General features: G+C 43.2%; 4 protein-coding genes across 4 annotated transcripts; 3 read left to right on the top strand and 1 right to left on the bottom strand.

Moving 5' to 3' along the window:
* Nucleotides 1-2604: 2604 nt before the first annotated feature.
* On the top strand, nucleotides 2605-3531 carry LOC309400584 (olfactory receptor 10G6-like; the record flags this gene model as incomplete). Its single annotated transcript, XM_081969147.1, has 1 exon — nucleotides 2605-3531. The coding sequence occupies one exon, from the start codon at nucleotides 2605-2607 to the stop codon at nucleotides 3529-3531; it is 927 nt and encodes a 308-aa protein (XP_081825273.1).
* Nucleotides 3532-29750: 26219 nt separating this feature from the next.
* LOC309400583 (olfactory receptor 10G6-like) lies at nucleotides 29751-30674 on the top strand (the record flags this gene model as incomplete). Its single annotated transcript, XM_081969146.1, has 1 exon — nucleotides 29751-30674. One exon carries the CDS (start codon nucleotides 29751-29753, stop codon nucleotides 30672-30674), a length of 924 nt encoding a protein of 307 aa, XP_081825272.1.
* A 12589-nt stretch (nucleotides 30675-43263) lies between these two features.
* Nucleotides 43264-44187, bottom strand: LOC309400582 (olfactory receptor 10G6-like; the record flags this gene model as incomplete). Its single annotated transcript, XM_081969145.1, has 1 exon — nucleotides 43264-44187. One exon carries the CDS (start codon nucleotides 44185-44187, stop codon nucleotides 43264-43266), a length of 924 nt encoding a protein of 307 aa, XP_081825271.1.
* A 7002-nt stretch (nucleotides 44188-51189) lies between these two features.
* On the top strand, nucleotides 51190-52113 carry LOC309400581 (olfactory receptor 10G6-like; the record flags this gene model as incomplete). The annotated part of the gene is made up of 1 exon (XM_081969144.1): nucleotides 51190-52113. One exon carries the CDS (start codon nucleotides 51190-51192, stop codon nucleotides 52111-52113), a length of 924 nt encoding a protein of 307 aa, XP_081825270.1.
* Between the last annotated feature and the right edge of the window lie 19976 nt (nucleotides 52114-72089).

The raw sequence follows: 72089 nt of genomic DNA, 5'->3' as shown, positions 1-72089 counted from the left end.
GAGGCGATCCGGGCGGACGAAAGAGCGACCGAGGCAGCCCGATCCTCGGTCGCTCGCCCGCCGGATCGCCTCGGCGCCATTCTGCCTAACTCCGTCCTTGCGCGCCCGGGAGCTGCGGAGGGCGGAGGCAGAAATGTGTGCCTCCAGCACACATGGTCCCATTCCCCGCCTTCCTGATGATGTCACCAGCCTCACCAGCCATTAACCTCACAGCACGTCACTGATGGAAAGCATATACATTTAATAATAAATAATCTCAGGACTGAGGTATCTTTGATTCTTGTTTCTTGCCTAATCCGTCACATGGATTATTCTGAGACCAAACTTTGGGTACAATCAACACTTTTCTAACTATTCCTCGGTGGTTTTCCGATTACGTTAATTGCCTTTCCTCTAAATAAACATTGAAGTTTAAGCACCCAGAGGAATTTGACAGAAGCAATAATGGTGTACATTTAGGCAATGAAGGCTGAGAAGATGGGAGAGTTGCAGAAGCTTCATAAGCATAAAGAGATGGCTGTCAAGAACCGCAGAACTGAAGAAGTCATCCTTGGTGACACCTCCATTCTTCTGTCTCGAGTTCTCAAGCTATAGCAATCTTCTTTCATTTTTTTATTCTGTAAAGATGATGCCATGCGAATGACAAGACTGTGTCTAAGGAAGCATCTAAACATGCCAGCTTGGGGAAAAAAGCAACATAATAATGCAAGTGAGGAGAAACATCTCAGATGCTTGGGAAGTTCTCGGTGTAGTCGTAGTCTCCGCCAGTTTTTACTTTACAAGAACAAATAGTCTCTCTAATTTTTCACACTAAGGTACCTTCTTCCATAACAAATGAAAAGTAGGCTCGCTTTGAAAAAAAACCTTGGGACTCTGCTGTCACGTCAAACTCAAGCCCGAGCAAAAGTAACGTAGTTTTCATTGCCATCACAGAAATCATTGAAAGATCTATGATGAGAGAAATCTTCTAAGAAATCTTCTACACACATAAGGAAAGTTTCTGCTAGTGACTTCTTGCTTCAGTGACCCATCAATAACTTCCAATCTTCTTCCAAGCAACAAAAGGAGAAATTGTATAACAAGCTTATAGGATTTTTTTGGTGCTGCATATTCTCCAATTATCTTTCTTCAGTAGATCAACCCAGCTTTCTCTCCAGGAGGAAATCTAAAGCCTGAAATCTACTCCATGTACTCAATCCTGGCCTAATCTCCATGTACTCAATCCTGGCCTAATCCCAAATTTTAGTCCCTCAAGTCTGCATTTTTAAATTTTTAGGGGTACGCTTTTTAGCTGATTTTAACTTTTATTATTCTGTACAGCTGAATTTAGGTTTAATTCGCTTTTAAGGGTATGTAAGGGTATTTATTTTTTGTAACTGTTTTTAATGTGATGCCTGTACACCACCCCGAGTCCCTTCGGGGAGAGGGGGCGGTCTATAAATTTTGAAAAATAAATAAATAAATAAATCTGGGTGAAATCTAATTGGGAACAATTGAAATTATTTTGCCGTCATGAATCTACTTCTGAACAGAATCAAACTAAAGCAACATAGAGTTAGTGAGTATTGCTTTGGCTAATATTGTCCTATAAAGCATTTCAGTTTTTCCAAAATCCTTTGAGGTGTATTTTATAATTTTAACTAAGGAATATCATTATAGCCAGTTGTCATTTCTTTTGTAGAAGAATGTATCTGTGTGCATTGCCTAGACAGACAGGAAATTGGATTGCGTAGTTTCTTCTTCAATGTGTTTATGGTTTTTGCCGGGTCAGATTTTCTAGAAACCTTGTTCCTCCAATAAAAGAGATTAATAGGAGGAAGGCATGCCAATTCATGCTGGATATCTGTGAAATGGGATTTTATGAGCTCCAAAATACAATTGCATATCAGAAAACTTTCTTTACTGAATGACATTCTACCTTCTCAGTGGCTAAGACACTGAGCTTGTTGATCAGAAAGGTCCGCAGTTCTGTGGTTCAAATCCCTAGTTCCGTGTAATGGAGTGAGCTCCCGTTACTTGTCCCAGCTTCTGCCAACCTAGGAGTTGTAAAGCACGTAAAAAAAGGCAAGTAGAAAACTAGGGACCACTTTTGGTGAGAAGGTAGCAGCGCCCTGTGCTCCTTCAGCATTTAATCATGCTGACCACATGACCACGGAGACGTCTTTGGACAGTGCTGACTCTTTGGCTTTGAAACGGAGATGACCACCACCCCCTAGAGTAGGGAACAACTAGCACATATGTGCGAGGGGACCATTACCTTATAAAAGTACTTACAGGTTTTACAGAAAGGACATACAATGAAAATCTATTTGCACGCCTCATGGTATTAAATCATTGATTTAATGCATTGATCAATAGAGTTTCAAAAGTGATTTCTTTCCAAAAGCAACTGAAAACGTATATCCTTATTGTGTTGGGTTGGATTCATATCTCATATGTGGAAGGTAGATATTAAAAAGGGTCCTCTTTTCCTTAACCAGATACTATTTCTTTCAGAAACATCATTAACATCATTAATAAGTGTCTCAGACTTCAAATATCTGATTACATCATAGAACGTCTCACCTGCTCCAGAGTTTAGGTGATTAAAAGGAAAGATACAACATGGAGTGCCCAAATCAAACAGCTCCAAATGAGTTTATCCTCTCTGGGCTTCCATACCCACCAGAGTTGAAGCTGCCCTTACTTCTCTTCTTCTCAGTCATGTTTATCCTGACTCTTTCTGGAAATTCTCTCATCATCAGCGTGGTGATCTCTGACCTTCAGCTGCACAAGCCCATGTATTGGTTCCTCTGTCATCTCTCCATCTTAGACATGGCCTTCTCTTCTGTGGTGGTCCCCAAAGTCATTGCAGGGTTCATTCCTGGAGGAAAAGTCATTTCTTTCCTGGGGTGTGTCGCTCAACTGTACTTTTTTCATTTCCTGGGATGCGCAGAAAGTCTTCTCTACACCTTGATGGCTTATGACCGCTTCCTGGCCATCTGCAAACCACTCCACTATGGCAACATCATGAACTGGAAAGTGTGCCTCCTCCTTTGTTTGGGTACCGTAATTGGAGGCGGCCTCAATTCCACCTTTCAGACTTTCCTGACCTTCCACTTGCCTTATGGACCGAGACACTACATTGACTATGTCTTCTGTGACATCCCTGCCTTGCTGAAGCTGGCTTGCGTTGACACAAAACTCAACGAGTTGATGAGCTTCATTGACATTGGCCTTGTGGCCATGACTTGCTTTCTGCTTATTTTAGCTTCCTACGTCTACATCCTCGTGGCTATTTTGAAGATAAGTAGTAATGAAGGACGGAACAAAGCTTTCTCAACTTGTACTGCCCATCTTATTGTGGTGGGCATCTATTACTTGCCCGTGATATATCATTATCTGAGACCAGCTTCTCAGGGCTCCATGGATGGTGCGGTGAGTGTGTTCTACACCACAGTGACCCCTTTTTTGAACCCACTGATATACACACTTAGGAACAAGGAGATGAAGGCAGCACTGGTGAAATTGTGGAGGGGAAATTCAGAGTAGCAAGCACCAAATAAGCAAGCTCATTTTTACTTCATTTTTCTATTATCAGAAATCCCCTGAATAGAGAAAAGGGAACACAACCCCCTAAAAATGCAGTAAGTACTCAATGACTTTCAGTGATGTGCGGTGAGGTTTATGACTGGTGAGGCACTGACACAGTGCTGGGTTTCAAATATTTTTAGACTTGTGGACTTCAACTCCCAGAATTCTACAGCCAGGCATGCTCAGTTCCAATTTAAAGCGACAGCATTTGTTTTTCTCCTTTGATCCTTCTTTCTTTTTCTTTTTCTTCTTCTTCCCCTCCTTCCTCCCTCTCTCCCTTCCTCCCCCTCTCTCAAACACACACACACACAGACACACACACACACACAGAAGTTGGATTAGACTATCTCTCCTACCCCTTCCCTCTCTCACTCACTCTCAAGCAAACCCCCCCACACACAAAAGTTGGATTGGATATCTTTTCCAGTGGCTTGAAAGCAGCTCCTCTGCCGCCGCGCCCCCCCCCCCATTCCCCTGCTGCCTTTCCCAAACACCTCCACCATTGCAAATGCAGCCTGCTGTCTGGGTGGGAAATGCCTGGAACACAATAAAGCCCACCCACCACCTCCTGCTGGCAGGCTGGGGTGAGAGGAGAGGCAGAGAAGCCGGAGGGGAGCCAAGCTGAGCCTTCCAAAAGAAAGAGGCTGGGGGGAAGTGTGTGTACTACAGCATGGCTCTTTGCCTGGCTTCCTGCCTCCTCCTGTGGTCTCCTCAGTGCTCGCTTGTGCTCTCCCTCCCCAAGTGTAGCTTGATTGCAGGTGGAGCCACGTTGCCTTTTCAAACTTGTAATCAGTGAAGCTGGGCTAGATTTTTATATAGTTTTATCCAGCTGTGTGTGAGAGAGAGAGAAATGAATGGGGGCTTGGAGAGGAAGTCACTACACTTGGGGAGGGAGAGCACCAGTGAGGTTAAGCAGAGTCATCCACGATGAGGCAGCAACTAGCTCAGCTTTTTACTTTTACTTTTTTTTTCATGATGAGAGTGGTGAGGCTGTGCCTCACTTGCCTCACCTGACTGCACATCACTGATGACTTTTGTGTGTTTTCTTCAGAGGTTGTGTCAATCAAGGATTTGGGGGTTGATATTGTGTTCCAGAGTAAGTTTGCTCCTCTTATATTAACGATACTAAAGAATTCCTAATTCCAGCAGGGTTTTTTTTTCCTGTACAACGCATAAATTTCTCCATTGTAACTGAGCTCCTCATATAAACTGTCATTCTCAACTTGAAATAGTTTTGTTGGCTGTTTGGAATTTACATATTGTAAGTTGCTTTAAACAAAATGTAAAGGAAATTAAAAAGAAGATACCAAATCAATAAATATAGTCACAATGCTCACCATGTTTAATATGAATAAGTTGTCAGTCATCACTGTTCTTAACCCTAAACATTGGGACTACCTATTTCCAATACTTTTTTCCACCCATTGTGCAAAGTTCAAGCAGACCTTGCACCATTTCTGACAGATGTCAGTCCAGTCTCTTCTTGAAAGCCTCCAGTGATGAAGCTCCCACAACTTCTGAAGGCAACCTCTGTCCCCTTGGTTGATTGTTCTCACTGTCAGAATTTTTTCCCCCTTATTTCCAGGTTGAATTTCTCCTTGTTCAGTTTCCATCCATTATTCCTTGTCTGGCCTTCAGGTGCTTTGGAAAATAGCTTGACCCCCTTCCTCTCAGTGGCCCCTCAAATATTGGAACACTGCTATCATGTCAATTTTGCCAATTGCGCCCCCTACTGGACCGGGATGCCCTACGCACAGTCACTCATGCACTGGTGACGTCTCGGCTGGACTACTGCAATGCCCTCTACATGGGGCTTCCCTTGGGACGCGCTCGAAGACTGCAGCTAGTCCAGAACGCAGCCGCGCGGGCTATTATGGGGAGTACTAGGTACTCCCACGTAACACCACTCCTACGCGAGCTGCACTGGCTGCCTGTGGTCTTTCGGGTGCGTTTCAAGGTGTTAATTACCATCTTTAAAGCGCTCCATGGCTCAGGACCTAGGTACTTGCGGGATCGCATCCTACCACACACTTCCCTGCGACTGATTCGCTCTCACAGGGAAGGACTCCTCCGGGTGCCGTCCACTAAGCAATGCCAACGGGCGGCGCCTAGGAGTAGAGTCTTCTCTGTGATGGGCCCAACCCTCTGGAATGACCTCCCCCCCGATATCAGAACCACCACCGACTTCCGCTCCTTCCGACAAAAACTGAAGATTCACCTGTTCCGTTTAGCCGGCCTGGCCCATTCATAGTTCATTCTACCTCCTGGCAGATATTTTAATTGGGTATTTTTAGGGTTATTTAAATATTGTTTTTAACTGCTTTGCTTTTTGTACAGTTTCTTATTGCCTCCTCTTTTATGTTTGTATTTATGTTTGTATTTTCTATCTATTGATGTGTTTTACCTGACTGTACACCGCCCCGAGTCCCTTTGGGGAGAGGGGGCGGTATAGAAGTCTAAATAAAAGTAAAGTAAAGTAAAGTCTCCTCTGGTCCTTCTGTTCATTAGACTAGCCATGCCCAGTTCCTGCAACCGTTCTTCATATGTTTTAGCCTCCAGTCCCCTCATCATCTTGGTTGCTCTTCTCTGCACTCTTTCTCAAGTCCCAACATCTTTTTTATAGTGTGGTGACCAAAACTGGATGCGATATTCTAGATGTGGTCTTACTAAGGCTTTATAGAGTGGTATTAGTACCTCACTTGATCTTGATTGTATCCAGAGATGGGTTGCTGCCGGTTTGGCCCATTTCGACTGAACCGGTAGTGGCGGTGGATGCGTCTGTACATGCGCAGAAAAGTAAAGATCTTGTGAATAGCATTTCCAATGGTGTTTTTTTAATTAATGTGAACTACGATTTATCCATTAAAACTGAATTCCTACCATGTTTCCCTGAAATTACAACCTACTCAGAAAGTAAGCCCTAGCTTGATTTTTACACGTGTACCAGTGGTGGGTTGCTACTGGTTTGGGCCAGTTCAGCTGAACCAGTAGTGGTTTGGTGGCCTGGGTCTCTGCCGGTTCCTGCCATGCCTCAGAACCGGTTCTCCTGGTGGCGCCGTTACTTCCACCATCTTGTTTTCTGCTTTTGCGCATGCGCAGAACAATTGTTATTGCACTGTGCATGTATGCACAGTGTGCATCAAGCATGAGCAAACTGGCAGTAATGCCTGCCGGAACCCACCCCTGACGTGCGCCCACTATAAGCTTTACCTCCCCAAATAAGCCCCAATTAAGGCCCGCCCACTCCAGGGTGCAGGGGTAAAGATTAAGCTAGGATGGGTGTTCTGACACCCCTCTCCACGCCTGTGAATAAACGAGAACACAGGCTTGGCTGTTTGCCACTGTGCTAACAAATCCTTTGGCTGAGGGCCCAGACAACTCACGTTCAATAGTCCCAATGAGCAGACACGACTAGAATACATAGATTTTCTTAACTACTAATTTGTATGGTTGTTTCCTGCAAATGTCCCCTCCCAGCGCCTCACCTATAATCTCTCTTGGGAGGGGCCAACCCACAATCACCTGTGCTTAATCATCTTTTGTGAGTCTGCCTACGTAGTTGCTGCTCCGTTTCTCAGCCCTTCTCAATCTAGCATCAGGGACAAACTGCCCTTGATCTTCCCCACTGGTCCATGCCTCAGGTGCCTCCTGGTGGCCAACCAGCCTCTCTGGTCCCTGCTCTGAGTCTGAACCCTGCACAGGGTCCTCCACATCGTCCAGGGTAGACTCAAATGATCCCTCACTATCCGAGTCCATCAGCAGCTCAACCGGATCCTGCTGGACCACAACAGGTGGGGATGGAGGGGTGGAGCTGTCCTACTACTTACCTTTGGATAGTTGCAGCCAGACCTCGCACACCTCAGCCAATTTAAATATGAGCTAGCAGTGTGCAGCAGCTGCCAAAAAAGCCAACACAGTTCTAGGCTGCATCAACAGAGGGATAGAATCAAGATCACGTGAAGTGTTAATACCACTTTATAAGGCCTTGGTAAGGCCACACCTGGAATACGGCATTCAGTTTTAGTCGCCACAATGTAGAAAAGATGTGGAGACTCTAGAAAGAGTGCAGAGAAGAGCAACAAAGATGATTAGGGGACTGGAAGCCAAAACATATGAAGAACGGTTGCAGGAACTGGGTATGTCTAGTTTAATAGAAAGAAGGACTAGGGGAGACATGATAGCAGTGTTCCAATATCTCAGGGGTTGCCACAAAGAAGAAAGAGTCAAACTATTCTCCAAGGCACCTGAGGGCAGAACAAGAAGCAATGGGTGGAAACCAACCAAGGAGAGAAGCAACTCAGAACTGAGGAGAAATTTCCTGACAGTTAGAACAATTAATCTGTGGAATGACTTGCCTCCAGAAGTTGTGAATGCCCCAACACTGGAAGTCTTCAAGAAGATGTTGGATAGCCATGTGTCTGAAACGGTATATAAATCTGAAATGATTTCCTGCTTGATCAGGCGGCTGGATTAGATTACCTCCAAGGTCCCTTCCAGCCCTATTCTGATGGGTTGATGGATTGATTGATTTTATAAACCAGTTGTCTAAATATTTTTCTTCTCAACAGCACATACTGTTTTCCTGAAATGGAAAATGGTAAATCGTGGATTGACTGTTTAAGAAAAGGGATAAACTTCTGAAATCCTAAGGTGCAAATGTATGGAATAGTAACAGTAAAGAGACCCAAGGGGGAAAGAGTTCAGTTAAAAATAAGCAATCATTAAAAGGTACCTTATTCTAAATTGGTAAAAGGGAGACCTTCGGGGAATTAGGGACAGCAGGAAATGCTCTCTTCTCGTGAGGAAACATTTCTTTGAAGCTCAGATCTTTTCCTTGCTTATATTAATATAGAGACACCTAATGGAAATTATGCAGTGAAGGATGTAACCACTTAAAAGACTAGTTTCTTTTATTTTTTCAAAGTGTCTGCTCTTAAAAGATTTGAAGGCCCTGGGGAAGGAAGAACAGATAAAGGTAATGATTTGACAGAATGATAGGAGAAAAATCGGGTAGATTGTAAGCCTCCGATGATGAAATTACAGAATGCATTTGAAGTCGTATGATATGTGTCTTCTCATGTTCACAACTGTTTATATCGTGTTTTCTCCAGGTTGTGTCATGCTTTCTGAGGAAAATCTTCTCCTTACGAAGTCAGAAATTTGAAGAATTTGTATAAAGGGCTTCCAAACATAAAGACACTTTGTTGTTGGAGGCGAATGGTTTAAGATTTCAAGACTACGTCGAATTGATGAGGAACTGAAAAAAATGTCCTTATCTCCAAGCTTCTATTTTCAACAACAACAAAAGTAGAATAGTTCAAAAACCAATCTCTCTCTTGTGTTGTGAGGGAAAAGAACATGATTCCATGACTTGGGAGACTTTAAGGATGTTATTTAGCATCAGAGTTTCCAAAGAGAATCTTCTGAACCCTGAAATATTTCCAGAAAGAAAATCTCAGAATTTCTCAGTTCTTGCTAATCCTCAACCCTGAAAATCTGAATTTCCTCGAGAGGACTAGAGTATTGTATGAATGGGGTGTGAAAACCAAACAGACTGGACTGAATTTGTCCTTTTGGGCGTTCCATATCCTCAACAGTTCTATATCCCCTTATTCCTCTTATTTCTGCTTGTTTATTTACTCTCGGTCACTGGGAATATTCGGATCCTGTTGACTGTAGCGTCTAAATCCAATTTGCAGAAACCAATGTATTGGTTTCTCTGCCATTTAGCTGTCATGGAAATTTCAGTGTCCACCCTAGTGGTCCCAAAGGTGATGGGTGGGTTGGTGGAAGGAGGGAATAGAGGTTTAATCTCATTGGTCGGAGGGTCTGACAGCTCCCTATAAAAGGGCTGCTGTCCGACTCAGCCTTCGCTGGATTGTTCTCACTTGTTGCATTTAATAAAGAGCTGTTGTTACCGTTAGCCTGTGTGTGCCTATCCATTACCCGATTTAACACTGGCGACAAGGGTGGGATTGGAAGGCAACTAGATGAACCAAAAGAGCGTAGCAATCCAGCAAGAACATCCAGCCCGGAGCTCAACCCAGCTTCGAGCAGCCATTTTTGAGCGGCAAACTCAAAACGCCCTCAGAACACAAAATGGCCATGCATTCCCCACCGACTCCGTATGACCCAGTCACCGAGCACTGGGACTCATATATGCTATGTTTTGACTGTTTCCTCGAGGCCAACGACCTCATGGGCCTTTCTGAAAGCTGCAAGAAAAACACGTTCCTCGGGTACTGTGGACGGGAAGTGTTCAAAACTGCCAAAGACTGGTCAGAACCAACACCGCTTTTAATCGATCGCTTGGTCTGTGCTCCAGCAGACGCCGAGGACCCACTACGCTCCCAAGCTGTCTAAGCACGTTTGCCAGCATGAACTTAACATTTGCAACCAGCACCAAGGTGAAGCAATCAATGAGTACGTTGCGGCGCTACGAAAGGGTTCTGAGACCTACACGAACTTATTCTTGACTGCATAATTTGCGGTTTGTGGGACATTAATTTACAGAGGAGGTTACTTGCCAAGTCTAACCTCACTCTACCTATTGCCTTGGATGAGGCCAGGGCATCAGAATCGGCCGTCAAGTCCACAGAGACACTGCAGCATCAAAACACTCCGCAAGACGCACGGAAGAATGCACACGTTCACCGCGAGTCTGCAGAGGCCGAGAGCTCTGAAGGCGAAGAAGATGACAGCTGCTGCATGCACAATAGCCGCGCATAGCCAGCGCGCAAATTTGAATGATCCCCACCTTGCGCTAGCTGCGGAGGAGACCATGCCCGATCAGCTTGCCATTTTCGGGACGCTACCTGCCAGCGCTGCTCAAGCAGGCTATCCCTAGCCTGAAAAAGCAGCATCTACGCGCCCCTGACATCCGCCTTCATGATTACCGGGGGAACCGGGTCCCCATCATGGGCCAGGGCACCTTTCGGGTGCAATTCAAGAAATACAGCGGCCAACTCCCAGTGTTAATGGTCAGCGGCGACTGTGATGACCTTGGCATAAAATAAAGGCAGACAGCAAGGAGCTTGACCAGAGCTTGTCTTTATTCAGCGGCAGCCATCTGTAAACTAACTTCTGCCCTGGATGACATCATTAAAAAGGTTAACTGTTTCCTAGCCTTCTTAAAGAGCTAAGCACAGCAATTGCACTTAAAATATAACATAAAACTTACACATCATTACAGCGACCTGCAGAGCCTCCTGGGGCTTGACTAGTTTGAAGCCCTGGGCCTAGAAGTGACCGGTATCAACGCCTTGAAAGATGAAAGCGCTGAAGCAATTTTTAAGGAGTTTGAGGATGTCTTCGGCACCTGTCTGGGTAAGTATGTGGGGACTCCAATCTCCTTTAATTTGGACCCCAACATAGCCCCCATAGGGCTAAAGCCCAGGAGAGTACCTTTCATTCTCCGCCCCAAAATAGATCTGGAAATTGACAAGCTCGTAGGCCAGGGAATCCTAGAGCCGGTTAATCACGCACGCTGTGAGACTCCTATAGTGACACCTGTCAGATCTGATGGGTCTGTCTGCATCTGTGTGAACTACAAATGCACATTCAATAAAGTGTTACAACTAAGCGCTTACCCTGTACCAATTGTAAAGCACCTATTACATTCATTAGGCCCCGGCAAAGTATTTGCTAAATTGGATTTGGCGCAGGCATACCAACAATTGCCTGTAGATGGTGCTACGGCAGAGGCCCAAACCATTGTGCTGCATTCAAATGTGCATTCAAACCAGGGGTGCATACAAATGTCACCACCTGCAATTTGGTGTTAGTATCGCTCCTGGACTGTTCCAAAGCGTCATGGAATGGCTTTTGCGGAGGATTCCAGGAGTTGTCCCCTATTTCGACGACATCTTGGTATCGGCTGCAAATGAGGCGCAATTATTCAAAGGAAGCGGAAATTGAGGGGGTTTTTAATTAATCATTTTTTAACAGTTTTAAGGGGTTCCAGGGTAGGGGGGAAGGAGATTCAGGCCAGGAGGGAAAGTAGAGCCAGGCAAACAGGTGTGGTCGGGAGGGGAGGGAGCGGAGTGGGGGAGGAGAGTGATAATAGCATTCCAGTACAGGGCTCTGTTATACCAACGGTCGTAGGGAGGGGTGGGTGCAAGGACAGACTAAGAACTTGCAGTCGGTTGGGAGACCGTGGTTGTTGGTTACACCCCATCGCTTGTACCAACCCCCGCACTCTAGGTGGCCAGGATCTACAGAGCCAGAGCCTTAGGCTGATGTTATGCAATGCGAGGTCCGCTGTTAACAAGGCCCCCCTCATTCACGATCTAATTTTGGAGGGGGAGCCGGACCCCACAGGAATAACAGAGACCTGGTTGGGCCACGAGGGAAGTGTACCCCTCGTGGACATGTGCCCACCAGGTTATCGAGCATTCCACCAGCCACGGGCCCAGGGTAGGGGCAGTGGGGTAGCCGTAATTATCCGTGAAGACCTGGAGCCGAGAGAGTTCACTGTGCCACAGACATCCGGGTGTGAATCCCTTGTCGTGAGATGGGGCCCAGGGAGACAGTTGGGCCTGCTGATTGTATACCTGGCTCCTCGCTATACATCAGCGGCCCTGCCTGAGCTCCTCGAGCTGATCGCAACGATGGCAGTTGAGACCCCCAAACTTTTGGTCATGGGGGACTTCAACTTGCCATCAGTGGGAGAAGCATCTGAGGTGGTTCAAGAGTTCATGGCTTCCATGACAGCCATGGACCTGACTCAGTTAATTCATGGTCCCACACACGAGGGAGGCCACACACTGGATCTTTTTTTGTCTCTGACCAGTGGACGAGTGATCTGGGAATAGGGGACATAGCTATTACTCCCCTGTCATGGTCAGACCACTCACTTCTCCGACTTGACTTCCCTGGTGCTACCCCCCGCTGCGGGGAGGCGGAACCGGAATGTCCTAGATGGTTCCGCCCCAGGCGCCTGATGGAACCGGAAAGGTTCCAGACGGAGCTTGGGCCACCTCCTGTAGACATGACCCGCCCCCGGATAGAGGACCTAGTAGCCGCCTGGAATAATGCGGCTGCTGGGACCTTAGACCGGGTGGCGCCTTTGCGGCCTCTCCTGCAGCAACAAACCAACCTGGCCCCTTGGTTCACCGAGGAGCTAAGGGTGATGAAATGCCACAAGAGACGCCTAGAGAGCCGATGGAGATCCTCCCGTTCCGAACTTGACCGAACACAGGTACGAACCTACTTAAGGACATACCTTGTGGCAATAAGAGCGGCCAAACGTCGACATTGTGCCGCCCTTATTGCGTCCGCAGATAACCGCCCTGCCGCCCTGTTTCGGGTGACCCGCTCTCTTCTTTCACAGAGACCGTGGGAAGCCCCTTTACAGGGCAGGGCAGAGGAATTTGGGAAATATCTGCAGGATAAAATTGCTCAAATCCGGAGGGAATGGGTCCCACTCAGTGGGCTAGGAGGGATGCCTCAGGCAAGTCTTGAGAGACCGTTCTGCGAGGAGTTTGACTCGGTTGCCATCGAGGATTTGGACAGGTTACGCGGGCGACTACGAGCCACCACATGTTCATTGGACCCGTGTCCCTCCTGGCTTGTACTGGCATCCTGGGAGGTTACACGAGACTGGCTCTTGGTGCTAGTGAACGCTTCATTGGGCGAGGGATTCTTACTGGCCGCCTTGAAAGAGGCAGTTGTGAGACCCTTACTCAAGAGGCCTTCCCTGGACCCAACGGAGCTAGCCAATTACCGTCCTGTCTCCAACCTTCCTTTCTTAGCGAAGGTTGTAGAGAGTGTGGTGCCCCAACAGTTCCCACGTCACCTGGAGGAGAATGATTATCTAGACCCGCGCCAGTCCGGCTTCCGACCCGGGCACAGCACAGAGACGGCCTTGGTCGCGTTGGTAGATGATCTCTGGAAGGCCAGGGATAGGGGTTGTTCCTCTATCCTGGTCCTATTAGATCTCTCAGCGGCTTTTGATACCATCGACCATGGTATCCTCCTGCACCGGCTGGAGGGGCTGGGGGTAAGGGGCACTGTTCTACGGTGGTTCTGCTCCTACCTCTCCGACCGGACGCAGCGTGTGTTGGCAGGGGAGCAGAGGTCGTCCCTGAGGCCTCTCACTTGTGGGGTGCCACAGGGGTCAGTCCTCTTGCCTCTCCTGTTCAACACATATATGAAACCACTGGGTGAGATCATCCGTGGTTTTGGGGTGGGATATCATCTGTACGCTGATGATACACAGCTGTACATCTCCACCCCGAACCATCCCAACGAGGCCGTTGAAATGATGTCCCAGTGTTTGGAAGCCGTACGGGTCTGGATGGGTGACAACCGACTCAAACTCAACCCCTCCAAGACGGAGTGGCTGTGGCTTCCGGCCCCCCGGTTCAACCAGCTAATTCCAACACTGGCCATTGGGGGCGAACAACTGGCCCCCATGGAACGGGCGCACAATTTGGGCGTCCTCCTGGATGCCCGGCTGTCCATGGATGACCATGTGGCAGCCGTGGCGAGGGGGGCGTTCCACCAGGTTCGCCTGGTGCGCCAATTGCGCCACCTATTGGACCGGGATGCCCTTCGCACAGTCACTCACGCGCTGGTGACGTCCCGCCTAGACTACTGTAATGCTCTCTACATGGGGCTTCCCTTGAGATGCACTCGAAGACTGCAGCTGGTCCAGAACGCGGCTGCGCGGGTGATTATGGGGAGTACGAGATACTCCCATATAACACCTCTCCTGCGCGAGCTGCACTGGCTTCCTGTGGTCTATCGGGTGCGTTTCAAGGTATTGATTACCATCTTCAAAGCGCTCCATGGCACAGGACCTAGCTACATGCGGGATCGCATCCTGCCCCATACATCCCTACGACCAATTCGCTCTCACAGAAAGGGACTTCTCCGGGTGCCGTCCACTAAGCAGTGCCAGAGGGCGGCGCCCAGGAGTAGGGCCTTCTCTGTGATGGGCCCAGCCCTCTGGAATGACCTCCCCCCAGATATTAGGATTACCACCGACCTCTGCTTCTTCCGTTCAAAACTCAAGACCCACCTTTTTCAACTAGCAGGCCTGGCTCAACCATAGCTCCATTTTATTCCTCCTGGCAATTTTTAAACTTGTAATTTCCATTGGGGTTTTAATTTTTTTAATATTTCTATGTTATTATAATGATTGTATTGTGTTTTATACCTCCTCCGTACAATGTGTAATTTTATAATATGTGTTTTTATTTATTGTACGCTGCCCCGAGTCCCTTTGTGGAAGGGAGCGGCTAACAAATTTAATTAAATAAATAAATAAATAAATAAATAAATAAATGTGTACGAACTGTTTTGGCTCGAATTAGAGACAAAGGCGTCCATCTCAAGAAAGAAAAATGCCAAATTAGCATGCCAAGGGTTGAAATCCTAGGGTACCTAATCGACGGCTCTGGGATTCACCTGACCTTGAAAAAAATTAAACAATCCAGGACGCCCCTACACCTCACAATCAAACCGAGCTACAGGTGTTCCTCGGACTCCTTAATTTCTACGTCCTTCTTAAACAGAAAGCCACCGTTGCTGAGCCTTTACACCGTCTCCTGGCTAAGAACGCAAAGTGGTCCTGGGGCAGAGCCAAAGCCACTGCATTTGCCGCAGTAAAAAGACTTCTCTCAGTGGACACTTTCCTGGTGCAGTACAGCCAGACCCTGCCACTGGTGTTGGCCTGCGACGCTTCACCATTCGGCATCGGAGCCATCCTCAGCCACTGCATGCCCAATGGAACCGAGGCTCCAATAGCCTTTTACTCTAGGACCTTGTCCACTGCCGAACGGAACTACAGCCAGCTGGACCGTGAGGCTTTGGCTGCAGTTGCCGGAGTAAAAAGGTTCCATGAGTACCTATACGGCCGTGATTTCAAACTCATTATGGACCACAAACTGCTACTGGGCTTACTGGCTGGGGACTGACCTCCTCCTGTGTCGTTATCACATCTGGATGACCAGATGGACCACCTTCCTTGCTGCCTACTCCTACCATCTCATCCACTGACCAGGCTCCACTTTGGGGCACGCTGATGCCTTAAGCTGCTGCCCGCTGCCAGAACTTCTTGCTGACCCTACCCCCGAGATGCCAGTCCTTCTCATTGACTTCCTAGAGACTGGTCCAGTCTCATCCAGTGATGTTGCCCGTCACTCTGCAAAGGACTCCAACATCAAACAAATTTTGAACTGGGTGTGGAGGGGGTGGCCCAAGGGGTCTGTTGGGGCTGAATTCAAAATGTACCATTGTAAATGTGACAAGTTATCTGTTGTAAATGGCTGTTTGCTGTGGGGGGACCAGGTCGTTGTTCCACCCAAATTGCGGCTTTACACATAGGACATCCTGGAATTGTCAGGATGAAGTCTTTGGCCAGGAGTTATGTGTGGTGGCCTAACATGGACAGAGAGATCAAAGAATGGGTGGCTACCTGGACACCATGCCAGGAGTCCAGACCAGCTCCCCCAGAGGCGCCCGCTAAGGAGTGGGAGCAACCTCAAGCACCATGGTCTAGGGTGCACATTGATTTTGCTGGCCCAGTTCATGGTCAAACATTCCTCGTAGTTGTGGACGCCTACTCAAAATGGCTAGAGGTAGTCCTGATGACCTCCACTATGGCAGAAGTGGTCATCAAGGTACTACAGAGACTTTTCTCCACACACAGCCTGCCCGACGTCCTGGTCTCTGACAACGGGCCCCAATTCACGGCCATGCAATTCGAGACCTTCTTAGCAGCACAGGGAATCAGACATGCCCTGGTCATGCCATTCCATCCGGCCTCCAATGGTCAGGCAGAGAAAATGGTGAGATCTGCAAAAGAGGCCCTCTCTAGGATGGGCCTGGGAGATTGGCAAACACGGGTTGACCACTATTTGCTAATCCAACATATCACACCCACTACAGGGAGAAGCCCCTCAGAGCTTCTCATGGGTTGCCGGCTAAGGTCCCACTTAGACCGGCTACACCCAAACTATTCTGCTGCATCGCCCCCTGACTCCACAAGCAAAATTCAGAACTTTAGCATAGGGGATTCTGTTTACGCCCACAACTATGCCAGGGAAACTCTGTGGATTCCTGCCACAGTGATAGACATCACTGGGCCTCACTCTTATCTCATAGAGCTTGAGGACGGTCGGAATTGGAGAAGGCACGTTGACCAACTCCGTTGCCGCCTCTCCAACTCCACTCTTAGACACCAGAGGTAACTCCTGCACGAGTTAGCCAAAGCCCTACCCAAAAGGAGCAATACACCACTCCTTCCACAGGCATCTCAAGCCCGAGGGTATCGGGGAACTTATCTGGTTGTGTTGCAGGCCCGCAGCGAGCTCTGAGCAAACCGGCTCTAGAAGCTCCACCCGCAGCCTGTGAAAGGTTCCAGCAGCTTCCACCAAGTGGAGCTGCGGAGCAAACAGATCCATCCAACCTGCTCGTTTATACAAATTCTTCACATTTCCCACTTACAGAGGAGAAGATTTGCCTTGGAAAACATGTCCCAACTTAGAGAAACTGCTTGAAAGAGGCAATATAAACAGGTGACACAGCATCTATCATGTCATCAATTACATTCTAGTTTCTAAATTGGAGGCTTGGAATCCAGCCAGTTCTTTTCATGCAATTCTTTTTCTGTCATACTGTATTATATCGTTGTCTGTTCTTCCTTTCCAGGTCCTTCAAACCATTTTAAGAGCAGATACTTTGAAAAAAATAAAATAAAAAAATACATACTAACAGCTACATCCTTCATTGCAGAATCTCCATCAGAAGGAAACTGAAAAACATGTCTTTGCTTCCAAGGATTTTTTTATCACCATAATTTCTTCATCAGGGATATTTCCTTTGATAATTAGTCATCTGGTTCTCTAGAATACAAGCAAGGGAAAGATATAAGCGTTAAAAAAAAGTTCACTCGTGAGAATAGATAATTCCCTGCTAGTACTAATTCCCTGAAGTTCTTCCTTTTATCAGTTTGGAATACGGCATTATTTAATGATCAATTCTTTCTTCTTAATTCATTTTCCGGTCTTTCTTTGCCTGGCCTTCCTTGTCTTTGCTTTGTGTTAGGAATGTAAGCTAACAGTTGGGTCGGCAATATATAAACCAGGATGGTAGTACTGTAGCTTTAAGTACTGCTGTAAAATGTGATTGATTGTTGTTACCTCAAGCAGCCATAAGAGGGAGCCAGAATGACTGTTAGCTCTCTGTTTGTTGGATGCTGATTGGTGGATGTATCGTGAGTTACTGGGTTTTTACTACTGTTAGCCTAAACTGATTATTTGATACTGGACTGTGTTCGATGGATCATTCCTTAACTGAGAACATGGATAACTGAATGACTGAACCGTGTATGACTTGGACTGTAAATTGAACTCTGAACACCTCTATATTTCCACATAGTAAACTACTATATTTATACTATTCGGTGTCCCTGTATGCTGGTTTGTGCATGTTCTTCCATACCACTCTCATTACGCTGCTCTGCACACTTGGTCTCCTAACGGGGAGCTTACTCATTTAACACTTTGTCTGCCTTCTTAATAAGTGCCATGACAGAAAAGGCACTCCTTTTGTGTCCCATCAGATGGAACAAGGGGTGGGCTTCAAATTTTTTTAGCAAGGGGTTCTCTGCCTGGTTGCTGGGTGGATGTGGCCATGGTGGGTGTGGCCTAGTTGGCCTTCTGCACTATGGCAGAGGTCATTTTTGTTGCTTTCCTCGAGCCTCCGGGAGAGTGAAAACAGCCTCCACAAGCTCTGGAGGTCCTCTGAAGACGGGAAATGGCCCCAAACTTCCAGTTGGGCCATTTTTCACCCTCCCCAAGTATCCGTGCACACCCTGCACTTAAACAGGCCGCTTGGAGACTCCTGGGAAGGGAGAGGTGGGGTCAGCAGGTCCAGCAAAGATTTGGGTGGTTCTCCGAACTGCACAGAATCTTAGCTAGAGGTTCTCCCCACTATCCTGTCAGAGCTGAAGAAGCTTCTTGGATGAGAAGCTTCTTAAAAAGAAACAAACAAGAAAGTCCAGTTGCCTCCTGAAAAAAGCACCTTTGGGATTAGTGCCTTAAATTGCACCTGGAAGGAAAACTATGTTTAGTTCAATCTAACTGTTCTATGTGTTAATAATCCCAGTGCTGATTCAACTGCAAAGTTTGTTTCCTGACAATCTTTTCACTCCACTTTTTAAATCTCAAAGTGATTTGTTTAGAGTCTGTTAATGAGACATTCAAAGACACCGACTGAAGACGATAGGTCCTTAGCGATGGAAATGCAAGTAAGATTTAGAGAAGAGCAACTAGGGAGTATATACAATCACACTGTTTGGAAAACAGTACAAAGGAGAATAAGATTGGAATTAATCCAGAGACCAATAAAGGAGAATATTTGTACCTCAGGGTTGACATGATGGGTCCTTCGTGCTCTCTCTCTGAGCCTGCTTGGGATTTTTTTTGCAAACATTTCATTAGGCAAAACTACTTGATATAATTAGGGCACTAAGGATGTGACCTAGTTTGGGTGATGAAACATTGGCAAGAAAACAAGCAAGATGAAGTGAGAGAAAGAGAGATGACAGATTAGATAGATAGAGCATAGAGAGAAATGAGAGAGAAAGAGAGATAGATAGATGATAGATAGATAGATAGATAGATAGATAGATAGATAGATAGATAGATAGATAGATAGATAAGATAAGATAAGATAAGATAAGATAAGATAAGATAAGATAAGATAAGATAAGATAGATGATAGATAGATAAGAAAGATGATAGGTAGGTAGGCAGGTAGGTAGGTAGCTAGGTAGGTAGATGATGATAGATAGATAGATAGATAGATAGATAGATAGATAGATAGATAGATAGATAGATAGATAGATAGATAGATAAAGATAGATGATAGATAAGATAGATGATAGATAGATAAGATAGATGATAGATAAGATAGATGATAGATAAAATAGAAATATGATAGATGATAGATAGATGATAGATAGATAGATAGATAGATAGATAGATAGATAGATAGATAGATAGATAGATAATAGATAGATAGATAGATGATAGATAGATAGATAGATAGATAGATAGATAGATAGATAGATAGATAGATAGATAGATAGATAGATAAAAAATAGATGATAGATAAGATAGAAAGAGGATAGGTAGGTAGGTAGGTCGGTCGGTCGGTAATTAGATAGATAGATAGTTACAAGAAGTGTCTTGTAACTTGACAGCTTTAAGACTTGCACACTTCAATGCCAGAGTTCCTGGGCCAACATGACTGGAGGAGGAATTCTGGGAGTTGAAGTCCACAAGTCTTAAAGCTGTCAACTTTGAACACCCCTGGGTTTTTTTTCTAAAGGGTTAGGGATGCGAGGGTCTTGTAACTTAACAGCTTTAAGACTTGCCTGCTTGAAATGCCAGAGTTTCTGAGCCAACATTTTGGTTGCTAAGCAAGAGCATTGTTAAGTGAGTTTCACCACATTTTACAAGTTGGCCACTCCCACCTGGTCACATGTCCAGCAAACCACTCCCACCCAGTCACATGGCCGTCAAGCTACTCCCACAAAGCTGGCCACACTTACAGAAGAGGTTCTAAAACTTTTTGAAATCCACCATCATGGTGCTATGCTTTACACATAACTTAATGTATCTCTGCACCTCCCAAGGTGCACATAATCAGGTTATTACTGTTCTGTCCCAAGCCTCTACAATGTATAAGGATGCAGACTTGGCTCTCTGCCACAACTAAGGAGTTGTGGGAACCCAGAAAGCTATCTCTATGAAACAAGGCTTGAACGCATGAAATTCTCCCAATCTTTCTCCACGGCTGGATCAGTAAATTGTTGTTTTCTGCCAAATTAATTAACTGTATCCTGTATCATAACATTTTTCTCCCTAATAATCAAAATTTAGCTAAATTTAACTCAGTTCTTTTTTATTAGCCTTTATATACTCTATAACCAAAAAGATTTCTAATCTTCCTTTCTTGGGTACCATTCAAATATTCATATCCAATTATTACTTATCATAACAATACATATGTATATATTATTATCATTATCAATTATTTATTTGACTATATCTATTGCCACTAAATGTGAGGTTCCCAGAAGCTGGCCCAATTAACTTACGAGCCTCCAGACATAGGTCAAAGGAAATCCAATCATTTATTAGGATCGACATTCTGGCATGGACTCCGGTGGAGCCAAAACTACTTTTGCTTAATTGTATTTGAACTTTACCCCTGTAATCCCCTCCCTTCTGTCCTGCGTCATAATTCATATTCTCCAACTAGGCTGTAGACATGAGATCAAACTCCAGCCAAAGGCATGCATGGAATTTCCCCCCCACCCCCACCCCCCCCCGTGCCAGCTTGATAATAGTCATTTAGAAGTTGACACTAAATTTCACTAAGTTTAACTAGTTTTAAATTATGCACTTCCATCTATCAACCTGTATCTTTCCAGTAGCAAAACAATCTCATGTGTTCTGCCATTTGTGGTATCAGTCCTCTAATCATCTCCTTAATCAAATTTATATGGACTCCTCTTAGCAACTCATTGCTTATTAAGTCTCTCATGTAATTTCGATGCCCTTCTTCTGTTTCCTTAATCAGCTTATCTTTAATTGTCAGTGGTGTTATCAATGATGTTGCTAATAGGATTTCTCTCTTTAAATCCATAAATTCTTTTGTTTTTTCTTCTTCTGCATCTTGCCATCTGGGGTAGAGTTCCCCTCCATTTAATTCCTCTTTCAGTGTTCCACTCTTTCCATTTCCAGACACAAACCAATCACCATAGATATCAACGGATTTAATTTCCTTATGGTCATTTTCCTCTTTGGTTTTTAGGACTCTAACCTCCACTTTTTCTTCTTGATAAACATCTCCAACTTCTTCATCAACCCACCCAGCACCTTTAGGACCGCTATGGTGGACACTGAGATATCCATGACAGCTAAATGGCAGAGAAACCAATACATTGGTTTCTGTAAATTACATGCAGATGCTACTGTCAATAGGATTAGAATATTCCCAGTTACAGAGAGCAAATAAACTAGCAGAATTAAGAGGAAGAAGGGGATATAGAACTGTTGAGGATATGGAATTTGTCCAAGAGGACAAATTCAGTCCAGTCTGTTTGGTTTTCACACCCCATTCATTAAATAGTCCTCTCTGGAAAATTCAGATTTTCATAGGGGAATTCGTGGCAAGAACTGAGGAAATCTGAGGTTTTCCTCCTGGGAATAGTTCAGAATTCATAAGTGTAAAGTATGATCTTAAATAAGATTCTTAAATCCTTCCAAGTCAGAGAATTGTGTGCTCTTCACCCACAACACATGAGATTCTGGTTTTTGAATCGTTCTTTGTTGTTGTCGTTGTTGTTGAAAATAGAAGCTGGGAGATGTAGATTTTAGATTTCAGTGAATCTGTCCAAGATGCAAGCAAGATCCATGGAAACTCTGTATGTTGAAATATGGTATTTCTCCATTCTTCAGCCAAAACATTTTTTTTTCAGTTACTCACCGAGGGTCTGAATCTCCATCCAAACTAGTCTTGAATTCTTAAATCATTTTGTTGTCCCCAGTTCGGGTCTGAGCCTGGTGCCGAAACCAATGATGGACGCCAGACACGAGGTGCAGGTTTTCTGATTGCTTTCTATTGGAGTACTCCAAGGAAATGGGTCCCTGGTCAAAATACCAAGAACTCATAACGAAGGATTAAGTAAGCTTTATGCATTTTCACTAAAGAGAAGACAGGACGAGGTGAGATAACAAGAAATATCATCTAATAAAGATTTTAGTAATAATTCTACCGTTTGTTCTATTGGTCTCTAGCTGTCCCTATTCCTAAGCCTTGGTTAATGAATGCCCCAGGAGTTATCTAATAGACATTTCATTTGCTGCACGGCATCTCTATTGCTAACTTTCAGCTGAGGTCTGCAAGTTCTCTAATTCTTGTTACTTTTTATCAACTTTCTAACTACCCATAACAGCTACAAGCTTTACACATGCATATTTCCTGTTGATAAGCATTCTTTGTTCTTCCCAGACTGACCCCACAATTACAGTCTTCCTGATTTACCATATTTTTCGGAGTATAAGATGCACCTTTTTCCCTCAAAGAAGAGGCTGAAAATCTGGTTGCGTCTTGTACACTGAATACAGCATTTTTTTTTGCCTCCTGAAACCCTGCCCCCTTCACCAAAATTGCCGTGCAGAGCCTGTAGGAGGCTTTCAGAGTGCTCCTGGGGGCTGGGGAGGGCAGAAATGAGTGAAAAACAGGCTGTTTTTTCCTCAATTTTGCTCCCGTAGCCCCCAGGAGTACTCTATAAGCCTCCTAAAGGCTATGCATGCAGGTTTTTTGACAAAAAACAGGCCTGTTTTCACGAACAATGGGGCATTTTTTGCTCATTTCCCCCCCCATCCCGGAGCACTCTGCAAGCCCTCTAAAAGCTATTCATGCCTTTTGGGGGGGGAAATGGGCCCATTTTTGCGAATAACGGGCCGTGTTTGGGAGGTTTGCAGAGTGCAAAAACGTTTTTTTTAATTTGGCTCTTCAAAACCTTGGTGCATCTTATACTCCAGTGCGTCTTATACGCCAATAAATATGGTACTTTCAAGGGTGTGCCATGATCTTGCTTTAACATCAATGTGTCTCCTAAGACAGTGGGCCCTTTATTTTTCCAAGCCATTTATTTTTCACAAATTCTTTAAGATTTCCCACTTAAAAAGGAGAAGATTTGCCTTAGAAAGCAGGACAGAACCTGGAAAAAAAAACCTCTTTGAAACAGGTGATATAAACAGGTGTGAGCATGACAAAATTCACATCATATAACTTATACTCCAATTCTGTCACTCTATAGTATCCCTTCATCTGTTCCAGGTCCTTCAGAGCATTTTAAGAGCAGGGGGATTTGGGGGGGGGGGATAAACTAGTCTTAGGTAGCTACTTCCTTCACTGCATAATTTCCATCAGGAGAAAAATGGTGAGCAGATTTTAGCGGCAAAGCATTTTATCAGGATATGCTCTTCATCAATGCTATTTATTTCCTTAATTAATTATCCTTGTCTGTAGAACATAAGCAAGGGAAAGATCTAAGCTTGAAAGAAATGGTTCATTAAGAGAAGAGAGCATTTCCTGCTGGACCTTATTCCCTGAAGGTTTTCCTTTTATCAGTTTTAGAATATGGTACCTTTTAATGATCACTTATTTCTTCTTAAAGCTTATTTTATCCCTTTGTGTATTTAGCACTTAGCGTAATAAAGGTATTTGCATTTAGCATTCCATACAGTTGCCCTTTGGGGATTTCAGGATTCTTTCTTTCTTTCTTTCTTTCTTTCTTTCTTTCTTTCTTTCTTTCTTTCTTTCATTCCCTCTTTCTTTCTTTTTTCTTTCTTTCTTTCTCTCTTTCTCTTTCTCTCTTTCTTTCTTCTTTCTTTCTTTTTTCTTTCTTTCATTCTCTCGTTCTCTCTTTCTTTCTTCTTTCTTTCTTTCTCTCTCTTTTATTTATTTATTTATTTATTTATTTATTTATTTATTTATTTATTTATTTTCTGCTTAGTTCAAAATTAATCCATGAAGCATCAGGACATGCTGTGCTGCACATGAAATCCATAAAGGAAACTGATGGTTTATCGACGTGTGTGCACTTGTTTGAGTTCCCCAAAATTAGTCCTTTAAAGAGGATTAGAATCCAGCAGCAAAAATAGGGGGGGGGGGGGTAATTGAAAACAGGGCTTTGGAAGAACCCTGGTGGCCCAGTGGTAACTCTGCCAACAGCCAGGAGTTCGATCCTGACTGGCTCAAGATTGACTCAGCCTTTCATCCTTCTGAGATTGGTAAAATGATGACTCTGATAGTTCGGGAGCCATATACCGCCTCTGTCAACTGCTTAGCGAGGGCTGCAAAGCACTATGAAGTGGAATCTAAGCCTAAGCGCTATTGCTGTTGCGTGATTTGTGCCTGATCCCCATTGCAATTCTAAAATGAATGAATTAACTTGATGTATATGAGAAGGAATGGAAAGTTTCCCTTCCACCTTCGATTGAGGTGCGGACCGTCGCCCCTCCTTGTTAGCATATCTCAGATAAGAAATAAAACCCGATAACATGTTCTAATGAAAAACAAAACTTTAATATGAAAATAAAAATAAACAAATCTATCTAATTGTTACATTTTGGCAAGAGCAATTGTCATCCACCTTCTTGGCAGACGAACAGAAGATCAAAAGACTCTGGAATGTGTAAGCAGGCGCAGTACATCACTTGCTGATAAGACCTATGACCTGCGCAGTAATATCTCAGCACAGCTAGCAAACAATTAATGCAGTGACAGTATATGCCTCTTTTCTAGATAAAATGAATCCTTAAAATATGTCATGCCTCCTCCGGAATCTGACTCTGAGATGGAAGGTGAACAGCTGACAGACAGCGAGAAATTGGCTCCATTGGCTGTGGAAGAAAGTCAGGCTGGGCAGAGCAGGGGAGAGGTAGAACAAGGGAGAGGGAGTTCTGATGAAGACCAAGGCCCACCCCCTGTTTATCCTAGGGCACGCAGGGAAGAATGCAGGGGCGACATGGGCTGTGTGCCTTGCGAGGAAGGAAATGGCCCTGATTCCCTTCACAAGGCACACCTGGGGATGGAGTTTAAAGGTGAGGCAAATGGGAGGGGCGGTTATCGGGAACAAACAGGGAGTTCATCTTGTGTTAACTGCTTTATCGGAATTCCTGGCATCCTCCCAACTGGTTTGATTTACTTCAAATGCTACTTCACTTCTGCAACTCCTTATCTTGCTTGTCCCGCTGGATTAATGACCTTATTAATTGCCTTGTTGGATTTATAGTTGGAAGTTTTCTGCTTAAAATGTTGGGACTGGAGTAATTTCAGTCAAAGGCTGTTAACAGGTTTGTGGAAGAGTTTTTCTCCGGATTGGAGAGTCAACAGGACATTGGGAGTACAGTTTGTCACTGCGTTAATTGGTTTGTCAACTTGTGCTTATATTCTGAGTTATACAGTAGACTGGATTGTTTCTTATCTGATAATGATTAATGCGCATGTCTCATAATACGTCACACATTCTTTTACTTTCCTTCTGATCTTCCGTTCGCCTGCCAAAGAAGGTGGGCAACATAGCTCTTGCCAAAATGTAAGATTTAGATAGTAAGATTCGTATTTTATTTTATTTTATATTGAAGTTGTTTATTAGAACATGCCCTGGTTTATTTTCACTTATTTCAAATGCATGCTACAAGGAATGCCAAGATCCAGCACCTCATTAATTTAGGGGGGAACTCCCCCTCCTTCACACAGTTGGTGTTAATAAAGGGACTCACACCGGTTCTCTGGCTGTGTTGCCTTTGTGCCATACCATACCATGACACAGTAGCTTCTGGTCCAATAAAACACAAATGCATACGAGTCTAAATAAATCCATAACACATTGAAGCAGGATGAATAAATCACTTTTGGGATTGTGAGGCCTGCCCTGTGGAATAGTCGCTTCCCCCCCTCCCTTAAATTTCATCCATGGTCTCAATCCTGTGAGCCATTTGAAGGCTGTGAAGTCCTCACCAATATTCAGATATTTGGACAAGGACGTCAGATGAGCTCATCACGGGAGGTGTAAGAAATGTTGATGTGTGGTTTTCTTGTTTTTGTTGATTTTCGACAATTTTTGTCGTTAAAATATTGCAATTCTGTTTGACAAACAAGCATGCCAATTAAAAAGCAGGGTCCACGAACACCAGCTGGCAGTCAAAGGCCACGATTCCTCATCCTTAATCTCTACCCACACCGACACCAAACAGCACCAGTTCAACTGGAACGATGCAAAAATCATTAGCCAGACTACCACCTGCCACTTCTATAAGTCCATCAAAGACTGGCACTCCACAAGCAATTCCATCAACAGATACACTGACCTACAAGCATCCTAGGGACCCCTCTAAATTCAAATCAACCACACAGCCAACCAGAGATAGCACCAACCCTTAACCATCCCACGCAACTCCCACCCACCCACCCACCCAGCACTTTACCTCTCAATGACCCTCATCTGATGTTTCAGAAGACCCATCACCTCTTACCCTGTACTTGAAAATCTAGTCAACTGACAGCACTCAATTGGCACTAGATAAGAGTTACTGGAATCTAAAAGGGGATGAACTTAGACCTTTTCTGAGAACATAATGACACTAGGCTGATTCCTCTCTTGACTCCACCATCAGACTCTGTCTGTCCTTCTCCTACATCTCAGGAGAGTTGCTGTTCCAAAGGATGGGTCCCATGGCAGAAAAGACTCTCCTCTTGTGTCCCAACAGATGTAAGTCCTTAATAAACAGGATTCCCAACACGTCTCTCCTTCCAGATCTGAGGGGGATGGATAAATGTAACTGAGGAGAAGAGGTCCCTCAAATAATCTGGTCCCATGCCATGTAGAGCTTTAAATGTCAAAATCAGCATCTTGAATTGCACCTGGAAGGAAACTATTTCTAGCTGTTCTGGTCTATGTATTAATAATCCCAGAGCTGATTCCACCACAACATTTGTTTTCTGAAATCTGCTCGCTCCGCTTTTTAAATCAGTCTCAAAGTGATTCATTCAAAGGTGCAGTGGTGCTTAATGAGGCATCCAAAGACATTGAGTTAAGAAGACCGGGTTCTTGGTGATGGAAATGCACGTGGGATTTGGAGAGAGAAGCAACTTAGGAGGATATACAATAGCACTGTTTTAAAGGTAGTAAAAAAGAGAATAAGATCAGCGTTTAAACCGGAGAGAGCTCAGATTCCTCCTTATTGAGACAATGTATGGATTGCATGAACCATTTCCTTCTTCTACAACTACCATGAGCAGCGTCTCTCAGACTCCCGGAGAGAAGACAAAATGCAAGACTTTATCAAGCTGCCTACAATAATCTTCTCCTTGCCCTCAGTTGTCTTCTGACTACAGCTGGCATTAGTGGCAAAGTCTCCATCTGAGTGGGATAGAAGGAAGGGGTTTAGGAAAGTGTCTACAAGCATCTCAACCAGAGGTGATTTTCTGCCGATTCGGGCCAGTTCGCCAGAACCAGTTGTGGAAATTGTGGGCCCACCCACCTACCCAGCTCTATGTCATCCCAAACGCATGCGCGGAAAGCTGAGTGTGTGCGTGGACAGGTTCCCCATGTGCTCACATTTGCTAAACGGCGGGGAAGGAAAGTGAATACCATCCCTGATCTCAACATGTGATCGAAGACATTTGAAAAGAAGTTAAAATCGTAACCAATCTGGAGCCATTTAAGGTAAAGTTTCCCCTCGCACTTATTTGCTAGTTGTTCCTGACTCTAGGGGGCCATGCTCATCTCCGTTTCAAAGCCAAAGAGCCAGCGCTCCCCATGGTTATGTGGCATGACTAAATGCTGAAGGCGCATGGAACTCCGTTACCGTCCCACCAAAGGTGGTTCCTATTTTTCTACTTGCATTTTTATGTACTTTCGAACTGCTAGGTTGGCAGAAGCTGGGACAAGTAACGGGAGCTCACTCCGTTATGCGGTGCTAGGGATTTGAACCGCCAAACTGCTGACCTTTTGGATCAACAAGCTCAGTGTCTTAGTCACTGAGCCACTGTGTCCCTTTAGAGCCATTTAGATGGGTCTAATTCAAAACTTACTCCTCCAAAATTATCTGATATACCTGTTTAAGATGGATAACCAAAGTCCGTAGCAAGCTTGAGGTAAGATAATGTCTATATATGCAGATTTTGGATATGGAAGCTTCAATGTTCCCTATCTTAACCACAAAACGTTTGAGCAGCTTTTCGGGGAACTGTCCAAAGCTGATCTGATCAGCAAGGAACAAAGATAGTGATTTAGAGACTTGGAAGATAGGACTTGATGGCCTGTTGTGATTATCCCCCACTTCTTATCATAGAATTACAGAAGGCCATTCAAGCTATTGAGATCAACTTCTTGTTCAATGCAGGAACCCGTATTAAAGCATCTCTGGCTGATGTCGTAAAGTTATCTCTTACTTGAATGCATCCACCATGTAATCTTAGAATAGAATAACAGAGTTGGAAGGGACCTTGGAGGTCTTCTAGTCCAACCCCATGCTTAGTCAGGAAGTCCTACACCACTTCAGGCAAATGGTTATCCAACATCCTCTTTAAAAACTTCCAGTGTTGGAGCATTCACAACTTCTGGAGGCAAGTTGTTCCACTGATTAATTGTTCTCACTGTCAGGAAATGTATCCTTAGTTCTAAGTTGCTCCTCCCCTTGATTTGTTTCCATCCATTGCTTTTTGTTCTACCCTCAGATGTTTTGAAGAATAGCTTGACTCCCTCTTCTTTGTGGTAGCCCCTGAGATATTGGAAGACTGCTGTCATGTCTCCCTTACTCCTTCTTTTCATTAAACTAGATACACCCAATACCTGCAGCCGTTCTTCATATGTTTTAGCCTCCAGTCCCCTAATCATCTTTGTTGCTCTTTTCTGTACTCTTTCTATGAGTCATGAGACAGAAGAAAGAATAAAATGCATATAACCTTCAACATACTTCCCTTTCTTTCAACAGTTCTCCTCTTTTGGTTAATATCAGTTCAAGGATGGAGGTCCCTTTTAATTTCCTATTTCATCTGCTACAGTTTTTTTCTGAGAATGTATGTTGAAACCCTGATGTTCTGGGCCTTTTTCATCTCAAACCACAGATTGCTATGATAATATTGTGTGAACTAAAGAGATACTATCTGGAGGAATCAGGAGCAATCTGTATGTCTTTTGCTTCTAAACCGCATGCAAGCCAATGCTTGCAGAACATAGTAACATAAAATAAACTCTAACAAAGTACATTAAACATCTCTTTATGCCAGGAACCAAGCCATCAGACCTCCAAGTGTAAGCTGATTCAAGCTGATTACATTTTTCTCTCTCCCTATTCCATAGGAATCTCTCCAGATTGGTAGCTTTCACAAGAGAACTACTAGAAATGGCTGTAAGGCATTCAGGAAAGATCAGAGCTGGCTCTCTTGCATTTATACAGAATGTGTAGCCTACTTTGGCACTTGGGCCTTCCTCCCAACAGGGAAAGTTGCTCTCCAATAACCCAGTCATGCTACTCTGTGATAGAAACATCTGCTTAAAGATTTCACTATTTTTCTGCTTATTTGCCCTCTTTCCATGATTGATGATACTCTTAATGGGTTTTTTTTTGGTTGCACAGATGGAAGGTAAGAATCGAACTTCATTGAATGAGTTTATCCTTGTTGGCTTTCCATATCCCGAAAGTCTGAAAGAACCTTTATTGATCTTCTTCCTACTCATCTACTTAATGACACTCTTGGGCAATCTTCTGATCCTGTTGGTTGTTCTATCCAATCCCCATCTCCACAAGCCCATGTACTGGCTCCTCTGCCATTTGTCCTTTCTAGACATGACAGTCTCCACCGTGATTGTCCCCAAGGTCATTGTTGGATTCTTAAAAGGTGGGAGGATCATATCCTTTGGCGGTTGTGTATGTCAACTCTTCTTCTTTCATTTTTTGGGTTGCACGGAATGCTTCCTTTATACATTGATGGCCTACGATCGCTTCCTGGCTATTTGCAAACCACTCCATTATGGCAAGCTCATGAATCATAGGACATGTCTCTTCCTGGCCATGGGCACCTGGGTTTCAGGATGCCTTCACTCCATAATGGAGACAGCCCTTGTTTTTCGTTTCCCCTTTGGTTGGGAAAACCAGGTCAACTATATCTTCTGTGATATCCCTGCTGTGTTGAAGCTAGTCTCTGCTGACACAACCGTCAATGAGATGGTAACCATGGTGGATGTCGGTCTTGTGGCTACCACGTGCTTCCTTCTCATTCTGACCTCCTACATATACATTGTCTCCACCATCCTGAAGATCCGCGGTGCCCAAGGTCGTAAACGGGCTTTTTCTACCTGCACTGCTCATATCACCATGGTGGTGACCTACTATGTGCCCCTTGTCTTTATCTATCTGAGACCAGGATCTCAGGATCCACTGGATGGAGTGGTGGCTGTCTTCTACACCTCACTGACTCCACTTTTGAATCCTATTATCTACACACTGAGGAACAAGGACATAAAAGTTGCCCTTGTAAACTTGTCAAGGAGATCATCCTAAATTGGTTCTTTGACAGTTCCTGGAATGGCAGTCAAATGCCACAATCCCAAATCCTTAATCACTACCCACACTGACACCAAACAGCACCAGTCTGATTGGAGCAACATAAAAATCATCAGCCATGCTACCACCCGCCACACCCTGGCACTCCGCGTGCAATTCCTTCAACAGACACATTGACTTACAACCAGCCTACAAACCATTCAGAATCCCAATCAACCGCACAGCCAACCAGAGACAGCACTGACCCTCAACCAACCAAGGCAATTCCCCATCACAACATATGGCCTGGATTAACACCTTTAAATGGTGGTTTCAGGTGCTTTTTCTGGCAGTTCCTGGCAGCTACCTCTCCCTGGCATTCGCGGACTCCCATATTTCTTGCTGGGAGAAAGAGCTGCTGAAGAAACGTTCATCTGCTAGGTTTTACGGAGGATGCCTTGGGAAACTACGACTCAAGGATGCCCAATTTAGGATAGTCCAACGGCTTGTGTACATTGATTTACAATATCTACAAGCCAGAGCCAACAAAACTTGCTCCCCCTTGACTCTCAACCAACTTAATAACTATGGATTGAGGATGGCTTCCTATTTTTATACCCTAGCCATTCCCAAGTATAGAAGAGCTTTTTCCCTAGCTCGCTTTAATGTCTTGCCCTCAACACTTTTGAATGGTCGTTTTAAGAGGCTCCCGATTAACGAGCAGCTGTGCCCTTGTGACAGAGCCGAGGTTGAGACAGCGGAGCACGTCCTTCTATTTTGCCCCATGTATAGCACAGACAGATCTAGGTTACTGTCTCTTCTTGAAATCGTCCCTTCTAGACCTGATGGCTGTGATTTGTTTGTATATTGCCTAGGGGAGGTTTCCAGGTTTTTCTTGAGAGCTGTAACCATTAGAGGAGAGCGCTGTAACCTCCCTTAGTTGGGCTTTTGGTGACTGACTGCTTTGATGCTACGATCAATTCTCCTGTGTCTCTTTTGTAGCGGTCGTGTTTTGGTCTGTGACCGTAAATAAAGTATTATTAATTCCCCACCACAAGCCGTTCACCTCCCAACAACCCTGATCTGAGGTTATCACAAGACTCATCAGAAGATTCACTGATGACTTTCAGCTGACCCATCCCAAGACCAGTCCCAAGACCCTCACTTGATATATCTACACTTGAAGCCCTTATAAACAGAACACTGACACTGATGTCTCCTGAATTCCACTGAAGATGTTACCTAGCCTGGTAGCTAAATGTTTGGAAGCCAACTCACAAGCTTGGAGAGAAAACGTTCACCCTCATCTTACACCTGAGCTACAGATATTCACCACTATTGCATTCTTGGAATCTTGTAGAGTGAATCTCCTACTGGCATGGCCCTACAATGTTGATTAGAGGACTTTAAATCCCATACATGCATTTTATAGTAATTCACTTGTAAACACAGGCACCATGTAAGCCATCTTGAGATTGTTTGGCTGGGGTCAATATAAATTGAAATTCAAATCAATAATCCTCTTTGTTGCTCTTCTCTGCACTCTTTCTAGAGTCTCAACATCTTTTTTAAATGGTGGTGACCAAAACTGAATACAGTATTTCCATTGTAGTGTCTCCTGCTTGAGCAAGGGGTTGGATTAGAATACCTCCAAGGTCCCTTCCTGCTCTATTCTGATTGTGATTGAGATCTTACTTCTGTAAATTACACGGGCATATAGTGGCTTTGTGTTAAGATAACACTTGTTTGTGTGGCAAACAAGACACTTGTTTGTGTGGCAAACAAGACACTTGTTTGGGTGGCAAACAAGACACTTGTTTGTGTGGCAAACAAGAAATCTTAGCTTTGATCCTAGCATACCACCACATCAACACATAACTAGGAACACTTATACAACCAAGCCATTTGCATTTATGGGTTTTACTCATGTCTTCGGTGGAAGGTTTTTTTTTTTGAGGGGGGTATTTTTTTTTAGCTTGAAATACACTTATACTTACTTCAAACTGTGGTTGATAAACAAAGATGATAAAGGATCTATGGGTTGAACCATATAATGAACAGTTGAGGGAGCTAGATATTTAGCCAATGGAAGAAAAGGCTTAGGGGGGACATGTCTTCCAATACTTGAGGGGCTTTCACAAAGAGGAGGAAATTTAGAGGCTTATTCTGTCAACAGAGGGCTGGTGAATGGGCGGAAGCTTATTAAAAAGAGATCCCACCTAGAATTAAGGAGAATTTTTTGACAAAGAAAACAATGAATGAATGGGACAGCTTCAGGGGTGGGCTGCTGGGGGTCCGCAGGGGTTTGGGAGAGCCTCCAGCTAAGACTCTGTGCAGTTCAGAGAACCCCCAAATCTCACTCCTGGTTGTGTGTTTGTGTGTTTACTGGATTTATATGCCGCCCTTCTCCCAAAGGACTCAGGGCGGCGTACAACATTTAAAAAAAAAGACATATTACAAAAGTTAAAAAGGAAATTAAATAAAGTATCCAAAAAGAAACCCAATTAATATTAACAATATTTTTTTAAAATTAGATTAACATTAACAATTAAATCAATCATTTATTTTATTTTGTTCAGGCCAGGCCGGCTTGCTGGAAAAGCCAACTTTTTAGGGCGCGTCGGAAGGACCGGAGGTCGGGGATTATGCGAAGCTCTGGGGGCAGCTCATTCCAGAGGGAAGGCACTCCCACAGAGAAGGCTCTCCCCCTGGGGGTCACCAGCCGACACTGTCTGGCCAACGGCACCCTGAGGAGGCCAACTCTGTGGGATCGCACTGGACACTGGGAGGCTACTGGTGGCAGTAGGTCAGTGACGTGCGGTGAGGTTTATAGCTGGTGAGGCAGCAATTTTTTTAGACTTGTGGACTTCAACTCCCAGAATTCCACAGTCAGGCATGCTCAGTTGCGACCTGCCGCCCTCCGCCCTGGGATTCGGCCACGGCACCGCCTGTCAGAGCTGTGCGGAATCCGGGGCGCGCTTGTCGGGCGAGGGCAGCGCAGATGGGGAGCGGATGGAGTGGAGAAAGCCTCTCCCCCCCTGCTTCCCGCACCCAAAAGAGCAAAGGGAACCTCTGCTGCCACCCGGGCAACCTGGCCGGCCTCTCTCGCGGCGGCTCTCTGGTGCTGAGCTTGGGAGTCCTGCAAGCACCGCAGGCTGGACTGGAGCCTCGAGTCTAGGGCAGTGAGTCATTCGATAGGAAACTTGCCTCTTGGAAGGAATCACTCGGCTTGGCTCCTGCTTTGTCTCTCCTGCCTCTTCGCTTCTCCGTTCGGTCATTGGGCGGCAGATCGAAAGCAGTAGCCAAGCTGGGTCATTCCGCCCAAAAGGCAAGTTTCCCATCGAATGACTCGCTACCCTGATGATGAGAGGTTAGGCTGTGCCTCACTTGCCTCACCTGACTGCACGTCACTGCAGTAGGTAGTCTCGCAGGTATCCTGGGCCTAAGCCATGGAGCGCTTTAAAGGTCATAATTAGTACCTTGAATCGCATCTGGAAAACAACCGGCAACCAGTGCAGGCCATCTAAAAGGGGTGTTGGGTCCACTGTTTGGCCCATGCATCCATGCAGGCTCGAGGAAACTGTTAAGCAATTCTATTGGTTAACCGTCTGACAGCTCATGAAACTCTGTTGTAGATTTTTCAGCCATTTCAGTCGCTGTTGCCTCATCAACTGCAATTTTAAGAGACAATTCAGACCTTGCAAGGAGGTGGCGTTGCAAGCACAGGTCATTAAGTCCGTATATAAATTGCCCTAGTAATGCCTCGTCTAAATCGCCAAACTCGTAGTGGAATAGCTGCGGCTCTCGGTGAAGCAAAGTATTGACTAATAGACTCACCTTCCGCTTGCATACACTTGCGAAATAGATGCCTACGAGCAAAACGGGAAGGTGTAGGACCACAATGAGCTTTTAGCTTGGATAGCAGCGAATCCCAAGCAATGGTATGTACAGGAGTTGGAGCTGCCAGCGCCCGGGTGGTTGCGAACATGTCTGGTCCGCAGCAATTCAGAAACACCCCTCTCTTCCTTTCGAGGGACAGGCCGGTTAAATCGTTGGCTTGAATAAAACATTAAAATCGTTCAAGGAATGCCTGCCACGATTCCTTGTCCGGTCTGTATTCGGCAAAAACGTTTGCGGTTGCCATTGTTGTTATGGCACTCACTAGTACTTTATATAGGTTCGCTAAACTCCTTCGCCGCCAGTTTTATGTTTCTCCTTGAATGAAACAGTAACTGAATAGACGAGGTAACAGTAACGGTTTATTGCACGCAAGATACAATGTAACGAACTTAGCAACTCTCCGTCTGACAGCTCTTTTATAGCTGAGCTGTCAGACGGTTAACCAATAGAATTGCTTAGCGGTTTCCTCGAGCCTGCACGGAGGCATGGGCCAATCAGTGGACACAACAAGGGGTGTAACATGGGAGCACCTAGGTACCCCCATGACAACCCGCGCGACTGCATTCTGGACCAGCTGAAGCCTCCGGGTGCTTTTCAAGGGCATGTAGAGAGGCCCCATCCACCCCATCCTGCCTCTCCCAGGAGTCCCCATGTGGCTCATTTTGGATGCAAGTAAGTGGAGGGCGCATACCGAGGCTTGGGGAGGGCCAAAAACGGGCCTACTGGAAGTTTGGGAAGGCTGGAAATGGGCTTTTGTCTGGACTCCAGAAGGTCTCCGGAGCCTGGGGAGGCCCTTTTCGCCCTCCTGGAGGCTTGAGGAAAGCCTCTGGAGCCCAGAGAAGGCAAAATCTCCCCCCCTGGCCATGGTGCAGGAAGATTGACCATTGACAAGGATATAATTTAAACCCTTTGTAATTCACAATGATGGATCGTGGCTTCTCCTCGAAGTATACTTCTTGACTAAGCAAAAATAAACCCGAGGCATGATCTAACAAAAAAAAAACATGTTAATATAAAAGAAAGTAAAAATACAAACTTGCTAACTGAATTAATTACATCTTGGCAGAGTTCTGTGCCTACCTCTCTTGGCAGGCAAACAGAAGATCAGAAGTGAAAGTTTTTTTAAAAAAATGTGTGACCTGTGCAGTAAAACATTGCAGATAAGAACTGTGATATGCGCAATAAATCTCGGCACAGCTAGCAAACCAATTAACGCAGTGGCAGCCATGCCCGCTATGGCCACGCCCACCCAGAAACCAAGCAGAGGACCCCTTGCTAACATTTTTGAAGCCCACTCCTGGACAGCTTGCTTTCTGGGGTTGTCTATGCTCCATCGCTTGAGGTTTTCAAAAATAGACTGGATAATCATTTGACTTACGATATTCCACTGGGACAGAATAAGGTCTCCTGCCTTGAGCAAGAGGGTTGGACCCAGTGGTGGGTTCCAGCCGGTACGGCCCGGTATGGCCGTACCGGTAATAACCAGGAGCAGCAGCCACTGTACCGGTATGGTGGCTCATTTGGCCCACCAGCCCACCCATGTTCCATAGCTGTTTATAACGCTGCCGGGCAATTGCGCACAACCTCCAAGAAGCAGCTGGGCCTTACAGGGCGGTGGTGTGTATACCCGACTAGGACGCTCGGCCCTGTGTGCAGCGTACCGGTTGCGAATGGACCCGGAAGTCACCACTGGTTGGATCAGAAGGTCTGTGGGATCCATTCCAGCCTTAGATTCTATGTTCTATGACTTCTCTCCAAGGACCCGAGACAGAAAATAGTTTAACCAAGGACAATTCTCCAAGTCCTGTAATTAGTAATATAGAATTGCTGATGCCGCCACACTCTACATCACCTGTACCTTCCAAATGCTCCTCAAGGGTAGCTCCACATAGAGCAGATGAAGGGGACTGGAGTTTTGCTGCTTCAGTAAGGGTGGGGCTGGGGCAGTGGTGGGTTTCAGCTGGTATGACCCAGTATAGCCGTACCAGATGTAGCTGGGAGCAGCTCACAGCGTACCGGTATGGTGGCTCATTTGACCACCCACCCTCCCGCGTTCTATACCGTTTTTTTAAAGCAACTAGCTAATTGCACCTGCGCACACAGCATGTGGCACTTGCGTGAGCTCCGACAAGCAGCTGGGTATTGCAGGGGCAGTGGAGTGTGCAAGCGTGCGCAGCACATGTGCACAAAGGGACATGTGGTCCCGTGGGCACCGTACCGGTAGCGACGGGGAGAAGAACCCATCACTGGGCTGGGGCAGCTTGCATCAGTTGCTTCTATTTTGCTGCTCAACCTGTTCTCAACACGAGTACCTGTTGCATCGGGAATAAAATAGAGATTGCTCTGTGCAGTTAGCCATCTTGAGATTCTTGAAGGAATAGGTGGGTCCAGGCATGAAATGTTACCGATTTAGGCTGGTTTGCTCGAACTAGTAGTAAAAATGTTACTGGTTCACCCAAACCAATAGTAAAAAAATGCTTTAAAAGCAAAAAAAAAAGTTTCCACACAACTGATTGTCACATAGCTGATTTGGAACTTTTAAAAAACTTTTTAAGCATTTTAACTACCGGTTCAGAAGAATCAGTAGTTTAAAAATGCTTTAAAATGTTTTTAAAAAGTTTCCATGTGTGGCACAACTGATTGTCACACAACTGATTCGGAACTATTTTAAAACTTTTTTTAGCCTTTTTAAATTACCAGTTTGGAAGAACCAGTAGTTTAAAAATGCTTTAAAAAGTTTTTAAAAATGTTTTGACTGTCAGCGGTGAGGCATTTTTAAAGCATTTTTAACAAAATGACCACTAGATGGCACTAGATAGACTTTTTCAGCAGCTTTATGCAAGGCATATAGAAGGTGTTGGATAAAAGATGGATAAAGAGGATCTTTTTTCAGAGGAGGAGGAGGAGGAAGAGGAAGAGGAGGAGGGGGGGAGGAGGAGATGAAGAAGAAGGAGAAGGAGAAGCAGAAGGGGAAGGGGAAGAGGGAGGAGGAGGAGGAGGAGACGACAAAGAAGGAGGAGGAGAAGGGGAAGAGGAAGGAAGGAAGGAAGGAAGGAAGGAGGAGGAGGAGGAGGAGGAGGAGGAGAAGAAGAAGAAGAAGAAGAAGAAGAAGAAGAAGAAGAAGAAGAAGAAGAAGAAGTAGTAGTAGTAGTAGTAGTAGTAGTAGTAGTAGTAGTAGTAGTAGTATGGCTGTACCTAGAATTAGAATAGATTAAAGAGATTTAAAAAATAGAATTAGGGGAATATAGTTATACATGATTTTGTATAAAATATCTAAAGTGAATGTTAGAGGTTAAGATTAGATTTTGCAAAAGGACGATATTAGATAAGCCTAAGAATAGAGTTATGACTATTAGAAGGATGTAGTAAATATTGATTATATATAATAATACTAGAACATGACTATTAGAAGAATGTAGTAAATATTGATTAATTGAAAAATGAAGGAATACGTGCTGACATTAATATATATAACAACACTAGACTCTGATGATTTGATTAATATAGTGATTTTTATTTGTATTAATATTTGTTTTGTACCCAAATGAATGATGCTCAGACACCACACTGTCCATGCAATGATATTGATGATAGCTTTAAAAATAAAAATAAATAATTACTCAATAAAAAAAGAAATGATGTGTCTTCCATCACATTTGCACCTGCCATTTTGACTTTTTTGACCTTTTTTGGACGGTGGAGTGGAAGGGTGGAGTGCTGACCTAGGAGGTAAGCAGCCACCTTTACCGGCCAGTCGCCCCAGTCCATTCTGCCCAATGCCTCTTTGGCCGAGCGGACAACTCGTTCTACCCTGCCATTGCAAGCAGGATGGTAGGGGGCAGTTGGAGCACGGAGGATCCCTTGCATGGCCAGAAATTCCTGGAAGGTAATAGAGGCAAATTGGGGGCCGTTGTCGGACGCAATCGTGTCCAGCAAGTCGAGGGCTTAGCAGGGCACATGCACCGAACCGGGAGTAATGCCAGCAGCAATCCACCCCTGGGTATTACCACCCTTTTGATTCAGCTATCCCTGAGGATTCCAACTCTGTCTTTTGCAAATATTGTTGCACCAGAAAAGTCTCATTTGGAGATGCTTCCTTCCAGGCGCACTTCCATCTCTATCTGGATTCCCTCAGCACATCCAGTCTCTCCCTACAGCCCAAACCCACCATGCACACCTTCCAAAAACTTCCTACATTGCCTAACTCCGCGATGGCGAACCTATGGCATGCCTGCCAGAGGTGGTGTGCAGAGCCCTCTCTGGGCACATGCGCACCAGCCAGCTGCTCTTGTCTGGGTTCTGTTGCTCAGGAAGGCCTGCGCATGCTCCAGTTTAAGCACCCGGTGTCGAAAAGATTAACCGTCACTGGTCTAACTCATCCAACACAAAAGACGTTGCTGAACCTCCTTGACACTCTGGAAAGAGTTGTCATCACCCCCACCACAAAATATAGAGTAGAATAGAATTCTTTTCTTAAAAATAAAGTTTTATTCATTTTCTACCGCTACCTTTAATCAGTGCTTAATAAGCATCATCTTGCTGGGTTATTTTGTTTGCAAATACAATGCAAATGATATTCCTATGTTTACCCTTTTTTTTCCAGCCATTGATAAAATAAATTCCACCTTTGATAGTATTCTGTATCTCCTTTCTGTTGCTCTTCAATGGAGGTCTGTCTGTTACTGCACCGTCCGATATTTTCTTAATTATCTCTTCCTCTGATGTCATTTTTTTTTCATTTTTCCAATGCTGAACAAATATAATCCTTGCTGCCGTTAGCCAAAGCAATAGTACTTAGACTTATATACAGCTTCACAATGCTTTACAGCCCTCTCTAAGTGGTTTACAGAGTCAGCCTATTACAGAGTCAGGCCCCAACAATCTGGGTCCTCATTTTTCCCACTGGGAAGGATGGAAGGCTGAACCAGGGGGATTTGAAGTGCTAAACTGCTGTCAATCAACAGTCAGCAGAAGTAGCCTGCAGTAGCCTGATCAACAGTCAGCGGAAGTAGCTTGCAGTAGCCTGATCAACAGTCAGCGGAAGTAGCCTGCAGTAGCCTGATCAACAGTCAGCGGAAGTAGCCTGCAGTAGCCTGATCAACAGTCAGCGGAAGTAGCCTGCAGTAGCCTGATCAACAGTCAGCATAAGTAGCCTGCAGTAGCCTGATCAACAGTCAGCGGAAGTAGCCTGCAGAAGCCTGATCAACAGTCAGCAGAAGTAGCCTACAATAGCCTGATCAACAGTCAGCAGAAGTAGCCTGCAGTAGCCTGATCAACAGTCAGCAGAAGTAGCCTGCAGTAGCCTGATCAACAGTCAGCAGAAGTAGCCTGCAGTAGCCTGATCAACAGTCAGCAGAAGTAGCCTGCAGTAGCCTGATCAACAGTCAGCAGAAGTAGCCTGCAGTAGCCTGATCAACAGTCAGCAGAAGTAGCCTGCAGTACTGCACTCTAACCACTGCACCACCATGACTCTGTGCATACATGCAATATTAATGATACACTTTGTTTATTACATTTTTCTGGTGCTGTATCTAATAGAAAAAAGTTCAGGTTTAAGATCTACATGTTTCTCTAATGGAGAATAGAATAGAATTCTTTTTTGGCCAAGTGTGATTGGACATAGAAGGAATTGGTCTCTGGTGCATAAGCTCTCAGTGTGCACACATACAGCCACAAATCATAATTACAATCACTTTTCTCCTTCAGTTAAAACATTGTATCGTTATTAGTCTATTTAACAACATTATTGTATTCTCACTTTTCTCCTTCAATTAAAACATAAGTCAAACATTTTTCATTTCCAGATTCTTTTTTCCAGCCACTGATAAAACAAATCCCATATCTTATAAAATTGCTCATCTTCTTGTTCTCTAATTTCAAATGTCAATGTAGACTAATAATGATACAATGAAACACTGACATATATATGAATTGAATAATTTAGAATTTTTCGTTATAAAATGAAGGACAAGGATAATAACGAATTTATGTACATTTGATAGAGGATTGGGGATATAATGTATAACTCTAAGTGCATACTATAAAGATATCCTGTTGAAAATAGTGATAGATATATAAATATAAACAACTTGGTACATTCTTTTATGCTGTAAAAATATTTAGAATGAGATAATGACTACATAAAGGTATGTGGTTACTAAGCAGACAATCAAGAATGTAAGAGAATTAGGTTTATTGAAAAGAAAGAAATATTAATCGTAATTGAATATATGTTGTATAATGACAGTGAGGTATTTAGTTATATTAGATGGAAAATCTGTGATTGTATATGTAATTGAAAATACGGATGCAAAAATGCTTGTAACCAAACGACATGCTGTATGTAATGGATGAAAATTTTTTAATGTTGCCTTTTATGTTTAAATTTTTTTTAAAAATGGGAAAAAATCATAATTACAATCATTAATCATAAAATACAAATAACAAGATATCAATCATAAGATACCAACGGGAGAAGAGAGCCTCTAAGAAGATGTTCTCTGCTTCAAGTAAATCAGTCAGGAAAGAGGAGTAGAATAACTAATTCTGCTTTATTCTAAGTCTACATTAGCAAAAGCGCTTAGACTTACAGTATATACTGCTTTACAGTGCTTTACCGCCTTCTCTAAGGGGTTTACGGAGTCAGCCTATTGCCTCCAACAATCTGGGTCCTCATTTTACCAACTTAAGAAGGAAGACTGAGTCAACCTTGAGCCTGGTGAGATTTCAAGTGCCAAATTGCAGGCAGTCAGCAGAAGTAGCTTGCAGTACTTCACTCTAACCAGAGGGGGTATTCAGCAGGTTCTGAAGTGTGAAGCACTGTGAAGTGGTATATAGGTTTAAGTGCTATTGCTATTGCTACAATTATATTCAAGAGAGCTGTCATTAAAGCCTTTTCTTCTTTTCAGTGGGACCCTCAGCTGCTGAAATACCTGGCATTGTTCAAGCACTCTGCACATGCTCAGAAGCACACCCTCTAGCACAATGGGTGCAAGATGCTCAGAAGCACACCCTCCCACTGAATTCAAATCTCTAACAAAGGTTGATGACATGGACCGTTTTCATCATGAAATAAACAAACAAACAAACAGCAGCGTTTTTGGCTGTTGTTTAACTGTGTTCTCTTTATCAAGGACTTGTGTGGGAAATGGATCATGTGTCGCAGGCATGGAGAAATATTTAAAATTCGAAAGGATACACAAACATTTAAGTGCCCATCCAGGCGATTTGGTTTGTTTAGAGCAGGGGTGTCAAACTCAATTTCATTGAGGGCCATGTTAAGGTTGTGTTTGACCTCAGGGAGCCAGGGTGGGTGTGGCCTGGGTGGGCATGGTCAGCTTGATGGCACTCATGTCAGAGGCAACTATAGTGGCCCGAGCGCTCTGCAGCGAAAACGAGCTCCCAAGCTCCATTTTCAGCTGTCATGACCTCCCGCAACCCTCTGCCAGCAATAACAGAGCTCTGGGGTGTGGCCCTCCCGAGCTCCATTTTCACTGGCAGAGTCACTGCGATCCGGTCCTTTGCTATGTCCAGTGCAGCTCCATGGGCCAGATCTATGCACCCCACAGGCTGTATCCGGCTCATGGGCCTTGAGTTTGACACCTCTGGTCTAGAGTGAACCAATTTCTGGAGGAAACAGTTCCGAGAAGAAAGGAGTAAAAAAAAAAAGACAAGATCAAGTTGAGGTGCAGAAACAAGACGATGAGATAGCATCTCTCCTTGTGGCACAAGCTCTTCGCTGATGGCGTAAAACTATTCAACACCCCTGACAATGCTACTGTCTTACAAAAAGACCTTGACTAGGTGTCAGAATGGTCAAACCATTGGCAACTCCAAATCTCAACCAACAAATGCTCTGTCTTACACATTGCCAAAAAAATAAAAAATCAGAACACCAAATAAAACCTAGGCAGATATGACCTCAAAGATGCCTTCCCCCCCTCCTCTGTCAAGGACCTTGGAGTACTCATCTCAAATGATCTAAGTGCCAAAGCTCACTGTAACAGCATTGCCAAAAAGGCATGAAGAGTTGTTAACCTAATCTTGCGAAGCTTCTTCTCCAGGAATATTGAACAGCAAACTGGAGCATACAAAACCTTTGCTAGACCAATTCTCAAATACAGCTTGTCTGCCTGGAATCCACACTGTACATCAGACATTAACACAATTGAGCGAGTCTAGAAGTATTTCATGAGAAGAGTCCTCCGCTCCTCTGCTCACAATAGAATCCCTTATGCCGCCAGGCTTGAAATTTTGGATTTGGAGAACCTAGAACTATGCTGTTACAATGTCCTAACTGTCAATGACTACTTCAGCTTCAACCACAACAATACACGAGCACACAATAAATACAAACTCAAGATAAACCGCTCCAAACTCGATTGCAGAAAATACAACTTCATCAACAGTGGTCAATGCCTGGAATGGACCACCTGACTCTGTTATTACATCCTCAAACCCACATAATTGTAACCTTAAGCTGTCTACTGTTGACCTGACACCATTCCTAAGAGGTCAGTAGGGGCGTGCATAAGTGCACCAGTGTGCCTACAGTCCCTGTCCTACTGTCCCCATTTATTTGTACCCATTTCTTGTGTTCTTATACATATTTATTCTTATACCTGTTATCTTGTATATGAGTGCCAAACTAATTAACTAAATGAATAAACGCCAACTCAGAAAGTTGGCCATTCAGGTTATCCAAGAATTAAGATTTCCTGCCTTTTAATTTCAAGATGGCATTTTTCATCTCCTTGTTTCGGAGCGTATATATGACGGGATTCAGGAAAGGAGTCACCGCGGTATAGAATATAGCAACTGCCCCTCCGAGGTGAACTTCCGCTCCTGGCCTCAGGAAGGTGAAACCGAGAGGTGTATAAAAGGTTATCACCAAGATTACATGAGCAGTGCAGGTGGAGAAGGCATGTCGTTGGCCATCGCTATTGCGAATCCTCAGGATAGCAAAGATGATGTAGACATAGGACACCAGAATAAGTAGAACACAACTCATGGCGACGAGACCAATGTCAATCAAGGCGAACATCTGATTGAAGGAGGTGTCCACACATGCCAGCTTCAGCATGGCTGGGATGTCACAAAAGATGTAGCTTACCTCATTCCGTGGTCCATAGGGCAACTGAAAAGTCAGGGTTGTCTCTATGATTGAATGCAAGCACCCACCAAACCAGGTGCCCATACAAAGCCAAAGGCAAATTTTGCGGTTCATGAGGAGACCATAGTGAAGCGGCCAGCAGATGGCCAAGAAGCGGTCGTAAGCCATCACGGTGTAAAGGAAGCACTCTGTGCAGCCCACGAAATGGTAGAAGAAGAGCTGAGTTACACAGCCTGCAAATGAGATGCCTTTGTTGCCATCCAGAAAGGAAGCGATCATCTTGGGTACCACAATGGTGGAAGTGGCGATATCCACAATGGCTAAGTGGCAAAGGAGCCAGTACATTGGCTTATGTAGCTGAGGCTCATGGATCGTGGCCAAGAAGACCAGCAAGTTACTAAGAAGAGTCAACAGGTAGATGCACACAAAAAAGAATAACAAAGGGACATGTAATATGGGTGGGTATGGGAACCCCAAGAGGACAAAATGCATCAGGGATGTTTGGTTTTCGCAGACCATTTCAGGCAACGTACGCCACGTTTATCTCTGTAATGAATACAATTTAGACAGCATTAGCAACCATGGGGGGGGGGTCTTTTGAAGAGTACTAACCTTTACGTGACTGGTGGGGATGGTGTAAGATGGAGAAATGCCATGATTTCTTAATCTTGGTTCCTCAAAGAAGCAAGCTTCATTAGCAGGTCTGAACAGGTCTACTTCATCTTACATAAAAGTTCTGGTTTTATTCCAGAACCTGATCTGGATATCAGGGGAGTCACGTAAAAAAGAGGGGTTTTTTTTCCAATCATGAGCCCTATAGTGAGGTACTAATACCATTCTATAAAACACTAGTAAGATCACACCTAAAGTACTGAAGCCAGTTTTGGCCACCAGACTTTTAAAAAGATGTTCAGACTCTAGAACAAGGGCAGAGAAGATCAACCAGGGTGATTAGGGGACTGGAGGCTAAAATATACAATGAATAGTTACAGGCATGGCTAGTCTAGTGAAGAGAAGGACCAGGGGAAACATGATAGCAGTGTTCTAATATTTGAGGGGCTGCCACAGAGAGGAAAGGGGTCAAGCTGTTTTCCACAGTACCTGAAGTCCAGACAAGGAATAATAATGGATGGAAACTGAGCAAAGAGAGATTCAACCTAGAAATAAGGAGGAACTTTCTGACAGTGAGAACAATCAACCAATGGAACACAAGCTGCCTTCCGAAGTTCTGGGAGCTTCATCACTCGAGACTTTCAAGAAGAACTTGGACTGACATCTGTCAGAAATGGTGTAGGGTCTCCTGCTTGAGTGGGGTGATGGACTAGAGGACCTATAAGGTCCCTTCCAACTCTGTTAATCTCGGTTAAGAATTATACTTCAACGACCACCTCTTCTTCAAGCAGTATTTAACATTTATGAAACAGCTTCCATGTGAAATGATTCAGTTCGGTTTCTCCCATTTTCATGTTTTGCCTATCTATGGCACCGAACTGTCAAACAAGAACATTAGGAAGGAGAGACCCAAATAATATCCAGGTAGGTACTAGAGTTTTGTTAGCGTCTGATCTACCAATTGTCAAGATCTATCCTTTCCATGTTTAGAGGCAGCTAGCTACTATCATGGACATGAAGTTCCAACAAGCTGTTACTGAGATGGAATACTTGTTCAATATTCTTCTGATGAATAAGCTTCTCAATTTGTTCTCCTTTCTCAGAGTAATTTTATGCTGAAACCATCTCTGTCTCTCCCGTCCCTTCACGCTGTTTCCAGATACTCTGTCACACTCTTAAGCATCTCTTTCCAACTCCCTCTGCTCAAAGCTCTTTTTTTAAAAAAAAAAGGGGGGGGCACGTAATTGTGCCACATATTTTATTTGTAACAATGCACATTGGGCAACCTTGTTATCGATCCATTGGGAATCCAGGCTCAACTGAAAAATGCTTGTCGCTAGGGGGGCATCGGAAAAAGGATCAGATCTCAAGGAGGCACCCTTTGCTTTGCTTGGATGAAATCCCAAGTTCCTGCCATTTCTTCATCAAGCTGGGAATCTCAGGAGAATAGAAAAGAACAAGAAAAATTATCCCCATTTGCCTTCTCCACCCTTGCTTAAGAAATAGAGGTTTTGCATACAGATGTATCTAAATTTTATAAACAGCGGGTAAAGCTAAGTAGGCTTGCACCTGGTTCAAACTTGCATGGGAGACGTTCAGAAATCCTGATTGAAAGTCAAAAATATCTTGGCAGAAGCTTAGGAAACGATTGCGTTCAATGATACACTAATATACTGATCAGAACACAAACGCAACATGGTGGAATTTTTAGACTTAGGTTTTCCTCACCTATTTTTTTTTCTATTTTCTCCAAATCTTTTTGATCACACTTTTTTTTTCATGAATTATTTATTTATTTTTCTTTAAAAAGGACAAGACAACACATACAGAACAAGAGCAAGGAAAAAAAACTTTCCTTGATTTCATCAAGCATGTCATTTGATTACAAGTTTTTGTGCAGCAGTTTTTACAGTTAAGAATAGAATCACTAGTTATCCATTAAACATAACTTTGTGTGTTCAAATTACCATTAGTATTCTTTCATTGGTGACAGCCCTTATTTCCTTAAATCCATAATTATCTATTAGGTAACAGTAAGTCTTTATAGAATTATATTATCACCTATCTCTAAGAAATAAGAACAAGGATTAAATCAAATGATTCCCATTAATTCATATTACACATTTATACTTTCAATTAACCATAATATTTTCAATCATCCGCAACTCCAAATATAATTTTCCATTGTTAATTATCAATCCATATAGTTATTAAATATTTCAATTCACATGTGTATCCATTGTTCATTGCATCATCATTAGTCCATTTAGTATAGCAGAAATCTTTATGTTATAAAATAATCACTACCTACAATTGTACCTAACGGTTTAAATTATCCCATTCTTATACATTAAGTTCATTATTGTTCTTCATATATCGTTCAGGTAAGTACTCTATTTCATAATAAAAAAATTAACATATAAAAGAGAAAAAAATATATGCTCACACGACCTTTCTGTGCATGCAGAGAAGCGTCCGGGCAGGTGGGCGGAGCCTCCCGCCGCCGTCACTACTGGTTCACCTGATCCAGGGTGAATCAGGAGAAACCCATCTCTGAGGGGTAGGATCCTACTGGTTTAACAACCAGTCCGCTGAGCATGAACCAAGAAGTAGCATGTGGTCTACTTTGTCAAATGCCCTGCTGAAGTCTAAAGATTCTATGTCCACAGCATTTCACTGGTCGTCTAATTTAGTCACTTTGTCAAAGAATGAACTAAGATTGGTTTGGCATGATCTGTTTTTAACAAACACATTTTGACTTCTAGTTATTACTTTACTCATTTCTAGGTGTTGGCAGATCTGTTGTTTAGTATCTTTTCCAGTATCATCCTGGGTATTGATGTTAGGCTGATTGGTCCGTAGTTTCCTGGGTCTGGTTGTTGTTGTTTTTTTCTTTTTCCTTTTTTGAAGATGGGAACCACTTCAGTTCTTTTCCAGTCTGGTCGTTCCCCAGGGCTCCAAAAAAATTTAAAGATAAAATACAAGGGTTCTGAGATGACATTGGCCAGTTCCTTCTGAACTATAGGATGTAATCCATTAGGTGCTAGTGATTTATATTCATCAAGGTCAGACAGGTGTTCTCTTACCATTTTCTTGTTTATATTACCGTATTTTTTAGAGTGTAAGATGCACCAGAGTATAAGACGCACCAAGGTTTTGAAGAGGCTATTTTTTTAAAAAAAAGTAGGTAGGTACATAGAGGGAGAGAGAGGGAGAGAAAGAGAGAGAAATACAGTAGGTAGGTAAGGAGAGAGAGAGAGTAGTTAGATAAGTAGGTAGGTAGATAAAGGGGTAGAGAGAGAGAAATATGGTAGATAGGTAGGGAGAAAGAGAGAGAGTAGGTAGGTAGGTAGATGTTTCCAGGTGTTTTTATCCATGTGCTGGAGAAGGAAATTGCTGACAATCTGCAGCACCTAAGACTTTCTTTCTGCTGGCACAGCACTTGATCAATGTAATTCTCATCAATCAGTTAAAGAGCTTTCCAAAAGGGTGGGAAAAGTTTTTGCACTCTGCAAACCTCCCCAAAATGGCTAGTTTTTCGTGAAAACAGGCCATTTTTTTTTCAAAAAGAGGCATGAATAGCCTTAGTGGGCTTGCAGAGTGCTCCGGGGGGGGGCAAAATGAGCAAAAAATTGAGCATTTTTTGTGAAATCTTTGTGAAAATGGGACCATTTTTTGTCAAATAAATTGCATGCATAGCCTTTTGGAGGCTTATAGAGTGCTGCTGGCAGCTGGGGGGGGACGGCCCATTTTTTGCTCATTTCTGCCCTTCCCATCCCCCAGGAGCTCTCTGAAAGCCTCCATAAGGGTATGCATGGCCATTTTGGTAAAGGGGGCAGGGTTTCAGGAGGCAAAAAATGCTGTATACGATGTATAAGACGCACCCAGATTTTCAGCCTCTTTTTTTGAGGAAAAAAGGTGTGTCTTATACTCCGAAAACTACGGAAATTTTTATTTCTACTCCCTCTTTTACAGTTATGTTTTTGGTATGTTGGGCTATAGTTTATTTTTGTGTGAAGACTCAGGCAAAGAATGAGTTGCCTCAGTCTCTCCCTCTCTATCCCCCTCTCTACCTACCTACTGTTTTTTTTTTAAATGCCTCTTCAAAACCTTGGTGTATCTTATACTCCAAAAAATACGGTAATATAAACAAGAAAATGGTAAAAGAACAACTGTCTGACCTTGATGGATATAAATCACTAGCACCTAATGGATTACATCCTATAGTTCAGAAGGAACTGGCCAATGTCATCTCAGAACCCTTGTATTTTATCTTTAAATTTTTTTGGAGCCCTGGGGAACGACCAGACTGGAAAAGAACTGAAGTGGTTCCCATCTTCAAAAAAGGAAAAAGAAAAAACAACAACTACCAGACCCAGGAGCTACGGACCAATCAGCCTAACATCAATACCCAGGATGATACTGGAAAAGATACGAAATAACAGATCTGCCAACATCTAGAAATGAGTAAAGTAATAACTAGAAGTCAAAATGTATTTGTTAAAAACAGATCATGCCAAACCAATCTTGTTTCATTCTTTGACAAAGTGACTAAATGAGACGACCAGTGAAATGCTGTGGACATAGTATCTTTAGACTTCAGCAGGGCATTTGACAAAGTAGACACATCCTACTTCTTGGTTCATGCTCAGCGGACTGGTTGTTAAACCGGTAGGATCTTATGCCTCAGAGGTGGGTTTGTGCCAATTCACCCTGGATCGGGCGAATCAGTAATGACGGCGGCGGGAGGCTCCGCCCACCTGCCCGGACGCTTCTCTGCATGAAACACAGAAACTTAACTTAACTTAACTTTATTGGATTTCTAGACCGCCCCTCTCTCAAAAGAGACTCGGGGCGGTGTACAGTCATATTAAAATAGTTATAAGTATACAATAAATAAATTAAACATAGGACTGGAGGAGGTAGTAGAAATTCCCTGTACAACATCTTGTGCAAGAGCGAAGCGGTAATAAAATAAATTGAAACCCACCACTGCCACCTCTGCTTACAAATATTCTCTTCACCCTGTAAAAAAAACCCTGAATTTATGTTAGAAAAAACTGTGATCAAAAACATCTGGAGAAAATAGAAAAAAATAGGTGAGGAAAACCTAAGCCTAAAAATTCCACCATGTTGAGTTTGTCTTCTGATCAGTATATTGGTGTATCATTGAACGCAATAGTTTCCTAAGCATCTGCCAAGATATTTTTGACTTTCAATCAGGATTTCTGAACGTCTCCCATCCAAGTTTGAACCCCGTCCAACCCTACTTAGCTTTACCCGCTGTTTATAAAATTTAGATACATCTGTATACAAAACCTCTATTTCTTAAGCAAGGGTGGAGAAGGCAAATGCGGATAATTTTTCTTGCTCTTTTCTATTCTCTGGAGATTCCCAGCTTGATGAAGCAATGGCAGGAACTTGGGATTTCATCCAAGCAAAGCAAAGTGTGCCTCCTTGAGATCTGATCCTTTTTTCCCCCCGTAGCGACAAGCATTTTTCAGTTGAGCCTGGATTCCCAATGGATCGATAACAAGGTTGCCCAATGTGCATTGTTACAAATAAAATACGTGGCACAATTACGTGCCTTTTTTTAAAAAAAAAAGAGCTTTGAGCAGAGGGAGTTGGAAAGAGATGCTTAAGAGTGTGACAGAGTATTTGGAAACAGCGTGAAGGGACGGGTGAGACAGAGATGGTTTCAGCATAAAATTACTCTGAGAAAGGAGAACAAATTGAGAAGCTTATTCATCAGAACAATATTGAACAAGTATTCCATCTCAGTAACGGCTTGTTGGAACTTCATGTCCATGATGGTAGCTAGCTACCTCTAACCATGGAAAGGATAGATTTTGACAATTGGTAGATCAGACGCTAACAAAATTCTCGTACCAACCTGGATATTATTTGGGTCTCTCCTTCCTAATGTTCTTGGTTGACAGCTTGGTGCCATAAATAGGCAAAATATGAAAACGAGAGAAACTGAACTGAATCATTTCACATGGAATCTGTTTTACAAATGTTAAATACTGCTTGAAGAAGAGGTGGTCGCTGAAGTATAATTCTTAACAGAGATTAACAGAGTTGGAAGGGACGTTATAGGTCATCGAATCAATCACCCCACTCAAGCAGGTGACCCTACACCATTTCTGACAGATGGCAGTCCAAGTTCTTCTTGAAAGTCTCAAGTGATGAAGCTCCCACAACTTCCGAAGGCAACTTTTGTTCCATTGGTTGATTGTTCTCACTGTCAGAAAGTTCCTCCTTATTTCTAGGTTGAATCTCTCCTTGCTCAGTTTCCATCCATTATTATTCCTTGTCTGGACTTCAGGTACTTCGGAAAATAGCTTGACCCCTTTCCTCTCTGTGGCAGCCCCTCAAATATTAGAACACTGCTATCATGTTTCCCCTGGTCCTTCTCTTCACTAGACTAGCCATGCCTGTAACTATTCATTGTATATTTTAGCCTCCAGTCCCCTAATCACCCTGGTTGATCTTCTCTGCCCTTGTTCTAGAGTCTGAACATCTTTTTAAAAGTCTGGTGGCCAAAACTGGCTTCAGTACTTTAGGTGTGATCTTACTAGTGTTTTATAGAATGGTATTAGTACCTCACTATAGGGCTCATGATTGGAAAAAAACCCCCTCTTTTTTATGTGACTCCCCTGATATCCAGATCAGGTTCTGGAATAAAACCAGAACTTTTATGTAAGATGAAGTAGACCTGTTCAGACCTGCTAATGAAGCTTGCTTCTTTGAGGAACCAAGATTAAGAAATCATGGCATTTCTCCATCTTACACCATCCCCACCAGTCACGTAAAGGTTAGTACTCTTCAAAAGACCCCCCCCCCCCGTTGCTAATGCTGTCTAAATTGTGTTCATTGCAGAGATAAACGTGGCGTACGTTGCCTGAAATGGTCTGCGAAAACCAAACAACCCTGATGTATTTTGTCCTCTTGGGGTTCCCATACCCACCCATATTACATGTCCCTCTGTTATTCTTTTTTGTGTGCATCTACCTGTTGACTCTTCTTAGTAACTTGCTGGTCTTCTTGGCCACGATCCATGAGCCTCAGCTACATAAGCCAATGTACTGGCTCCTTTGCCACTTAGCCATTGTGGATATCGCCACTTCCACCATTGTGGTACCCAAGATGATCGCTTCCTTTCTGGATGGCAACAAAGGCATCTCATTTGCAGGCTGTGTAACTCAGCTCTTCTTCTACCATTTCGTGGGCTGCACAGAGTGCTTCCTTTACACCGTGATGGCTTATGACCGCTTCTTGGCCATTTGCTGGCCGCTTCACTATGGTCTCCTAATGAACCGCAAAATTTGCCTTTGGCTTTGTATGGGCACCTGGTTTGGTGGGTGCTTGCATTCAATCATAGAGACAACCCTGACTTTTCAGTTGCCCTATGGACCACGGAATGAGGTAAGCTACATCTTTTGTGACATCCCAGCCATGCTGAAGCTGGCATGTGTGGACACCTCCTTCAATCAGATGTTCACCTTGATTGACATTGGTCTCGTCGCCATGAGTTGTGTTCTACTCATTCTGGTGTCCTATGTCTACATCATCTTTGCTATCCTGAGGATTCGCAATAGCGATGGCCAACGACATGCCTTCTCCACCTGCACTGCTCATGTAATCTTGGTGATAACCTTTTATACACCTCTCGGTTTCACCTACCTGAGGCCAGGAGCAGAAGTTCACCTAGGAGGGGCGGTTGCTATATTCTATACCGCGGTGACTCCTTTCCTGAATCCCGTCATATATACGCTCCGAAACAAGGAGATGAAAAATGCCATCTTGAAATTAAAAGGCAGGAAATCTTAATTCTTTGATAACCTGAATGGCCAACTGTCTGAGTTGGTGTTTATTCATTTAGTTAGTTAGTTTGGCACTCATATACAAGATAACAGGTATAAGAATAAACATGAATAAGAACACAAGAAATGGGTACAAATAAATGGGGACAGTAGGACAGGGACTGTAGGCACGCTGGTGCACTTATGCACGCCCCTACTGACCTCTTAGGAATGGTGTGAGGTAAACAGTAGACAGTTTAAGGTTACAATTATGGGGGTTTGAGGTTGTGATTACAGAGTCAGGTAGTACATTCCAGGCATTGACCACTGTTGATGAAGTTGTATTTTCTGCAATCGAGTTTGGAGCAGTTTACCTTGAGTTTGTATCTATTGTGTGCTCTTGCATTGTTGTGGTTGAAGCTGAAGTAGTCGTTGACAGTTAGGACATTGTAACAAGATAATTTTGTGTACTATGCTTAGGTCAGACCATAGGCAACATTGTTCTAGGTTCTCCAAGCCCAAACTTTCAAGCCTGGCGGCATAAGGGATTCTATTGTGAGCAGAGGAGTGGAGGACTCTTCTCATGAAATACTTCACTCAATTGTGTTAATGTCCGATGTACAGTGTGGATTCCAGACAGATGAGCTGTATTCGAGAATTGGTCTAGCAAAGGTTTTGTATGCTCCAGTTTGCTGTTCAATATTCCCGGAGAAGAAGCTTCGCAAGATTAGGTTAACAACTCTTCATGCCTTTTTGGCAATGCTGTTACAGTGAGCTTTGGCACTTAGATCATTTGAGATAAGTACTCCAAGGTCCTTGACAGAGGAGGGGGGGAGGCATCTACGAGGTTGTATCCGCCTAGCTTTTATTTGGTGTTCTGATTTTTTTGGGGGGGGGGGGCAATGTGTAAGACAGATCATTTTTCGGTTGAGATTTGGAGTTGCCAATGGTTTGACCATTCTGACACCTAGTCAAGGTCTTTTTGTAAAACAGGAGCATTGTTAGGGGTGTTGAATAGTTTTACGCCATCAGCGAAGAGCTTGTACCAGAAGGAGAGATGCTATCTCATCTTGTTTCTGCACCTCAACTTGATCTTGTCTTTTTTTTTTACTCCTTTCTTCTCGGAACTGTTTCCTCCAGAAATTGGATCTCTCTGACACAAGAGGTATCAAACTCAAGGCCCATGGGCCGGATACAGCCTGTGGGATGCATAGATTTGGCTCAAGGAGCTGCACTGGACACAGCGAAGGACCGGCTCGCAGTGACTCTGCCAGTGAAAGTGGAGCTCGGGAGGGCCATACCCCAGAGCTCTGTTATTGCTGGCAGAGGGTTGCGGGAGGTCATGACAGCTGAAAATGGAGCTTGGGAGCTCGTTTTCACTGGCAGAGCGCTCGGGCCACTACAGTTGCCTCTGACATGAGTGCTGTCAAGCTGACCATGCCCACCCAGGCCACACCCACCCTGGCTCCCTGAGGTCAAACACAACCATAACATGGCCCTCAATGAAATCGAGTTTGACATCCTGCTCTAGACAAACCAAATCGCCAGGACGGGTACTTAAACATTTGTGTATCCTTTCGAATTTTCAATATTTCTCCATGCCTGCGACACATGATCCGTTTCCCACACAACTCCTCGATAAAGAGAACACAGTTAAACAACAGCCAAAAACGCTGCTGTTTGTTTATTTGTTTATTTCATGATGAAAATGGTCCAAGTCACAACCTTTGTTAGAGATTTGAATTCAGTGGGAGGGTGTGCTTCTGAGCATCTTGCACCCATCGTGCTAGAGGGTGTGCTTCTGAGCATGTGCAGAGTGCTTGAACGAGGCCAGGTGCTTCAGCAGCTGAGGGTCCCACTGAAAAGAAGAAAAGACTTTAATGAGAGCTCTCTTGAATGTAAATGTAGCAATAGCAATAGCACTGAGACTTATATACCACTTTACAGTGCTTTACAGTGCTTTACAGACCTCTCTAAGCAGTTTATAGAGTCAGCCTATTGTCCCCAGCAATCTGGGTCCTCATTTTACCCACCTTGGAAGGATGGAAGATTGAGACAACCTTGAGCCTGGTGAGATTTGAACTGCCAAATTGCAGGCAGCCAGCAGTCAGTAGAAGTAGCCTGCAGTACTGCACTCTAACCCCTATGCCACCGCTAATGTAGAGTTAACCCAGATGCTGATAGATCGCCTTTATATTTGAGCTAGAAATATTTAAGCCAGGTGTATTCAGAAAAACAGAATTGAAAAGCCTCACCTCTATGTACCTACACTCCATGTCAAAGAAAGAAGAAGTATACAAGAGAAAAAGAGATAGGCAGTTTCCACCACCTTTGAAACACAGAGAATCCTTTAACTAACAGTCCACATACACAGACCTCTCCCTTACATTACTCCTGCCATTTAATTGAGTGTTCAGGGGGACAAAATGATGCAGTGTCCAACATTTCTGGTGGACACGATTTGCCAATTGGTGACAAGCTTAGTGTAATGGACTGTGTGGATGACCTTGTGGGTTGAGGGAAAGAGATGATGGTTAAGGAGCTGTCAGACAAGAGAGGAAGATGCCCACGGTCACTTAACAGAGAGGAAAAAAAACTGAAGAAACTGGATCAAGTCTTCAAAAGTGATGGTGGGAATTTTGTACTTTCAAATCTACAAGGTGTTACTAATGAGCTGCGGTGGTGCAGTGGTTAGAGTCAGTGGTGGGATTCACCAGCTTGGTGGCTATGGCATGACTTGGTGGGCATGGCTTGGTGGGTGTGGCAGGGGAAGGATACTGTAACATCCCCGTTCCCTCCCCACTCCAGAGGAAGGATACTGTAAAATCTCCATTCCCTCCCCACTCCAGGGGAAGGATATACTGCAAAAGCCCCATTTTCTCTTGATCAGCTGGGACTCGGGAGGCAGAGAATAGATGGGGGCAGGGCCAGTCAGAGGTGGTATTTACAGGTCTCTGAACTACTCACAATTTCTGTTTCCAATTCTCCAGAACTGGTCAGAACCTGCTGAATACCTCCTGTTAAGTAATTAAGCTCCCTGTTAAGAGAGCGAGTATGCAGAGTGTCAGCATTCTAAATACCATGCATGAAATCAATCAGAGACCAAGGCAGAATCATCCTTAAAGATCCAATTTATTCATACAGGCAAGTTAGCACATCTATGGAATTCCAACTCTAATGTTCTTCCTGGAATTCCACCCAGTTGAAAGTTCATGATCTTATCCCCACACCCACAAATCCATCACATGTTCCAATCATCATCTTCCACGCTGGCATCTACACCCCTCTGCTTCCGGTCAGGTGTCGAGGTGCGGAGACAAAAGATGACCTTGGCTTCTATAAAAGAATGACAACAATACATTCCACAAATCCTACTCCTTTCTATTCCCCCCTCCCAACTACTATACTAGTCCCTTTTTGGGAGAGGGGCGGTCTAAAAATCTAAGAAATAAATAAATAAATAAACTAATGAAACACATAGAAAATTATAAGAAACTGTGGCAGGCCAAAGATCCTAAAAGAAACATAACTACAGGCCTGACACAGAGAAGCGTAATGAGAGTGATATGGAATAACACGCACAAACAAGCATACAGAGACACTGAATAGTATAAAAATATAGTAGTTTACTATGTAGAAATATAGAGGTATTCAGAGTCTGGTTAACAGTCCAAGTCATACATGGTTCAGTAATTCAGTTATCAATATTCTCAATTTAACACACAAAGTATAGCTACACAGTAGCAAACCACAATAACTCACTTTACACCGACCATCTTCTAACAAACAGAGAGAGAGCTAACAGCCATTCTGGCTCCCTCTTATAGCTGCTTGAGGTAACATCTCTAACATTTAAAGTAACAGTAAAGTAATCATAGCTTATATACATTGGCAAGCCAAGCCTAGGGTTACATCCCTAACACCACCTCTGGTTAGAGTGAAGTACTGCAAGCTACTTCTGCTGACTGCCTGCAATTTGGCACTTGAAATCTCACCAGGCTCAAGGTTGACTCAGCTTTCTATCCTTCTTAAGTTGGTAAAATGAGGACCCAGATTGTTGGAGGCAATAGGCTGACTCCGTAAACCCCTTAGAGAAGGCTGTAAAGCACTGTGAAGCAATATATACTGTAAGTTTAAGTGCTTTTGCTAATGTAGACTTGCAATAAAGCAGAATTAGTTATTCTACTCCTCTTTCCTGACTGGTTCACTTGACGCAGAGAACATCTTCTTAGAGACTATCTTCTCCCATTGGTATCTTATGATTGATCTCTTGTTATTTGTATTTTATGATTAATGATTGTAATTATGATTTTTTTCCAGTTTTTTAAATTTTTTAAACATAAAAGACAACATTAAAAAAATTTCATCCATTACATACAGCATGTCGTTTGGTTACAAGTGTTTTTGCATCCATATTTTCAATTACATATACAATCACAGATTTTCCATCTAATATAACTAAATACCTCACTGTCATTATACAACATATATTCAATTACGATTAATATTTCTTTCTTTTCAATAAACCTAATTCTCTTACATTCTTGATTGTCCGCTTAGTAACAACATACCTTCATGTAGTCATTCTCTCATTCTAAATATTTTTACAGCATAAAAGAATTTACCAAGTGTTTATATTTATATATCTATCACTATTTTCAACAGGATATCTTTATAGTATGCACTTAGAGTTATACATTATATCACCAATCCTCTATCAAACGTAGATAAATTCGTTATTATTCTTGTCCTTCATTTTATAACAAAAAATTCTAAATTATTCAATTCATATATATGTCAGTGTTTCATTGTATGATTATTAGTCTACATTGACATTTGCAATTAGCGAAAAAGAAGATGAGCAATTTTATAAGATATGGGATTTGTTTTATCAGTGGCTGGAAAAAATAATCTGGAAATGAAAAATGTTTGACTTATGTTTTAATTGAAGAAGAAAAGTGAGAATACAATAATGTTGTTAAGTAGACTAATAACGATACAATGTTTTAACTGAAGGAGAAAAGTGATTGTAATTATGATTTGTGGCTGCATGCGTGAACACTGAGAGCTTATGCACCAGAGACCAATTCCTTCCGTGTCCAATCACACTTGGCCAATAAAGAATTCTATTATATTCTCCATTAGAAAACTATGTAGATCGTAAACCTGAACTTTTTTCTATTAGATATAGCACCAGAAAAATGTAATAAACCAAGTGTATCTTTAATATTGCATGTATTCACAGAGCCATGGTGGTGCAGTGGTTAGAGTGCAATACTGCAGGCTACTTCTGCTGACTGTTGATCAGGCTACTGCAGGCTACTTCTGCTGACTGTTGATCAGGCTACTGCAGGCTACTTCTGCTGACTGTTGATCAGGCTACTGCAGGCTACTTCTGCTGACTGTTGATCAGGCTACTGCAGGCTACTTCTGCTGACTGTTGATCAGGCTACTGCAGGCTACTTCTGCTGACTGTTGATTGACAGCAGTTTAGCACTTCAAATCCCCCTGGCTCAGCCTTCCATCCTTCCGAGGTGGGTCAAATGAGGACCCAGATTGTTGGGGCCAATAGGCTGACTCTGTAAACCACTTAGAGAGGGCTGTAAAACATTGTGAAGCTGTATATAAGTCTAAGTACTATTGCTATGGCTAACAGCAGCAAGGTTTGTATTGGGTCAGCATTGGAAAAATGAAAAAAATGCCATCAGAGGAAGAGATAATTAAGAAAATATCAGACGGTGCAGTAACAGACAGACCTCCATTGAAGAGCAACAGAAAGGAGATACAGACTACTATCAAAGGTGGAATTTATTTTATCAATGGCTGGGGAAAAAAGGGGGTAAACATAGGAATATCATTTGCATTGTATTTGCAAACAAAATAACCCAGCAAGATGATGCTTATTAAGCCCTGATTAAAGGTAGTAGTAGAAAATGAATAAAACTTTATTTTTAAGAAAAGAATTCTATTCTACTCTATATTTTGTGGTGGGGGTGATGACAACGCTGTCCAGAGTGTCAAGGAGGTTCAGCAACGTCTTTTGCGTTGGATGAGTTAGACCAGTGAGGGTTAATCTTTTCGACACCGAGTGCTTAAACTGGAGCATGCGCAGGCCTGCCAGAGCACCAGAACCCAGAAGAGAGCAGCCGGCTGGTGCGCATGTGTCCAGAGAGGGCTCTGCACACCACGTCTGGCAGCCATGCCATAGGTTCGCCATCGCGGAGTTAGGCAATGTAGGAAGTTTTGGGAAGGTGTGCATGGTGGGTTTCGGCTGTAGGGAGAGACTGGGTGTGCTGAGGGAATCCAGATAGAGATGGAAGTGCGCCTGGAAGGAAGCATCTCCAAATGAGACTTTGCTGGTGCAGCAATATTTGCAAAAGACAGAGTTGGAATCCTTAGGGATAGCTGAATCAAAAGGGTGGTAATACCCAGTGGTGGATTGCTGCTGGCATTGCTCCCGGTTCGGTGCAATTGCACTGCATGAATAGCCTGGGGGCGGGGGGCACTTGCAGAGTGCTCTGGAGGGGAGGGGGGGTCAAAAATGGGTGATTTTTTGCTAAAATGTGACCGTTTTTTGCCAAATAAATTCCATACATAGCCTTTTGGAGGCTTTTAGAGTGCTGCTGGGGGATAAGGGGGCAAAAATAGTCCAGTTTTTGCTCATTTCTGCCCTCCCCATCCCCTGGGAGCTCTCTGAAAGCCTTCATAAGGGTAAGCACGGCCATTTTGGTAAAGGGGGCTGGGTTTCAGGAGGCAAAAAATGCTGTATACGATGTATAAGACGCACCCAGATTTTCAGCCTCTTTTTTGAGGAAAAAAGGTGCATCTTATACTCCGAAAAATACGGTAATTTTGTATTTCTAGTCCCTCTTTTACAGTTATGTTTTTGGTATGTTGGGCTATAATTTATTTTTGTGTGAAGACTGAGGCAAAGAATGAGTTAAGCAGCTCTGCTTTCTCTCTGCTTCCTGTTACTTCCTTGCCGTCCTCTCTCTTTAGTGGACCGATTGTTTCCTTGACTTTTTTCTTGTTATTTACCGTATTTATCGGCATATAACACGCACTTTTCCCCCCAAAAAATAGGGGGCAAATGATGTATGCGTGTTATACGCCGATATAACTCTTTACTGCGGCTCTTCTGTGTGCCGGGCGCCCGCTCCCCTCCCTCCCACTGTTCCCTCTAAGGTGCGCGGCTGCGCACCCGCGCAGGTGGCAAGAAAACACCGTGCAGCAGTTTCCAACTGCCGCGCAGTGCTTTCTGCTGTCACAGGCGCCGGAGGCTGGGGAGGTCCTTTGCAGACGGCTAGAACTGGCCGCCTGCAAAGGACCTCCCCGGACTTGTTTTGGTGAGCACGGGGCGACTGACGCCAGGAAAGCAAGCCCAGGGAGGAGGTCCTTTGTGGGTGGCCAATCCTAGCTGCTTGCGCCCGGCGCTGCAGCTAAAGTAAAGCCCCTGCCGCTACCGGAATATCTGCTGCCGCCTCCTCCTCCTCTAACAGCACCCGACGCTGCGGCAGAAGTGAAGCCGCCAAAGCTCCCGCCAGCGCCCCCGCCTATGGCAGCGGCGCCTCCCCCTCCATTCGGAGCACCTGAGTTGGGCCCCACGTTACCCTGCCCCCTCCTCCTCTGCTGTGCTTTTGAGGAGCCATGAGGCCGCGGGAGCCAGTAGGAAGGCGGCAGGGGGGGCAGGAGCAGGGAAAAAAGGCCTCATGGCTTCTCAAAAGCATGGCGGCGGTGGAGAAGGCAGCAGGGGTAATGCGGTGCTCCGAGTGGAGAGGGGCGCCAGCGGGAGCTTTGGCGGCTTCACTCCAAATGTAGTGGTGCTATTGGAGGAGGAGGAGGAGGAGGAGGCAGCTGTTGTTCTGATGGCGGCAGGGGATCATCGACATCTTCAGCAGCAGCCCTGCCCCCTGTGAAAAAAGCCGAAGATGGATCCACGCAGATGACGTCGCCGCAACATGACTGGAGGAGGAATGCTGGGAGTTGAAGTCCACAAGTCTTCAAGCTGTCAGGTTTGAAGACCCTGGGTTTTTTTTTTCCTAAAGGGTTAGGGGTGCAAGGGTCTTGCAACTTGACAGCTTTAAGACTTGCATGCTTCAATGCCAGAGTTTCTGAGCCAACATGACTGGGGGAGGAATTCTGGGAGTTGAAGTCCACAAGTCTTAAAGCTGTCAGGTTTGAAGACCCCTTGGGGTTTTTTTCCTAAAGGGTTAGGGATGCAAGGATCTTGTAACCTGACAGCTTTAAGACTTGCGTGCTTCAAATGCCAGAGTTTATTGAAACTAAAAACAGTGTACCATCCTATGTATTTTCTGTTTTAAAAATGTGGCTCTCAAAATAAATTTCAATCGTGGTTTTGGCGAGATTTGGCTCAGTTGAAAAAAAAGGTTGCCCACCACTGGTATACACCATATACACCGCCGATATAATGTACATACTTCAAAGTTCTTTATTTGAAATTTAATTTTTTTCCCTGAAATTTCCCTCTTAAAATGAAGGTGCGTGTTATACGCCTGTGCGTGTTATACGCCGATAAATACGGTATATGTTGAAATGAACTTTTTTTTTTATTATCTTTGACTTTTGCTGCAAGTCTATGTTCATTCTGAGCCTTTGCTTCCCTGACTTCATCTCTGTGGATTCGGGCTATCTGTTGACATTCTGCCTTAGTTATCTGCTCTTCTTTCTATTGTTTTTTGTACTTGTCCTTTTTGTCTTTCAGTTTATCAGAGAGATCGTTGTGCAGCTATGCTGGTTTCTTCTTGGATTTCTTGTTTTTCTTTTTCAGTGATATTTATTGGACTGGGCTTTTATGATCATATTTTTCAGTGTTTCCATGCTTCTTGATTTATTTTCACCTTTAGGATTTTTTATCCATGAAATTTTGCTTAGGCTCTCTCTGAGTTTGTTAAAATCAGCTCTTTTAAAGTTTAAGACATTGGTGTCAGGGTTCCAAGTAGCAGACTCACTGCAATCAAAACTCTGAGGCCAAGGTGCAAATTTATTAGGCATGTCATATTAGCACATCTGGTGAAAAGCTGACTCTGAAGGTCCGAAGGTTTTCCCCATCCAAATTAAAAATCAAAGTTCTTCCCCCTAGTCTATGTGTCCATCACATGGTCCAACCAAATAACAGTCCCAACTCCAGTTGGTTTCACTCCATGCCTTCCCAGCACCTGATGAGAACATTCTTGGTTACCAGGAGAAAAATTTTTACAAGTCCCCAGCTATTTCTACTCCCCCTCTTATTCCCACAGCTCATACCAGCATTACTGTGGCAGCCCAGAAGATACTCCAAAATGGTGTCAGGGTTGACAACTGGTTGAATTAAATTATGTTGCTTGTGTTTCCATTAAATTGAATTCCAGTAAGATATGGTCACTCTCGCTCAAGGTTCTAACAACTTCAACTCTCTCTTTCACTTCTTCTCTGTTAGTAAGAAATAGGTTCAATATAGCTTTCCTCTAGTTCCCTCCACTACCTTGTGGACTACTCAGTTGTCAGGTAATTTGGTTAGGAATCTATTCAATCGCCCACTTGCTACAGACTTTGTTTTCCAGTTGATATCAGGGTAGTTAAAGTCTCCCATTATTATTGCATACTAAATGTACTACATACATTTGTTGATTGATTAGCAAACAATACATCTATTTCTTCTGCATGGTTGGGTAGCCTGTAGTATACACCTAGAAGCTGGAATAGGGTGAGTCAGTTCTCTACTAATCAACCATTGGATGGCAAACAAATTTAATAAACAAACAAATAAACAAATATATTTTTTCTTTGCAATTCTTCTTCTGTGTTTTCATTTAACTAAACAATAACAGAGAAGATGCTGATCAACTAGAGTTCTTTCCAGGCTTAGAAGGAGCATTTAAAACCTCTGGACGTCCCATGGACAAAGCATCAGATAAACTACCATCCCACAACAGAATAGAATAGAGTAATAACTTTATTGTCATTTTGAATGTACACTAATCAGCATACATTAAAATTAAATTTCATTGCATACAGCTCTCAAAAGGTCACTGTTAGGAATGTAAGCTAACAGTTGGGTCAGCAATATATAAACCAGGATGGTAGTACTGTAGCTTTAAGTACTGCTGTAATGTGATTAGCTGCTGTTACCTCAAGCCGCCATAAGAGGGAGCCAGAATGACTGTTAGCTCTCTGTTTGTTAGATGCTGATCGGTGGATACTGCTTGATACTGTATCATGAGTTACTGTGCGTTTTTTGCTACGGTTAGTGACTTTCTATGCTGAACTGAGTATATGATACTGGACTGTGTTCAAAGGATCACTCCTTAACTGAGAACATTGATAACTGACTGACTGAACCGTATATGACTTGGACTGTTTGATGAACTCTGAACACCTCTATTTTCCACATAAGTAAAATACTATTACTTTTACTATTCGGTGTCTCTGTATTGCTGGTTTGTGCGTGTTCTTCCACACCAATCTCATTACGCTTCTCTGCACACTCACTCTCCTAACAGGGAGCTTGCTTACCTAACAGTCACCAACTTCAATATACACTATATAAACATGATTAAAAAATAAATAAATACAAAATTATGTATATTTCCACATACATTATATGACACAGAAAAACAACACAGTTAGGTTCAGATGTATGCATGTACCAATTGTTGTAGTAAAATTAGTGTTTTTATTAGTTGAACCCATGAGTAAAATCTATGATGTTTCTTCTTTTAGAAAGGAATATTCCTGCACGTTACAGAACTTACAAATATTCTTAATATTGTAAAATATTAAGAATATGTGTGTTCTATTGTAAAAATACCCCATCATTGTTTAATGTGCTGTCAACAAAAAGAAGACCAACTGGGTGGATTTTATGACACAGATATGATTAAAAACAATTCAAAACTAACTGGTGAGAACTGAAGAAGCCAATGATATCTCATCCCATAGTGTTGGATAATCTAACCCAGTGTAACATCATTCTTACTTTTCCTCCAGTAGCATTCTACCATCTTTTGGCCCTTTTCAGCACTTTCACCTTTTTGGTAGACCAAGGGGAGTCTCAGGACCAATGGATCAGAAAAAGGCACACAGACCTGATCTTGTCCAGGGCCTTACCTGCTTTCTGATTCCATTTGGGACAAACACCTTTACAGGAGGTTGTCCATTTGTGACAAAACTTCCTCTCAACCATGCAGCAAAAACTCCAGGATATCGTCCAGCTCCTTCTGATACCCAAGTTAGTTGTCAAGGGTGAACTATTCCAATAGGTGAGCATTGAAAAATCTCACAGCCCCCCAGGGCATAGTCCGGCCATGACAGGGAATGAGAGATCAACCAGAAGATGAGCTTACTATTGCTCTGAAAAAAGAAAAGCATATTCGGAGAATGACCATTGCCCTGAATCTGGCCTTGGATGATCTGGGGTAGACTCATGGTCATTTCATTGGGGTGAAATGGTTTCTCTAACCATCTATTTGCAAAGACTCTGGAAATTCCAGCCAGATCTTTTGAATTTAGCCCACTTTTCATAGGTAACCCCTACACATGATGTGCACTAAAAAACAGCCAGTGTTTACTTGTTTCAGAAACAAATCATAAGCCCTAACTTTTAAAATGAAAAGCTCATTTTTATTTAACTCCACTTCTTTTTCACATTCTAGTGTGCATATGGATTAAGATGACCAGTCAAGACAAATTTACAATTCATATTTACTCTATATATAGAATCAGAGCTGTCTATCATACCTGAAATATGTCCATACATCAATTTATCCATATGCCTTTATGATCCTCATAATTGCTTTCCAGAAGGGCAAAAAGTTCTATCTTAAATCTCAGACATAGGGCATTATAAAAAGCTGATCTTCTATATTGCACATTGTTCTCTGACTTAAATGTGCCAGTGGGGAAGATGTCCAATATCTACATATAAAGGATATCAGACAAATGAAAATATTCATTAAAACTTTCTCTTCATGAGTTGATGTTTATCGTTCAGTTCAGGTCTCATCACAATGATAAAACACTTGGGAAGGAAGATGCAGACCAATAAACCAGCACTGGAAGAGATCATGGAGAAGATCTCCACAGCCAATGTATATTTTCCCCTTGTGCTTAGATAGGTTGGGATAAAGCACAGCCAAACACTGCAGAAGACCAACATGCTGAAAGTGATGAATTTGGCTTCATTGAAACTGTCAGGTAACTTTCTAGCTAGGAAAGCAGCAGAGAAGCTAACCAGAGCAAGGAAACCCATAAAGCCCAAAACACAGTAGAACATGACCGAGTCTTCATTGCACTCCAGGATGAGTTCTTCAGATATTGAGAGTGCATCAAAATATGGGTATGGTGGGGACATTATCAGCCACACAGCACAAACACACATTTGAACAAGGGAGCAGGCTAGAAGAATGAAACTGACCATTCTTCCCCCCACCCATTTCCTCAATCTGGAACCAGGTTTGGTGGCCATGAATGCTAGAACCACAACAAAGGTTTTGGCCAAGACACAAGAAACCGCCACAGAAAAGATGAGTCCAAAAGCTGGCTGTCGAAGGAGACACACAATCGTATTGGGCCTCCCAACAAATAGAAAGACACAAAGGAAAGAGAGGAGGAGGGAAACTAGGAGAAGGTAGGTGAGATTCCGGTTGTTGGCTTTGACGATGGGAGTGTCTTTGTGCTTCACGAAGATTGTGATGACCAAAGTTGTCATGAAAAAAAAGCAAAGGGAAAGAGTGGTCAGAGTGATCCCCAAAGGTTCTTCATAGGACAAAAAAATGATCCGCTTTGGAATGCACGTATTTTTGCCAGGATTTGGATATTGATCTTCTGGACATGGAAAGCAGTCATCCACATCTGAAAAAGGACACATGGATTGGAATTTATACAGTGAATTATATACAGTGCTGTACCCTCATGGTTTAATCCCATTATATTTGGTAATTTCCTACCCTTCTCCTTTGATATCTTCCCCTCTGGACATAGACGGCAACCATAGCAGCAAAACTTCTTCCCTTCTATCTTCTCCTTGCTGTATCCTGTCTCACAGGGATCATTGCACAGAGATAAAGGCAATGCCTATCAATGAATGAAGAAGATACAGAGGAAATGAAATTGCTTGGAGAGATATTGTGTTAATATGGAATCAACTGCATAAAAATGGATTGTAGTAATGAGAAGTAATGAGATTACATCATTTTAGATGTAATTGGTTTGAAATAACAATTCATCTACCCTTATCGGTATTTATGGGTTTTTATAACCATCATCACCACTCTCCAAAGAAAATTCTTGTGCCTGTTAGATAAGAATAGTTCTCTCAACTTTGTATTGTATTATTGTATTATTATATTGTATTGCATTGTATTATTGTATTATTGTATTATTGTATTATAATGTCTGAATTTCCTGAAGTCACCAGACTGTGTAAATGTACTACACTGGATTGTAGTTTTCACATTGAAGCCATGAAACTATTGTATATAAATAACAGAGAGCCAAGGTAAAGGATTCAATATTTTACATCAACTATTACAAAAGTAATTATTCTTATGGATAATTTTTTCCTTCCCTACAACCACCTGCCATAGGGCGGCTTGCTGGAACCCCCGGATAGGCGGCAGCCATGGGGGGTTTCCAGTTTCACCTCAGGAGCCGGGGAGCATAGGGGATGCATAGCAGCACCTTCGGAAGGAAAGAGTTAACTACATGCAGCGGCTGAAGTGCTGGAGGTGAGAAGTTCGCTCCAATCTCCTTAATGGCTTTTAATTGATGAGCAGCGGCTTTTTTGTAAGTTGTGGATTCAATCTGTTTGAAGTAGGAAGATTGGAGGCGGTTGCTTTTTTCTTCTACCCCTCTCAGGCAAAGCAGCATTTGGACTATCTGCCAATCTCAGAATGGAGAGAGAGAGCAAAAAGTTGAATTAGCCACTTGAACTAACTATGTGAAAAGATTTGTATCATAACTGCAAGAGCTGATTGCTGGGTTGTTTTGAAAGCTTTATGGAAGTTTTTAATGATCTGCTCCTGATTCCAAGGGGGAGCTAAGATGGCCTGCTTCCGTCTTCTTCTTCACACTTATAAATGAAGTCTGCCTTTTGAAACTACCTTTGAAGAAAGTCTGGCTTTATATTATCCCCCCTGAAGGACTATTGGAGCCTCTCCTGTTATGTGGTCTTTCTGGATTTGGATTATTTGATTTCTTTTTTTCTTTTCTTTTTTTGAGTGACTTCTTGGCTTGGAATTGTGACAGACGGTTAATTTTCACTTTTGGATTTGCCTGTCTTCTTGGACTCGCTTGGCTGCGTGCTTCACAGACACCATTTCTTCTGCAAAAGATTTATACTCTTTCTGAACTTAGACAATGGGGCCCCGAAAACCACCTACAGTCAAAGCAGCCTCGGCACCGACTTCTTCTACATCCAGTCCAACGATTCAACAGACAAAAATTTCATCATTTTCACAAGAAAGGACTGGAGAGAGTTCAAAAGATTTATCTGTTACTCAAATGTTTCAGGCTCTTATGCAGGGACAAAATGAGTTGAAAAAGGAGGTTGCAGATTTTAGAGAAGAGCTTAAAAGTGTGCAGCAACAAATAACAAAAAATAAACAGAGAATTGGTGTGCTGAAGGAGGGCACAGTTGGGCTGGGGGAGGAGGTTAAGGCAGTCCAGAAGGGGAATATAGAATTGGAAAATTTTATGGCAAAGATAGAACTTGAAAGAATGTCCTTCTTTCTCAGATTCCAGAACCTACCGGAGACAGAAGATGAAGATCTTAAGGATATTATGAGTACAATTTTAGCAGAATATATTAAAAGAGATAAAGAACAGTTGTGGTGGGATATGGATCTGGTTTATAGGATTAATTCAGCATATGCCAGAACACATAATGTTCCAAGGGAAGTACATGTTAAATTTCTTAGGAAGACCACGAGGGATGAGATTCTAGGGGCTCAAAGGGGGGGGGGGACCACTAAAATATAAAGATAAATAAATTGCCATTCTTAAGCAAATTCCTAAAAAAAATAACAGATAAGAGGAGGAAGAAATTATCAAAGAAATTATATAATAAAGGAATTTGGTTTAGATGGTTATTGCCAGAAGGAATGCTGATCTTCTGGGAGGGAAGCAGAATTAGAATTAACACAGGTGTGGAGGCAGAGGCCTTCATTAAAAAACATAGTGCCCTCCTAGAGGACGGAAATGTAAGAAGTAGTAAAAAAGGCGACAATACACAAGACATGAAGGAGGGAGTGGCTGCGGCTCCATCTGGGGACAGGGGGGAGGGAACAATCATGGAAAGACTCAGGTCACAAAAATAAATATATCTGGAATATCATTGTAATTGTTGATATATTGGAAAGTGGCAAAAGAGATGATTGTACACATGGTTGATACAATGTATAATAAGATGCTGTTTCTGCTTATCTTTTATCTTTTGTTTTTTTTCTTTCCGTAAAAGTTGTGAGAATTGGAGAGATTCCTACCTCTAGCACAATGGAGCTGCCAAATTTTTTTTTGTATATCCACCTACTCTTTTCCCATAAATTTTAAAAACCAATAAAATTCTTTAAAATGAATAAAAACACTTTTATGCAACATAAACGAAGTGAGACCAGTCTAGATTTAAACAGCTAACCTGATTAAATCCTACTGGCCATGTGATGGAATCAACAGAAATATTAAAGAACTTGTCCTCCGGAGCTGTGGGATCGATCATCCCAACTTTGATCCTAACAAAGGATTGGTTTGGGAATGAGATCCAGTTGATAATATCATATCCACCGATGAAATCTCCATTTTCATCAAAGGACACCTTCTCACCAACACTGTTGTTGAATCTGACACTTCTTAGAAAAGAATGAAGCTGAAATACAGGGACAGCCAGTGAGGGACAAAGAGAGGAAAGGACAGAGAAGAGATAAGAAATTAATATATTGAAAACATACGTATAGATGTTTCTTTAAACAAAGAAAATATTAAAACTTTTTTTTAAATTTTAGTTGTGGGCCATTATCAAACACTATGTTTCCCTGAAAATAATACCTGTCCTGAAAATAAGCCCTAGCATGTTTTTACATGTGTGCCTAATATAAGCTCTACCTCCCCCCCCAAATAAGCCCCATTTAAGACCCTGCGTAACCAGCTCTCTGCCCATTCCATTTTGCTTGCTCGCAGTGCAGCAGCCATGAGGTGAGGTGTGATGGTGGTGGAACTGCCCCACGTACCCTGCACTGGATTACCTTAGAGACCCCACAGCCTCTATGAGAGTCATTGAGGAAACTTGAGGATCTTCAAAGAAAAGGGGGAAACAAACCAGTTGCCTCTTGAAAAAGCACCTTTGGGACAACCGTGACCTGGATGCCTGAGAATCACCACAGATATTGTTGTTTCCGGACTAATCTGCTTACAGGACATACCTCCCACCACACTTGATTGCGAAACTGTTTCCTTCCTTTTTTCACTCTTGTTGCGTCCCTGGATTTGGATAAAAACAGAGATTGCAAAGCGTGTGCCACAGCATAGACTGCGTTGTAAATATTGTAACTCTGGCCACTGATGCGTGTTTCAAACACAGATGTGGGAAGGCTCTCCAGCTTCTCCTGTCCGGTACAGGTTGCCTCAGATGTCTCCGTTCTTGAGTTTGAGAAGAAACAGCCAAATGCCTGTTCCCAGAAATCTTTCCGAAAATGATCGTGATGGTTATTCTTTGAACTTAGATTGTGAAGAAATTCCTGGAAATCCTGGACTTCTTTTGTGTGGACTGCAAAGGATAAAGCCCCGTGTAGGAAATGGATGTCCCATGATTTATGAAGGGAAAGTGAGGTGAAGTCTGTCTGAGCATTTATAAGCCAGATCTTTGGCTTCTTTGGTAGGTCCTCCACTTCTGAAAACCGGAGGAAAGTTCTCAGAACTGTCATGGTCTGAATTTTACCATATACGATCATCACATTGGCCATGCTCTTCATGAGAACATGGTATATCCGTAGTCCTTCATCCATAACATCTATAAAATCATTATAGAAATCTACGTTTGGTAACTCTACTATGAACTCAGTGCAGATGCCATACTCAGAAAAGGAAGGGACCACTTCCTGGACAAATTTCTCTGCTTTCTCATCCTTGGCTAGAAGAATCCCAACCCAGATCCATCTTAAATACTTCAATAGCTCCATGAGGCCCTGATGTTCGTGGGATTCATCTGGAAACATTTGTTGGAAGAAAACAGCTTGAGTCTTTTTCTCCATGGGTGGAGCAGAGCCATAAGTCATCTAAAGGAAGACAAAGAGATGGAAAGGTCTAAGGAAGATCCAAAACCATCCAAGCACCACAAGCAACACCACTTCCACCACTTGAACTTGGAGAAAGCAGCAATTCAAGTATTGAGTCCCCCGAGTCTGAAATTGAAATTAATCTTCCTAACTGCTGTATTTTGCAACAGTTGAGAAACTTTCAAGAGAAGTATCAGGGACTAGAAGTTTCAAACAAGAAATTAGGTTGCAAATACTGTACAAAACATGAGTTCACAATAGAGAGTGGTGTTGGTGTGTCCAAAGAACGGAAGCATTTCAAGACTGAGGCATCTGGGAAAAATAAGGAAGTACAGCAGGCATCTCTAAGGAAGAAAATGAGAGAACACTTTACATCAAAAGCTCACACCATTCGTAGAGATAACGTAAAACAAGGGGAGCAGGATATCATAACAAAAGCAATCAAAAAGATGTTTGAAAAACATTTAGGCACCACTTGCAAAATGTGCAAAAGGGTTTACAGCCTGGCAAAAGCATGTGGACCTATTTCAAGCCTAGAAGAATTGATAGAATTTCAAACTGAAAATGAAATAGAACTGGGAATAGGATTGTATTCAAGGCCAACAGTTGTAAAAATAGTTGAGTGCATTGCAAACAAGATTAAAACCGAAATGTTTACCAGCATTATTGGACAGAAATTGAAAATATGTTTGATCATTGATGAAGCCTCAATGGTATCCTGTAAACCAGTTGTGATAGTTTTAGTAAAAGTTGAGGATTCAGAGAACCCACCAACAATTTTTGTCGAGCTTGTTGACTTGAAGAAACAAGATGCAGAGACAATATGTTCTTCAGTTCTGGAAAGTTTACATAAGGTTGGGTTTACCCAAAACTACCTACAAAAAAAATTAATAGTGTTTTGCTCTGATAGTGCCAGCGTTATGCTTGGGAGAAAATCTGGAGTGAGCACTAGAACAGCGAAAGAGTTTCCAAATACCACCATATGGCACTTCTTGAACCATCACCTCCAACTTGTTTCGGATGACTCCGATAAAGGAAATAAAGCAAGCAAATCATTTAAAAATATTTACTGATAAGATGTGCTCTATTTTTCATCAATTAAATAAGAATCTAATTGAACTTGACAAAATATCCAAAGAACTTGAAATTGACATCATAAAGCTTGGTAGCAGTGACGTGCAGGGAGGTTTATGGCTGGTGCGGCACTGACCCAGTGGTGGGTTTCAAATTTTTTTAGACTTGTGGACTTCAACTCCCAGAATTCCACAGCCAGGCATGCTCAGTTCCGATTTAAAGTGACATCGTTCGTTTTTCTCCTTTGCGAAAAAAGATTCCTTCTTTCTTTTTCTTTTTCTTCTCCCTTCCCCTCCTTCCTCCCTCTCTCCCTCCCCCCCTCTCTCAAACACACACACACACAGAGAGAGAGAGAGAGAGAGAGGTTGGATTGGACTACACACACTTTCCCCCAGCCGCGGAAGGATCCAGCCCAGCTTCACTGATTATAGGTTTGAAATGGCAACGTGGCTCTGCCTGCAATCAAACTACACTTTGAAGTTTGAAGCTTGAATTCCTCCCCCTCCCTGTGACCCACACGTACCTTTTCCAGCTGTTTCAGAGAGGATTTCAAGTCTACTCTTGCCTCGGGTCCTCTGAAGAAGCCCCGCCCAAACGAGCACCCTCTACTACGAGGCAGGAGAACTGCGTGCCTCACCTACGTCAGGAATTTTTAGGCTTTTAACCCTTGCTTAACTCTGCTCGAGTGATCATAAAACGCCTAAAGTCAGACTAGATGAGGCATGCAATTCTCCTGCAGAGGGCACTTTTTTAGAGGCTTTTTTAAACAGTTAAGCAGAGTCATCCACGGTTAGGCAGCAATATACATACACACACACACACACGTGTGTGTGTGTGTGTGTGTGTATTTAAATGATTTGGCATTGATGATCGATATTTGGAAGAAATCTCACTTCTTTCAACTGCACTGCAAGCAAGTCATATGGACATCAGAGGATGATTCCTACCAGTTTGGACCAGTTCATCAGAGTAGGCAGTAACTCGGCCAGCCACACTCCTGAACCGGTATTATCAGTGGCTCCGTAGGTACAGCCATCTTGTTTTTTGCTTTTGTGCATACACAGAAGCATTTTTTTTACTACTGTGCATGCACATGAAGTGCATTCCTGAGCAAACCAGCAGTAAGAGAAGCCGCAACCCACCCCTGACGGATGTCATAAAGGCTGAAAAACCGGTGAGAAGATCCATGAAAACATATGAACTGTTTACAAAGGGAAAGGGCCCATATGAAACAAAAGTCGTTGGGCTAGTTACTTCAGAAACCTTCAAAAATATAAAATTTGGTAGAAAAATCATCGATTTGTGAGACTCCATCAGGAAAGACTTTTAGAAGGCACCGTAACAAATTTGCAGGAAAGACTAATGGACTGTAAACATTTAAAAACAGGTAGCCAATTGCAAGACACCATGAACGAATTACAATTTTTACATTTGTTGGTACCAGAGTACTGGGATATTGCAGTAGTAGTAGTTCCGTGGATGGTAGCTGAAGAACAACTGTGCACATTTGGTGACATTTTCAATTACAACATTAACGTCGGCGACTGTAGAGATTTTGCGGAGAACGTGTTAAAAGATTCGAAGAAGTATGCAATTCCTGACGGTGTGAAAAAAGCTAAAGATGTTGCCAGAACAATTGCTGTAAGTTCTGCGGAAGCGGAAAGGG

The sequence above is a fragment of the Natrix helvetica genome (genome assembly GCF_964273705.1).
Source record: "Natrix helvetica genome assembly, chromosome: W".
NCBI classification, from domain to species: domain Eukaryota; kingdom Metazoa; phylum Chordata; class Lepidosauria; order Squamata; family Natricidae; genus Natrix; species Natrix helvetica.
This window is presented reverse-complemented; position numbering and strand designations above follow the sequence as displayed.